This window comes from Coregonus clupeaformis, chromosome 27 (genome assembly GCF_020615455.1).
Source record: "Coregonus clupeaformis isolate EN_2021a chromosome 27, ASM2061545v1, whole genome shotgun sequence".
Taxonomy (NCBI): domain Eukaryota; kingdom Metazoa; phylum Chordata; class Actinopteri; order Salmoniformes; family Salmonidae; genus Coregonus; species Coregonus clupeaformis.
Genome location: NC_059218.1, coordinates 12,769,673 through 12,838,201, shown reverse-complemented (window position 1 = coordinate 12,838,201; position 68,529 = coordinate 12,769,673). Strand labels below are relative to the sequence as shown.

Sequence of the window (68,529 nt, the reverse complement as noted above, 5' to 3'; positions counted from 1 at the left end):
CACATACCTATAAATAGTAAAACCAGAGAAACTTATATTTTTGCAGTGGTCTCTTAATATTTTCCAGAGCTGTATATATATATATATATATATACTACCAGTGAAAAGTTTGGTCACACCTACTAATTAAAAGGGTTAATATTTATTTTGACAATTTTTTACATTGTAGAATAATAGTGAAGACATCAAAACTATGAAATAACACATGGAATCATGTAGTAACCAAAAAAGTGTTAAACAAATCAAAATATATATTATATTTGAGATTCTTCAAATAGCCTTGATGACAGCTTTGCACACTCTTGGCATTCTCTCAACCAGCTTCATGAGGTAGTCACCTGGAATGCATTTCAATTAACAGGTGTGCCTTCTTAAAAGTTAATTTGTGGAATTTCTTTCCTTCTTAATGCGTTTGAGCCAATCAGTTGTGTTGTGACAAGTTTCTTCAAGTGCAGTCGCAAAAACCATCAAGCGCTATGATGAAACTGTCTCTTATGAGGACCGCCACAGGAATGGAAGACCCAGTTACCTCTGCTGCAGAGGATAAGTTCATTAGAGTTACCAGCCTCAGAAATTGCAGCCCAAATAAATGCTTCACAGAGTTCAAGTCACAGACACATCTCAACATCAACTGTTCAGAGGGGACTGTGTGAATCAGGCCTTCATGGTCGAATTGCTGCAAAGAAACCACTACTAAAGGACACCAATAATAAGAAGAGACCTGTTTGGGCCAAGACACACGAGCAATGGACATTAGACCGGTGGAAATGTGTACTTTGGTCTGGAGTCCAAATTGGAGATTTTTGGTTCCAACCGCCGTGTCTTTGTGAGACGTGGTGTGGGTAAACGGATGATCTCCGCATGTGTAGTTCCCACCATAAAGCATGGAGGAGGAGGTGTTATGGTGTGGGGGTGCTTTGCTGGTGACACTGTCTGTGATTTATTTAGAATTCAAGGCACACTTAACCAACATGGCTACCACAGCATTCTGCAGCGATACACCATCCCATCTGGTTTGGGCTTAGTGGGACTATAATTTGTTTTTCAACAGGACAAATACCCAACACACCTCCAGGCTGTGTAAGGGCTATTTTACCAAGAAGGAGAGTGATGGAGTGCTGCATCAGATGACCTGGCCTCCACAATCTCCCGACCTCCACCCAATTGAGATGGTTTGGGATTAGTCAGACGGCAGAGCGAAGGAAAGCCGCCAACAAGTGCTCAGCATATGTGGGAACTCCTTCAAGACTGTTGGAAAGGCATTCCAGGTATAGCTGGTTGAGAGAATGCCAAGAGTGTGCAAATCTGTCATCAAGGCAAAGGGTGGCTATTTGAAGAATCTCAAATATAAAATATAGTTTGATTTGTTTAACACTTTTTTGGTTACTACATGATTCCATATGTGTTATTTCATAGTTTTGATGTTTTCACTATTATTTACATTTTAGTCATTTAGCAGACACTCTTATCCAGAGCGACATACAGTTAGTGAGAGCATACATTTTTCATACTGGCCCCCCGTGGGAATCGAACCCACAATCCTGGCGTTGCAAGCGCCATGCTCTACCAACTGAGCTAAAGAAGGCCTACAATGTAGAAAATAGTATGATCTTCTGAACCTCCCAATACCTTTCTGATGCATTTCAGTCACTTCAAATCTTCAGATTGAGATACTGTCAGACTGATTTGTAATAGACTGTCATAGCCCAGATAAATAAAAAAGTAAACATTGGCCGTTGATTACATAACTTTTACATAACTTTTTTTTTACACATACATGGTGGGGTTGTGAAAAAATGTTTATCAAAATGTTGTCATGGGCCAAAAAAGTTTGGGAACCCCTGATTTAAAGGGACAATCTGGGATTGGTACTATCAATTTGTGGACTGTAAAATTATTGATATATAGCCTGAAGAATGTAACTTATAAATGCTTCATTAGCTTATCTGTCTTAACCCATCGGAGCACAAAATATAAGCTTGTTTACTCAATTGTTTGTAAACAATAATTGTAAACAAACACTGTATAGCTTCAAAACATAGTTAAAACTATACTTTTGATATCATGGATGGTTAGTCCTTGCATCCATAGCTCCATGAATTTGAGGGTGATTGCATTTCTCCAGGCCCATCCCTCAGCTTTTTACCAAAACAGAGGTGGGGTGACGCTTTGTGTGTGTATGTGTGTGTCTACAGGTGTGGCCCTACCCTGTCTGTACCAGGGCAACAGCCAGGCGTGTGTGACGCTGTACAGAGACGGAGCAGCCAACCAAGTGAGACTTGTTCAATCTATCTAGCGGTTACAGTAAAGTCATGAAGTCATCATGATCATCGACTATCCTCGTCTTGTCCAGTCAGGGCCAGATCTTTGAGTCTTTCATCTTGGTGGCTCTGTGGGAGTTGATCATGTATCTTCATCTGTGAGAACAACAACTTAATCATGTGGACGTCTGTAGAGAAGTACTTCAAGAGATCAGACTACATTCCTGGCCTCAAGGTAGGACACAAACAGTCAGTGAGTGTACAGTATCTCTGCTATATTGACCTTCCTGTCTCTGGGTGTAGCTGGACGGCATTGGACGTTCTGTGTGTGAGGGAGGCCATCAAGTCAGCTGCAGACCACTGCAGAGCCGGGAAGGTGAGCTATGATTGGATGTAGAGCTGGAGAAGACGATTTCTGATTGGTGGAGAGATTAGCAATTTATAACTGGTTTAAGAGCTTGAAGAGTGTTAAGAATCACTTTGTCTCAGACAATCTAATCTCAGATGATCAGCTTCTACAACAGTATCAAACCAGTGTCTCTTCCCTGACAGAGGGAGGCTATGTGACCAGCATAGAGACATTCTGTGGAAGAGACTCCAGTACAGAGCTGCAACTGGCCCTAGTTTAACCACTCCTGGCACTCCTGGTGTGCTGCAGGGCCAAAGAGCATAGATATAGAAAGATGCTGAGAAACTGCAGCTCCAATAGAAATCCCTGATCAAGCTATTTAGCTGTGTCATGGCGGTGTTGGCCACCTTGTGATGTCTTTTGGTTTGGAAACATCTCTGGCAGGGTCCTATTGTCATGGAGCTGGAAACCTACCGTTACCATGGACACAGCATGAGCGATCCATGACCCTGTGACCGTCGTCTCCGCCGGTCTCTCTGCCCCCTCACTCCTCCCCACACCTACTCTCCTCTCTCTCACCTCCCTTAAGCCTTCCACATGCTTTGGTTTGGCTGGCGCCTAGCCGAGTTTGAAAGAGTGTGCACGCATCCTCCCTTACAATACCTTTATTTTCAGTTTTAAAGCTAATTTCCTGCAATTATACACGTTGCCATGGAGTTGAGAGAAAATTTTGTCGTTTTAAAACTAATTTCCTGCAATTCTATGCGTTTTGCCATGGCTAATACTGTTGTTTTCCACAAACATAATAACAAAATACTGCTAAATTCATTGGTTTTGGAATTTTCAATTCTCCCTGACTGTCTAGCTTTTATTTAGCTGATTGTTAGTTCTCAAAGATTATAAAAACATATATAGGGCCATTATCTTTTCTACATATATCTGGTTTTAGACGTTGAATTTTACTCGTAAATGTGTATTATTATTATTTTAAAACTGTTTGGACTTAGGTGACCTGAAAAAACGCTTAGGCCCAATGATTTCAATGGCAGAAAAGAGTATCCCCATCACTATGCTGAAGGAACACATGGGGAGAATCTCAATTGCATTCTCCTCGCATTCTCTCTCCACTCCTCCTTCTCAAAACCCATTAGATGAGAAAGCCAGAGATCCCGCCCCTCTGACCTTCTCCTCCAATGGGTTTTGAGAAGGAGGAGAGGAATGAGGACACACGCAGTATGCAATTGAGATTCTCCCATTCTGTCCAACAACATGGCTGCTGTGGAGATGATCAAGGTACACACACACATGTCCTTCCTCTCATCAGGAGATAGATATAGAGATAAGGAAAGTGATCGAGGGTGTGGCCCAGTTTGCGATCTCTGACCCTGAGCCTCCATTGGACGAGCTCTGCAACCATATCTTCTCCATTGATCCGCAGGACCAAACCCTGGGTCAAACTAAAGTCTGTCAGCTAGACACACATACACCTGGACCAAACTACAGTCCATCAGCTACACATCCCCTCCGACGCTCTGCGACACCAAACCCTGGGTGAAAGTCTACTCCTCTTCTCTTCTCTTCTCTTCTCTTCTCTTCTCTTCTCTTCTCTTCTCTTCTCTTCTCTTCTCTTCTCTTCTCTTCTCTTCTCTTCTTTCTCTCATTCCCTTCTCTCATTAGTTCTCTAAACGCACAATAAGAGATGAAATGGTCACCCTGTAGGTCAGAGTTCAGTCTTTAGCAACATTCCAAACCAGTTCCTCACCTCTGACACTGATGTCACTGGTATTTATTCACAATATGTACTGTATAGCATATGTAGTTTTATATTTATGTCAGAGTTGGTATGTATTCTCCTAATACTAAAGGATCTGTCTATGAATGGGAAGTGAATTGCAATGGGCAGGCTTTTGTTCTAGACCAGCACTAACACACCTGATTTAACATATCAACCTCTCATCAATACTTTGATAAGCTGTATCAGGTGTGTTAATGATGATATGTTACTTACTAAGCTTTGACAGGACCAGGGTTGGCCACCCCTAGCTTGGGGAGTGTGTTAGGGGTCTGGGTTATGCCAAGTACGTCTCTCTGTTTTTAAGGTTTATGATTGTTTGTATGTATTACGTTCCTCTGACCCAGATGCTATTGTAGCACTTGTTGACTAGATAAACTTAAGAGACACCAGACTGCAAGTCATAACGTCATCATAGCAAAGGGAACGGCAATGGTCTATTTGTCTCTCCTACTGGGCCTTTTATCGATTAGATTTGCTCAACTCCTCTCTCCTCCGTCCTCTCTTGCCTCCTTTAAAAAAAAGGTCAAAGGTAATCGAGGAGAGGCAGCAGGGAGAGTGAACATGGACAAAAATGCGCTTGTATGAAATTAGAAGCTCCTTCTCCACTTGCACGTCATCAAGCAAATTACGTTGACAGGGTGGATTCCAAAATAAATAAATGTGTAAAGTGATAAAAACAAATTAAGTTAGTTGTACAATACATTTTATAGATAAAGGGATAAGTAGCATATTGTTTTTAAATGTGTGCATGCTTTTCTCCTCTGACAAAACAACGGATTCAAAGGGGGTGTGGCAGATATCAAAACTCTTCCGTGGTTGGATACACTTCCCACTAAGCATTTTACAGATGGCGACATCTTTTGGACCGGCTTTGATTTCTACGTCACCAATTCTGAACCAATCATAGACGTCTGTTTGGTTTAGATTTGGTCCCGTTCAAACTGGCCTTTATTTGGTCCAAACATAGACGTCTATAATTGTCCGGACCGGACCAAATCTGAACCAATCATAGGCATCTGTTTCACAAGTTTGGACAGCACAGTACAGTGGAGCACAGTAGAGTACAGTACAATAAAGAAAAGTACAGTAAAGTACAATAAAGAAAAGTACAGTAGAGTACAGTACAATAAAGAAAAGTACAGTAGAGTACAATACAATAAAGAAAAGTACAGTAGAGTACAGTACAATAAAGAAAAGTACAGTAGAGTACAGTACAATAAAGAAAAGTACAGTAGAGTACAGTACAATACAATAGAGCACAGTGTCGTGACGTGACTTTCATTAATGTGATGACTGTTATTTATCAAATAATTACCTACTATGTTTAATTGTTACTATATTAAATGAATCATGTAACAATTAACTCGTTAGGAATTTGGGGCACCACGTGAGAAGTTGTTTAACGAGTTACCATCTCCCGAATTAAACTCAATAATATATAGATATCGATAACAGTCACTTATTAATCATTTAACTCATATCAGTCTCATTCTGAACGTCGCAGACTTCTTGAATCTGCACAAACCCGAGTCTTACTGATCATTCCGTACCACACAAATTGATTTGATTATTTATTTACTACCAAACTAAATGATAACACAGGACACACACACACACGGTATAGGTTATTGATTAGAAACTTAATACGATGATGACAGGTCCCTAGTGGACTAACACAATATGACACTTGTTACAAAAAATGGAGAGTTAAAGAGAGAGAGAGAGAGAGAGAGAGAGAGAGAGAGAGAGGAAGAGAAGCAACTTGGATACATTTGGGAACTACTCTCACAGTAATCCTAATACCTTGCCCCGAACTGCCAGCCCTTTTGGGTAAGAAGTAATGCGTGTATTTACGTGTTGAAGGTCTTCGTCATGTATCTCTGTTGGACCCAGGCCTTCGTGGAAAGGGTTCGATTGGGCCTTCTACTTCGTTCTCAGGTGTAAGGCTCTGATTTTCCACAAGTGGTCACAATTTCCTTCTTCTTAGTTGTCTTCTTGGTTGGCCCCCCAAAGAAATGCCACCCCACACCATGACTGACCCACCGCCAAACCGGTCATGCTGGAGGATGTTGCAGGCAGCAGAACGTTCTCCACGGCGTCTCCAAACTCTGTCACGTCTGTCACGTGCTCAGTGTGAACCTGCTTTCATCTGTGAAGAGCACAGGCGCCAGTGGCGAATTTGCCAATCTTGGTGTTCTCTGGCAAATGCCAAACGTCCTGCACGGTGTTGGGCTGTAAGCACAACCCCCACCTGTGGACGTCGGGCCCTCATACCACCCTCATGGAGTCTGTTTCTGACCGTTTGAGCAGACACATGCACATTTGTGGCCTGCTGGAGGTCATTTTGCAGGGCTCTGGCAGTGCTCCTCCTGCTCCTCCTTGCACAAAGGCAGAGGTAGCAATCCTGCTGCTGGGTTGTTGCCCTCCTACGGCCTCCTCCACGTCTCCTGATGTACTGGCCTGTCTCCTGGTAGCGCCTCCATGCTCTGGACACTACGCTGACAGACACAGCAAACCTTCTTGCCACAGCTCGCATTGATGTGCCATCCTGGATGTGCTGCACTACCTGAGCCACTTGTGTGGGTTGTAGACTCCGTCTCATGCTACCACTAGAGTGAAAGCACCACCAGCATTCAAAAGTGACCAAAACATCAGCCAGGAAGCATAGGAACTGAGAAGTGGTCTGTGGTCACCAGCTGCAAAACCAGTCCTTTATTGGGGGTGTCTTGCTAATTGCCTATAATTTCCACCTGTTGTCTATTCCATTTGCACAACAGCATGTGAAATTTATTATCAATCAGTGTTGCTTCCTAAGTGGACAGTTTGATTTCACAGAAGTGTGATTGACTTGGAGTTACATTGTGTTGTTTAAGTGTTCCCTTTATTTTTTTGAGCAGTGTATATAAAAACACATGGTTTCCAGGTGTTTGATGCCATTCCATTTGCGCCGTTCCGGCCATTATTATAAGCCATTCTCCCCTCACCAGCCTCCTGTGGTGCTGTCATGTGCCTTTTTCTCATGAGTGGCTTCCGTCTGGCCACTCTCCCATAAAGCGCAGATGGTGAAGTGCTGTAGAGCCTGTTGTCCTTCTGGCAGGTTCTTCCATCTCAGCCAAGGAACTCTGTAGTTCATTGGATTATTGGTCACCACCCTGACCAAGGTCCTTCTTGCCTAGTTGCTCAGTTTGGTCAGACAGCCAGCTCTAGGCAGAGTCTGGGTAGTTCCATATTTTTTCAATTTCCCAATGATGGTGACCACTGTGCTCAAGGAAACTTTCAACACTCTAGAAATGGTTTTATTCAGTATCAAAAATATGCAACAATTCTGAAAATCAGAAAGGTGGCAAATACTTTTTCACAGCACTGTATATAACTTCTCACAATTATATCTCGGAGCTCTACGGACAGTTCCTTGGACTTGATGGTATATATACTGAACAAAAATATCAAGCTGGGGGATGCGCTGAGGAGTATTTCTGTCTTTAATAAAGCCCTTTTGTGGGGAAAAGCTCATTCTGATTGGCTGGGCCTGGCTCCCCAGTGGGTGGACCTGGCTCCCAAGTGGGTGGGCCTATGCCCTCCCAGGCCTACCCATGGCTGTGCCCCTGCCCAGTCATGTGAAATCCATAGATTATCCATATAATTAATTTATTAGTGGTAAGCAAAAAAGTGTTAAACAAATCAAAATATATTTTATATTTGAGATTCTTCAAATAGCCACCCTTTGACTTGATGACAGCTTTGCACACTCTTGGCATTCTTTCAACCAGCTTCACCTGGAATGATTTTCCAACAGTCTTGAAGGAGTTCCCACATACAGTGGGCAGAACAAGTATTTGATACACTGCCGATTTTGCAGGTTTTCCTACTTACAAAGTATGTAGAGGTCTGTAACTTTTATCATAGGTACACTTCAACTGTGAGAGACGGAATCTAAAACAAAAATCCAGAAAATCACATTGTATGATTTTTAAGTAATTCATTTGCATTTTATTGCATGACATAAGTATTTGATACATCAGAAAAGCAGAACTTAATATTTGGTACAGAAACCTTTGTTTGCAATTACAGAGATCATACGTTTCCTGTAGGTCTTGACCAGGTTTGCACACACTGCAGCAGGGATTTTGGCCCACTCCTCCATACAGACCTTCTCCAGATCCTTCAGGTTTCGGGGCTGTCGCTGGGCAATACGGACTTTCAGCTCCCTCCAAAGATTTTCTATTGGGTTCAGGTCTGGAGACTGGCTAGGCCACTCCAGGACCTTGAGATGCTTCTTACGGAGCCACTCCTTAGTTGCCCTGGCTGTGTGTTTCGGGTCGTTGTCATGCTGGAAGTCCCAGCCACGACCCATCTTCAATGCTCTTACTGAGGGAAGGAGGTTGTTGGCCAAGATCTCGCGATACATGGCCCCATCCATCCTCCCCTCAATACGGTGCAGTCGTCCTGTCCCCTTTGCAGAAAAGCATCCCCAAAGAATGATGTTTCCACCTCCATGCTTCACGGTTGGGATGGTGTTCTTGGGGTTGTACTCATCCTTCTTCTTCCTCCAAACATGGCGAGTGGAGTTTAGACCAAAAAGCTCTATTTTTGTCTCATCAGACCACATGACCTTCTCCCATTTCTCCTCTGGATCATCCAGATGGTCATTGGCAAACTTCAGACGGGCCTGGACATGCGCTGGCTTGAGCAGGGGGACCTTGCGTGCGCTGCAGGATTTTAATCCATGACGGCGTAGTGTGTTACTAATGGTTTTCTTTGAGACTGTGGTCCCAGCTCTCTTCAGGTCATTGACCAGGTCCTGCCATGTAGTTCTGGGCTGATCCCTCACCTTCCTCATGATCATTGATGCCCCACGAGGTGAGATCTTGCATGGAGCCCCAGACCGAGGGTGATTGACCGTCATCTTGAACTTCTTCCATTTTCTAATAATTGCACCAACAGTTGTTGCCTTCTCACCAAGCTGCTTGCCTATTGTCCTGTAGCCCATCCCAACCTTGTACAGGTCTACAATTTTATCCCTGATGTCCTTACACAGCTCTCCGGTCTTGGCCATTGTGGAGAGGTTGGAGTCTGTTTGATTGAGTGTGTGGACAGGTGTCTTTTATACAGGTAACGAGTTCAAAGAGGTGCAGTTAATACAGGTAATGAGTGGAGAACAGGAGGGCTTCTTAAAGAAAAACTAACAGGTCTGTGAGAGCCGGAATTCTTACTGGTTGGTAGGTGATCAAATACTTATGTCATGCAATAAAATGCAAATGAATTACTTAAAAATCATACAATGGGATTTTCTGGATTTTTGTTTTAGATTCCGTCTCTCACAGTTGAAGTGTACCTATGATAAAAATGACAGACCTCTACATGCTTTGTAAGTAGGAAAACCTGCAAAATCGGCAGTGTATCAAATACTTGTTCTCCCCACTGTATGCTGAGCACTTGTTGGCTGCTTTTCCTTCACTCTGCGGTCCGACTCATCCCAAACCATCTCAATTGGGTGGAAGTCGGGGGATTGTGGAGGCCAGGTCATCTGATGCAGCACTCCATCGCTCTCCTTCTTGGTAAAATAGCCCTTACACAGCCTGGAGGTGTGTTGGGTCATTGTCCTGTTGAAAAACAAATGATAGTCCCACTAAGCCCAAACCAGATGGGATGGTGTATCACTGCAGAATGCTGTGGTAGCCATGCTGGTTAAGTGTGCCTTGAATTCTAAATAAATCACAGACAGTGTCACCAGCAAAGCACCCCCACACCATAACAGCTCCTCCTCCATGCTTTACGGTGGGAAATATACATGCGGAGATCATCCATTCAACCACACCGTGTCTCACAAAGACACGGCGGTTGGAACCAAAAATCTCAAATTTGGACTCCAGACCAAAGGACACATTTCCACCGGTCTAATGTCCATGGCTCGTGTTTCTTGGCCCAAGCAGGTCTCTTCTTATTATTAGTGTCCTTTAGTAGTGGTTTCTTTGCAGCAACTCGACCATGAAGGCCTGATTCACACAGTCTCTTCTGAACAGTTGATAATAATAATATTATAATATTATAATATGCCATTTAGCAGACGCTTTTATCCAAAGCGACTTACAGTCAGGCGTGCATACATTTTTGTGTATGGGTGGTCCCGGGTGATGTTGAGATGTGTCTGTTACTTGAACTCTGTGAAGCATTTATTTGGGCTGTAATTTCTGAGGCTGGTAAAGTTCTTGAAATGTTCCATATTGACTGACCTTCATGTCTTAAAGTAATGATGGACTGTTGTTTCTCTTTGCTTATTTGAGCTGTTCTTGCCATAATATGGACTTGGTCTTTTACCAAATACGGCAATCTTCTGGATACTCCCCCTACCATGTCACAACTCAACTGATTGGCTCAAACGCATTAAGAAGGAAAGAAATTCCACAAATTAACCATGAGCTCCGACTGAGTTGGCTGTACCGCAGCCGAAGCCTGCCAGCAGCCTGCCAGCAGCCTACCTACCAAAGGTTGCACCGTGTCCATTACATTTTAGTCATTTATCAGACGCTCTTATCCAGAGTAACTTACAGGAGCAATTAGGGTTAAGTGCCTTGCTCAAGGGCACATCGACATATTTTTCACCTAGTCAGCTCAGGGATTCGAACCAGCGACCCTTCGGTTACGGGCCTTAACCACTAGGCTACCTAGGCTACCCAATGTAAAAATTAAAAAAAGGCATATTAGCTATCTTTCAATAGTTATCCATGTTACCGGAGCTTCATCTTATTCTTTCTAACTATTTCTATGGCGGATTCGCGGCCGCAATTTATGGAAGATGCCAAATCTTTGGAGATAACAATAGATGGCGAAGTCAAAGATAGGCCAGTGGTTTCCATCTGTGGCAAAGTTTTCCCTAAATCAATGCTTATGGCAAATCCAGCTCCAGAACCAGCCATAGAGCCAGCTGGCACATTTTTTGAATATGGTGTAGTTAAAACCCCCTGCAACAACAGATCAAATTAGCTAGTTAGATCAGGTTAGCAAGATAGCTAGCTAGGGATAGCATGCTAGCTAGCTAGTTTTTGTTGATGTTTATCAACTCCACGTGGAAATTCCCACACCCTTCGTTATTCTTCGGAGGTGGAACCTAAACTGTGAATCGGTAGCTAGGTTTCTATCCAATTGGCAATAGATTATCATGTGAATATTCTAAAATATGCACAAAGAGAATATGCACATTTTCCCACCATTGGTGTGTTTCCACCAAACTCACTTGTTGCCAATAAAAATCAGTGTGTGATGACCTAGTGCACACAAAATGTACTTTTTCGCTTAAGCTTTCATGTATCGAATAAAAATCTAAAGTTCATTGTGTTTCCATCGCATTTTCAACTCTACCGATAGTTTTGTCACAAAAACTGTTGCGTTAAATAGCAAATGTGCCTACTCTGGTCTTGGCACGTGCTCTCTAGCCAACAGCTTGCAGATACAGTGTGGGTAGGCTGTGCAGGGGTTGGTGTTTGAAAGCAACATGGAATCGAAGGAAGCACCGGAACCACGGCGTAACCAGTGGGATCTCGCATTTTGCAACACACTCTCGTGATCAAACGAAGCTTAGGAAATCATTGATCACCTGATAAAGTTACTTTGAAAGGACGGAGGACAGACTTTTGCCCAAACGAGAAAAGGCCCTGCTCTCTTCCTCTCCTTCTCTTCCTCTCTCTCTATGAGGAGAGGATACTGATCCAAACACCAACTGTGGCCTCTGTGTGAACTGAAAGACTGAAAGATTGTAATACAGTTTGACATGATTTGACTGAAACAATAAAGTTGGCTGAGACTGGGTGTTAAGTGACTTTGAATGTCTTGAAAAGGGCTTAAAATAAAATGTATTATTATTATTATAATGTGTTCGTTGTTTGTTTTTGATGATACTGGAGCGGTCTGTGTACAGAGAGCTAATAATGTACCAGGGAGGTGAAGACATTTTCCTGCTCCCCGTGTCAGCACGAATCTCAGTCTTAACTAGTCATAACAAGTTCTTATAATTCTTATATATATTTATATACAGTAGAGATTATGTTTTAAGATTGTGAGGTTTCTAGTTGAGGATAGCTGAAGGCACCAGAATTATAGCCTCTCACTTTGCCCGAAATTCACACCCACAACCACAGTCATTCTTTGTTTTGTTTTGTCAGTGTTAGACTGTTGTAATGTTTTCAACTTTTAATGGTCATTCAATAAACTTAACGTTAACTGTGTAATTGACTCTTTCTGCAGTCTAATATGTTTGTTGTAGGCTATGCAATATGATTTTGAGGTGTTGGACAAGAGTCAATGTCAAGATTATTAGTGCTGTTTCATAGCGGTACAAAATGCTAAATGCTAATTCTGATACATAGTTTTGCATCATGTGCCATCCACAGACAGTCACGCAAAGTGTTTAAAAAATGAAATTCCTATCATACCTAAAGCATTCCTTTAAAACTAGTGTTTTTTCAGCATCATAAATCCGGAAGTCAGCTCGATATAAACAGCATTGGTCAGTGCAGGAACTGCAGGTATCAATGGATTAACCAATGGCTGGCACCAATGGGCGTTTCCAGATATCAAGGAACTCCCACATCAAGAAACTGCCTGAATTGCGGTCTGCAATTACACCATATTGTGTTTACTTAGCAGGCTGATGTTTATTGGGATGAGTCTTATCCTGGAGGCAGCACTAGGCGATTTCTGCTAGATAGGCAAGCTGCAAAGTCAAAATTGGCTTTATTGTAAAGATTCATGAAAACGAAAATGAGCTTTTTGGTATTAATTTAAACTCTGTAACTCTTTTAAAGTCACCATTGGCCTCATGGTGAAATCCCTGAGTGGTTTCCTTCCTCTCCGGCAACTGAGTTAAGACGGACGCCTGTATCTTTTGTAGTGACTTGGTGTATTAATACACCATCCAAAGTGTAATTAATAACTTCACCATGCTCAAAGGGATATTCAATGTCTGATTTTTTTAAACCCGTCTACCAATAGGTGTCCTTCTTCAGTGGAAAACCTCCCTGGTCTTTGTGGTTGAATCTGTGTTTGAAATTCACTGCTCGACTGAGGGACCTTTCAGATAATTCTATGTGTGGGATACAGAGAAGAGGTAGTCATTCAAAAATCATGTTAAACACTATTATTGCACACAGAGTCCATGCAATTTATTATGTGACTTGTTCAGCAAATTGTTACTCCTGAACTTATTTAGGCTTGCCATAACAAAGGGGTTGAATACTTATTGACTCAAGAAATTTCAGCTTTTCATTTTGTGTTAATTTGTAAAAATTTCGAAAAACATAATTCCACTTTGACATTATGGGATATTGTGTGTAGGCCAGTGACGACATCTAAATGTAATCCATTTTAAATTCAGGCTGTAACACAACAGAATGTGGAAAAAGTAAAGGGGTTTGAATACTTTCTGAAGGCACTGTATACTAACAGCATAATAACTGGTTATAAAGTGGCGGAAATGTCCTTTAACATTACTACTGGGACGCTTTCAGCAGGACACAACATTTTGGAACGTTCTGATATAAGGAACCACCTCGGTGCTGTTCTGGTCATTATGTTTCTGTCTGCAACGACAACGTTTGCCACTCTACGTGGCCCAAGTTTCCCACCCTCTGAGTAGCTGTACAAATATTCTTATAATAGAATGACCATATCTATTGTCCACAAAATGACATGTACAAACACATTATATGTGCATTTATTTCAAGAAAAATTAAAAAACATCTAGAAAGTGATAACTTTCAAATATAGAAGTGTTATAGTATTTTGACAACATTGTTTTAGTAGGCCTAGTGCACTTTCAGAAAAAGAGCTAGATAAATACTAATTCAGTGGCAAACATCAACCAGCTTACTGTCACGACTTCCTCCGAAGCTGCCTCCTCTCCTGGTTCGGGCAGGCTTTGGCGTTTGTCGTCACCGGCCTTCTAGCTACTGCCGCTCCTCATCTCATCATTCCATTTGTTTTGTCTTGTTTATTACACACACCTGGTTCATATCCCCTCATTAGTATGTGTATAAGTGTTCCCTCTGCCCCCTTGTCCTTGTGGGTGATTGTTTATTGTGAGGAGAGTGTAGCTCGGGTGAGCGCCGTGTATTTTGTATTGCCGAGGTATATTTTCTCAGTGTGCCTGTTTGGTTCCAGTGCGCCTGTTTCTGCATAACTCTGTATTCTGTGATTTACCCTCCTGCGCCTGACTTCAAATCCCCCATCACAATGACAAATAACAATAACATTTGCTAACATCACTAGTTGCTTTACTAGTGACTAACACTACTATACTGAACAAAAATATAAACGTAACATGCAACAATTTCAAAGATTTTACAGAGTTACAGTTCATATAAGGAAATCAGACAATTGAAATAAAGACCCTAATCATTAGACCCTAATCTATGGATTTCACATGACTGGGAATACAGATATGCATCTGTTGGTCACAGATACCTTTAAAAAAAAAGGTAGAGGTGTGGATCACCATTTGCCTCATGCAGCGCGACACATCTCATTCGCATACAGTTGATCATGGAAGAACTGGGCCATTTTCAGCTTCCAGGAATTGTGTACAGATCCTCGCGACATGGGCCCGTGCATTATCATACTGAAACATGATGTGATGGCGGCGGATGAATGCAACAACAATGGGCCTCGGGATCTCGTTACGGTATCTCTGTGTATTGAAATTGCCATTGATAAAATGCAATTGTGTTTGTTGTCCGTAGCTTTTGCCTGCCCATACCATAACCCCACTGCCACCATGGGGCACTCTGTTCACAACGTTGACATCAGCAAACCACTTGCTCACACGACGCCATACACGTGGTCTGCGGTTGTGAGGCTGGTTGGATGTACTGCCAAATTCTCTAAAACGACGTTGGAGGCGGCTTATGGTAGAGAAATTAACATGAAATTCTCTGGCAACAGCTCCGGTGGTCATTCCTGCAGTCAGCAAGCCAATTGCACGCTCCCTCAAAACCTGAGACATCTGTGGCATTGTGTTGTGTGAGAAAACCGCACATTTTAGAGAGGCCTTTTATTGTCGCCAGCACAAGGTACACCTGTGTAATGATCATGCTGTTTAATCAGCTTCTTCATATGCCACACCTGTCAGGTGGATGGATTGTCTTGGCAAATGAGAAATGCTCACTAACAGGGATGTAAACAAATTTGTGCACAAAAGTTGAGAGAAATAAGCTTTTTGTGCGTATGTAAAATTTCGGGGATCTTTTATTTCAGCTCATGAAACATGGGACCAACACTTTACATGTTGCGTTTACATTTTTGTTCAGTGTACATCACTAACATTACAACACTAATGCAAATATGAATGATAGGCTGGAAGGACATGTTGCCATAGGCTAAGGCTTACATAGGGGCTAGTCTAGGCCTTTTATGGATCTTTTCAATCCCCCTCCAAGGCAGGGAATGGAAAGTCCTGGGTACCAAGTTTCATTAGTCATATGTACAGGATACACATGGTATACACCGTCCGACGAAATGCTTACTTGCAGGTTCCTTCTCAATAATGCAACAAAAATAAGAAATACAAAAATAAAGTAAATGGCTTAGTACATTTTAGCATAAGTATAATACAGGAAGGCACAATTTATAACCCAATATTTAAACATTTTGGGGAATGGGTGATACTCGTATGCATGTGATTTGTGAGTCATCACCACTCCATTCAATAGCCTATTGAGCTAACTATGGGGATTACCAGGGAGCCTGCCCTGCCGGTTTTTCTTTTGTTATAGATATGTTTCCCATTTCTTAGAAATCTCATGTCTGAGTGTAAGAGTGTGTGGCTGTGAGTGGGCGGTAGAAAGCTACTACTGTTTTTCTTTCCAACTTGATCCATGCCTGGCCAGTGGCTGGTCTAGTGCTGCCGCACCCGGACTTCATATGCCTCTGAAGGCAGCGGTTCAATTCCTGGTCTTGCACTCATTTTCTGTGCTATATCCCTCTCATCTGTCTACCATACATGTTTAGGAACAACTGATCTAGGGGCCCTCTCAGCAGACTTGGGGGCGATGTTCAGTCCCCATATTTTTTTATTTTCTTGCCCCCATATTACCAACAGGGATGTAAACAAACTCTGGGAATTTCCCAGAGGGGGTAATAACACTGAGACCAACCTTGAAGGTTCATGATTTTAGAATTCTGTCAGACAAGAGGAAAGGGGTATTTTCAAGTCAAGATTTGGAGTGCTTTCTTTCCTCTAGGCCAATGAGGAAGTGTGATATATTCCGACCTGAGGATGTGACCGAGGACTGTCTGTCCCACAGTCTCATAGATTTCCCTTGTTAACAAAAAAACCATCCCCCAAGTCAGGGGTTAAGTTATCCATCACCACAGCACACGGTTTGTGCTTAGTTATTTCCTGTTTATGATCCAGATTACACTATGCCTAAAACAGTTGCATTCAGAGTATTGATAACTGTTGTACTAATAACAATTACACTTTGGAAAGCAGTGTTATACTTAAAGAAAATCCTCTGTGCGTTATTATGGTGGTGCGTTTAACATGTACAGATTTTATGACAAATCAAACTTCAAAATCAAACTTCAACAGCAGTTTAAACAAGTAGATTAATGAGATGGTTATCTTGATAAAAAAAGAGTCACTTGATTGATGAAATTAATGATCAGGTGATTGTAATTATTTGAACCCTTCTTACTGCTGTACCATTACCCATGAACAATGACACAAATGGAAGAGTATTTTACTTAAATTATTTTATTTAGAAAACTCATTTATAAATAAAAAAGTGTCAACTGATTAAAGAAATTCCCTGCATATACACAAGTTTAAAAAATACACACAGAATAATGTAAATAATTTTACAAATATATACTGAACAAAAATATAAACACAACATGCAACAATTTCAAAGATTTTACTGAGTTACAGTTCATATAAGGAAATCAGTAAATTGAAATAAATTCATTAGGCCCTAATCTATGGCTTTCACATGACTGGGAATACAGATATGCATCTATTGGTCAAATAAATCTTTTTTAAAAAGGTAGAGGTGTGGATCACCATTTTCCTCATGCAGTGCGATACATCTCCTTCGCATACAGTTGATCAGGCTGTTGATTGTGGTCTGTGGAAGTTGCTGGATATTGGCGGGAACTGGAACTCGCTGTCATACACGTCAATCCAGAGCATCCCAAACATGCTCAATGGGTGACATGTATGGTGAGTATGCAGGCCATGGAAGAACTGGGCCATTTTCAGCTTCCAGGAATTGTGTACAGATCCTTGCAACATGGGCCCGTGCATTATCATGCTGAAACATGATGGCGGCGGATGAATGCAACGACAATGGACCTCGGGATCTCGTTACGGTATCTCTGTGCATTGAAATTGCCATCGATAAAATGCAATTGTGTTCGTTGTCCGTAGCTTTTGCCTACCTGCCCATACCATAACCCAACTGCCACTATGGGGCACTCTGTTCACAATGTTGACATCAGCAAACCACTCGCTCACACAACGCCATACACGTGGTCTGCAGTTGTGAGGCCGGTTGAACGTACTTCCAAATTCTCTAAAATGACTTTGGAGGCGGCTTATGGTAGAGAAATTAACATTAAAACAACAGCTCTGTTGGCCATTCCTGCAGTCAGCATGCAAATTGCACGCTCTCTCAAAACTTGAGACATCTGTGGCATTGTGTTGTGTGACAAAACTGCACATTTTAGAGAGGCCTTTTATTGTTCCCAGCACAAGGTGCACCTGTGTAATGATCATGCAGTTTAATCAGCTTCTTCATATGCCACACCTGTCAGGTGGATGGATAATATTGACAAAGGAGAAATGCTCACTAACAGGGATGTAAACAAATGTGTGCCATAATTTGAGAGAAGTAAGCTTTTTGTGCATATGGAAATTTTTTGGGATCTTTTAATTCAGCTCATGAAACATCGGACCAACACTTTACATGTTTTGCATTCATATTTTTGTTCAGTATAGATGTGACAAAACTTAATGCAAGTACACAACAGCTGTTGTGATATGGGTGAACATTTATAAAAGCAGTTGGCTTTCATTCACAAAAGTGATTAATTTGTAACAAATCTCAGAGCAAGTGTGCTACATTACTTTCTGAAGTGAGGCTAAACATAGACGTGTAAATATAGTGATATAACCCACACAAACATTCACTGCCATGAACACATTTAAAACAAATGTCCATGAGAACCATTGAGGTAAGTCTCTATGACAACATCTTGGCCTTTTTCCTGTTTACATGGGAATGGAATGCATGGATACATTGTGTACTATGCAATGTCCAGAACGTATTCCGGGAAGGAACCCCCTCCACTCCCAGACAGGCTGCTGTGACCGTCTCCAGCTCGACCAACACACACTTGTAGGTGTGAGACTTTAATCTATTTTCTAATTCTGTACCAACTCAGGGATTAGAATAATTTTTGTTTCTCCTTCCTAGTCCTCATTTTGGCTTCTGTTGCTCCTCCAGTCTGAAATGCAAGTAAGGAACTTTTAATTTAGGAAAAAAATTGCTTATTGCAAGTTACATTGAGGAAAGCTTTGATGGGAAAATGTTTTACCTTTTTCTCATCAGGAACCTTTTTCCTAGCTTGCCCTCTGGGTTCAGACATTTTTTCTTACCATTCTTCATTGTGGCACTACAAAGATACAAAACAATATATTTGTAGTCTCACTTCCACACAATCTGATTGTAAATATAATTATTTGTAATACTCACATAATTTCTGTCTTTGCACAGAATACAGTGTTTGGGTACACCTCTAACTTCTGGATGCGTTTTATCCTCACAGACTGCATTAGTTTTCCCCTGCATAGACATTTCTCAGATCTTCCACCTATTGATTTGAAGGAACAGCAGATAAGATATAGTGCTATTACAACAAAAACTAAAGGTAATTGTTTTTACTAGCTTTCAACATCTGAATCTGCTATTCACTTATCAAGTTAACCATATGGATACTGCAAAATGTGCCTTTTGTACATATGAAATAACGGGAAGAATTTATTCAATGAACACATGAACTAAAAATAAAATGGTAGATATACAAATGCCCTCTTAGAATTGAAATAGCCTACTTACCAGGGAAATGAGCAAGTCCAGCTCCGAAGACTGTGACACAAAGCAGGATCAAAGTTGCGGTCCTCATATTTGTTTGAAGTGTGCTACTGCTGAGAGCAGGTCAGTTGCCTTTATATTAGTGGCTCATGGTTTCCCTTTCCATTTCAAGCTCAACTAATGACCTCTACAATGATGGGATAGTACCGCAATCCCCTTTCTTCCAAATCCTGCAGGGAAATCCCCAGCATAGCAACATTTCCCTTTCAAAACTAATGTCAGCTCTGTGGCTGTCCAGTTCATTTCCATTGATTGAGGCAGTCAGAAAGAGGGGATAAAGCAGTTTATGCCAACAACAAATCTAAACATGTTCAACCCAATGCTGTAAAACATGGCTACATAGAGCAGGAGTTTTCAAACCTCCCCACAGGGAACTATTCCAGAGCTAGCACTTGATTCAACTTATCAAGCCCTGGGGCTAAAATAAAATTGTGAAACATCTATGGGTCCAAGAGGAGAGGTTTGAAAACCACTGTTGGATTCTTTCTTGAAACATACTTATTAATGTTACCATACTAGAACTTATTGATAACTGTATATGTATAAGGAATGTACACAGCTCAAAAAAATAAAGGGAACACTTAAACAACACAATGTAACTCCAAGTCAATCACACTTCTGTGAAATCAAAATGTCCACTTAGGAAGCAACACCGATTGACAATAAATTTCACATGCTGTTGTGCAAATGGAATAGACAACAGGTGGAATTTATAGGCAATTAGCAAGACACCCCAAATAAAGGACTGGTTTTGCAGGTGGTGACCACAGACCACTTCTCAGTTCCTATGCTTCCTGGCTGATGTTTTGGTCACTTTTGAATGCTGGCGGTGCTTTCACTCTAGTGGTAGCATGAGACGGAGTCTACAACCCACACAAGTGGCTCAGGTAGTGCAGCTCATCCAGGATGGCACATCAATGCGAGCTGTGGCAAGAAGGTTTGCTGTGTCTGTCAGCGTAGTGTCCAGAGCATGGAGGCGCTACAAGGAGACAGGCCAGTACATCAGGAGACGTGGAGGAGGCCGTAGGAGGGCAACAACCCAGCAGCAGGACCGCTACCTCCGCCTTTGTGCAAGGAGGAGCAGAAGGAGCACTGCCAGAGCCCTGCAAAATGACCTCCAGCAGGCCACAAATGTGCATGTGTCTGCTCAAACGGTCAGAAACAGACTCCATGAGGGTGGTATGAGGGCCCGACGTCCACAGGTGGGGGTTGTGCTTACAGCCCAACACCGTGCAGGACGTTTGGCATTTGCCAGAGAACACCAAGATTGGCAAATTCGCCACTGGCGCCCTGTGCTCTTCACAGATGAAAGCAGGTTCACACTGAGCACATGTGACAGACGTGACAGAGTCTGGAGACGCCGTGGAGAACGTTCTGCTGCCTGCAACATCCTCCAGCATGACCGGTTTGGCGGTGGGTCAGTCATGGTGTGGGGTGGCATTTCTTTGGGGGGCCGCACAGCCCTCCATGTGCTCGCCAGAGGTAGCCCGACTGCCATTAGGTACCGAGATGAGATCCTCAGACCCCTTGTGAGACCATATGCTGGTGCGGTTGGCCCTGGGTTCCTCCTAATGCAAGACAATGCTAGACCTCATGTGGCTGGACTGTGTCAGCAGTTCCTCTAAGAGGAAGGCATTGAAGCTATGGACTGGCCCGCCCGTTCCCCAGACCTGAATCCAATTGAGCACATCTGGGACATCATGTCTCGCTCCATCCACCAACGCCACGTTGCACCACAGACTGTCCAGGAGTTGGCGGATGCTTTAGTCCAGGTCTGGGAGGAGATCCCTCAGGAGACCATCCGCCACCTCATCAGGAGCATGCCCAGGCGTTGTAGGGAGGTCATACAGGCACGTGGAGGCCACACACACACTACTGAGCCTCATTTTGACTTGTTTTAAGGACATTACATCAAAGTTGGATCAGCCTGTAATGTGGTTTTCCACCTTAATTTTGAGGGTGACTCCAAATCCAGACCTCCATGGGTTGATAAATTTGATTTCTATTGATAATTTGTGTGTGATTTTGTTGTCAGCACATTCAACTATGTAAAGAAAAAAGTATTTAATAAGATTATTTCATTCATTCAGATCTAGGATGTGTTATTTTAGTGTTCCCTTTATTTTTTTGAGCAGTGTATATGTTAGGGGTCAAGAGGAACTAATTAGATGTGTTGAAAGTTACTAATTGAGAAAAGGGGAAGCGCAGAAATGTCATTCTGTTCAAATATGTTATTGAATATGAATGTTCCTAAGGAGGGAGGCAAAGGGCAACAGTCTAGTATCAGTTATTGAAAAGGCAGGCCAGTTGCTGAGGAACCAGGACCATGAGGGATGTGGAACTCAACTCGAGGTAAGGTCAACAGATGAAGAGGGAAGACACTGCTGGGAGGGGGGCCACAGGGACCCACCCTGATGACCATCCGATTATAGGCCTCTCACACACACACACACTTCCACACCCATGAGGGTCCTAGACTTATACAGGGCCATGATAATACCAGTAAGAGGAACCTACCGTGTTTCTGCCCAACAGAAAGAATGTCTAGCTTAGACGTGCAAGGAGATAACTACACCTTGTCGGAAGGTACATTTGTGCTTGTGTGTTGTCTTTGCAGCTGTATGACCCAATGGGGAAATAAACATGGTTTGAGTTTTTACTCTGTTCAGAACATAACACCACGGACAGAGCACTTGATTAAGCAACAAATAATTGTTATATTATTGCCATCTCAATCTTGATTGTACACTGTACCACTGAAACGTCTTTACATAATCCCACCCCACACAATCCTCAAAAGGTTGTCTCATCCATACCATTTCTATGGCTGATTTGGGCAATGTCAAGTGCTGATAAAAAAAAAATAACTGTCTTCAACCTGAATGCTTGCACTAACTTAAACAACTTGACAGAAACGCACTTAATTTTTTTCCTTCATTTAAAATCCAGGTTGAATAAATAAAATATTCAATTGGGAATGGTGAACTACACCGCAATTACACAGTTCACACTTATCAAATGTGCAGCTTAGACTGTTAAAATAGTTATTGGATGGTTAATGTAATACCGAAAAAACAGACAAGACAACTTAAATCAACAGCACATTTATTTAAGTAAACCCAAAGTGTGTCTAGGACGAGCTGGAGGCAGCCACCGCAGCACGCCTGGGCTTGGGGGTGGTCCCTTCCCGGAATCCATTCCTGAAAAGGGAAAGTATATAAGACATTACATACAATACTCAAATAGTAACCTTATTGCTCACCTAAGCTATATGGCAACATTTCATTCAGTCACCCAGGGTCTTTACCAGGTTGTGGTGTTATTTGTACCCAGCATGTACACTACTGGTGAACAAACTAAATAATAGATGGCAATAAGCAAACATGGCAGAATAAATTGATGGCAGAGTGAAGCTTGCCTCAAAATTAAAATCACTGAACTAATGTGTTCAGACATTTGTTTTACATTGGCAAACTAATTTCAGCTAGCATTATTTCCAAGCAACAGCTTTAACGGAGCACAGGCTGACAGTGGCTTAAAGGGCTACACAACAAGACTCAGGAGCAGAGAATGATTCACATATAGCAGAGTAGTGTTGCACGGTATACTGAAACTGCTGTACTTTTTCAATACTAGAACACGATAAACAGTTCGGTACTAGAATTTGTTACTTTCGGTACTTCTTTCAAATGTGTCTCACGTCATATAAGGACTGAGAGGATCAAGTCTGTCTAGTAATTTGTCTGAATGTTCTCAAGGGGGCAGTAGTAAGCTAGCCAGGCTACTTGCACATGCAGCTGGAACAGCACAAGCTACTTAAGAAGCAAGCGAGAGAGAAAATGCTGACAGCATGGCTTCTAACGAAAACATACCTCCATGTCCGCAGCTTGATGACAAAACTTGCTACAGAAGAGAACTATGGCAATACTTTGCTTATAGAGCAGATGAGGGCCAGCCCACCGAAACAAGGGATAATCAGCAACATATATTCAGCATGACATTCCCCTGTAGCTCAGTTGGTAGAGCATGGCGCTTGCAACGCCAGGGTTGTGGGTTCGTTTCCCACGGGGGGCCAGTATGAAAATGTATGCACTCACTAACTGTAAGTCGCTCTGGATAAGAACGTCTGCTAAATGACTAAAATGTAAATGTAATGTGAGCGTTATAATATGATTACAACCCAGAAGTAATTTGAGTTTCACTCATAACTTAGCTATGACAGCAATATATTTAGACTACTTTGCGTTTGTCTGGGCTTGCTGGTAGCCAACCAGCAGCCCTGGGTGGAGCATTGTACCCTGGGAGTTGAAATGCACTCTGGGAATTGTAGTACGCTGTGTTAAATCCATTGTATTTCTAATGGTGTGTAGACTACTGCAATATAGAAGCTTCAGAAATGAACTTAAAAAACATGTTTTGGAACTAAACTATTCACTTAATACATTAAATTATTTAGCATAGGTCTAATTAATTTCCTCTGACCCTATATTATGGCTATAGATGAGCAAATTAACCCTGATGTGTATCAAATTACATTTTAAAACAGCTTAGATGTAACGGTAAAATTATGTTGTATGCTCTGAGTCTCAGATATGGTTTTGCATAAGGAAAATGTAAGATTCTTCTGTTATTTAATAGGGCGTTTTATTTTTGAAAGAAATTGAATATAGAATAGATCTTCTATTTGTTATTTTAGTTGTTCTACCAGTTATCAACATATTGCGCAAAGTAAAAAATGAAAAGCCCAGTGGTTATTCTGTGACTAGGTAATACTCTTTTTTTTTTGCCATGGTATCGTGTATTGTTTTGGTATCGAGTATCGTGATACTGAACCTGGTATCGAAGTCAAAAATTCTGGTACCGTGACAACACTACAGCAAAGCATCAACCACCACAAATATACTCTCACATTTTAGAATGACCTGCATGTCCTTTGCATTTGATTAACTCAGGCCCTTGAGAGCCACAATCCTGCAGGTTTAAATTTCTCCCTGGCACTAATGTTACTGATTGTCTGGAGTGCACCAGGGTCGCCGCCTTCAGTGGGCAGGAAACAGGAGAAAACGCATCCTACCTGAACTTCATTTTCAAATGCAAAACATTTTGCCATGTGCCCTACTGAATAACCCTGTTTTTCCAGGCAATGGGGCAAAAATCAGCAGGACTCTGTACTCTGGCTTTCCACTGTGCTCACCTGAATCTGCGGTAGACAACCCTCAGGTGCCTCAAGCGGCCGGTCCCAGTGGTGTTCCTCCTCTTGGCCTTAGCGCTCCAGTTGTCTACAGAAAGAGACGACAGGTCAATACACAAAGGTAGACAACAGAAATACATTTAAAAAAGCAGGATCAACGGTTTTGCCAGCGAACATTCCCAAATATCCTTAAATTAATTTGCAGATCCATGACAATAGAGCAGCATAGCATTAGTGGAAACCAAGACTTCAGGGCAGGCCTGGTTGTAGCTAGATATGTTAGCCGCATAGGGGACAATTGTAGCATTTTAGTAAACCCTAACCCTTTCCCTAACCTTAACCTAATTCTCCTAACCTGCCACAATAATTATCCTAACCTGCCACATAAGTTATCCTAACCCAGGGTTTTTTCTGCAAAGAAAAGTATTGGGCGGCCGCCTAAGTGTTTTTTTTCCCAGACCGCCTACGTATGACCAAACAGTAGGGCTGTCCCCGACTCCCAAAAAAGTATTGGTCGACCGAGCTGTCTTTTATTTTTGACCAATCAATTGGTCTAAATTTATAAACATGTATTTTTCCATATATAGGACACACCCTATATGTTTTAATAAAATCAACTATATGTACTGAACTTGTCTGATGCGTTAAGCACACTGTTTGATTAAATAATTAAGACAAATGACTCAAGAGGGAGCCAGAAATCAAGATAGCCTAACCAGAAGAAAAAAACCTGTTCCTGATCCTCCTCCTGCTGCTGTCCTTCACAGATTCTGCGGTTACGCTCCTGAAGCTGCCGGTAATAGGCTACACCAGGGGTTGGCAACCTTTTCCATTTAGTACCAATTTATCTTACCATTTCTATCGATCAGTTACGATTTTCATATGCACATTTTTGTGGAACAGTGTCATTTAATTTACAAGTCTTTATCTCAAAATTATTGTCATGTGATTAATCAAAATGTTACCCAAATTAAATTACAAATCTAAAAGTAACTTTTATTACCATTGCCAACTATGTAAAAATAGCCTACATAAAGCCAACAAATAAAAACACTGCAGCCTGCAGGTAGAAAATATCCTGATTAAAATAAATATCCTATAAAACACATTGGCTACGCATGGCCAGTCTGCAACAAACTTGAAACATTGTATCAACTGTGTCTGGCCAGAAGCTTGCACTAGCAACATTGTATAAAATATTCTGGGCCCTCAGCATTTCTTGCACCAGTGAGCTTTAAAACATATTTTTCCATATATACACACCCTATGTTTGAATAAAATCAACTATATGTAAGCTACTTCACCTGATGCTTTAAGCGCTGCAAGTAAAAATGGACACACAAATTACTAAAAAGAGGGAGCCAGAGACTAATATATCCTAACCAGAAGAAAAAAAAAACCTGTTCCCGAACCAACCCTACTCCTCCTCCCGCTGTTGCTGGCCTTCACAGATTATTCCATTATGCTCTTGAAGTTGCCGGTAATAGGCTATCATATAAACCACATTGGCTACACATGGCCTGACTGCAAACGAACTTGAAACATTGTATCAACTATTAACTGGGTCCAGCCCGAAGCTTGCGCTAGCAAACTTGCAACATTGTATAAAATATTCTGGGCCCTCAGTTTTAAGCGCCAGTGAGCTCGGGACAGACACAGCTGTAGGCTATTTGCGCAAGGGATAAGAAGCAGTGCTGGACTTGGGCAGGAGCTCACCGGAGCCGAGTAACGGCACCTGAAATGTTCTACTGCTTGAGCTCCTGTTCCTCTTATAGAATCTTAGCTCAAAAGTATTGTGGAGCTCCTGCACCTAAATATAAACAGTACCAGTACATTTTTCGATTTCACGCTGAGTGGTTATTGAAAGGGAGAGCTGGAAAGATTTTAAAAAATACATTGAGGAACTATTGTAATTCTCAATGGATGTAAAAACAGTACGTTTGCTTGCTGTTTGAGGTGAAGAAAACATTACTTTGAGAAGCTCTACAGGTCATTAGTGGTGGTGCATTAAGCCAATCAGGAATACTATCAGATCCCCAAATGGGCACATTTATATATGCCTACATTTGCGCGCAGGCCAGGTAGCCTATAAGCCTACTTCTATGCGTGCGCATCCTTACTCAACATTGACAGGAGTGCTTCAAACGAAAGACTGACTAAATTGACAAAACTCGTAAATGGAATGAAATAAATCAAAACTTGTTTCTCACAAGTGTAGCATTGGTTGTGCACTCTGCAAACAATGTGTCCACTCAAGATAATGAGAAAGGGAAGACTGGAATAATATTGAATGCATGAAAATAAATTACCGTAAACAAAGTAAAAAACATTGTAGATGAGAAATTATAGGAATTAAAGGGAAATGTACTACTGGTGACATACGTAATGGGGAACTGATATACACCAACAATCAAACGCAAACAATTCACACAGTGAAGAAATGAAACAATGATTGTGAACAAATTGGTGGTAGAGATCACATTCTGGAGAGAGAAGTGCATTGTGCATCTGGGTACATGGTCAATCCAACCTCTGCATTGGCCATGCAGCATTTACGGTGATATTGACTCCACAGAAGTCAGGGCATTCATACTTCTTGAGCAGTGCAGAGCTGTTGTCAAGGAAGTGAGTTTGTGTTTATACAGGATGTACCGCCCCCACCTACTGTCAACCAATCATGTCAATGCGGAGCTATAAAGAGCCCTCAGTATTGGTACAACATTTGGGAGGCGCATGGCGATGCGGTACAGAGCTCGATTTGGCCTCTGCATGCCTATGGTGGCTCCGCAATTGCGTCACACCCTCTATATGGAGCCTCCGACCACATTTTCGGATCAAGCATGAATTGGTTTTTAGTCAAGGCCCCCGCAATGGATTAGTTCATTGAGATGGGCGGGCGGGCATATATATATATATATACATACATACATACACACACACATATAGAACCAGTCAAAAGTTTGGACACCTACTCATTCAAGGGTTTTTCTTTATTATTACTATTTTCTACATTGTAGAATAATAGTGAAGACATCAAAACTATGAAATAACACATGGAATCATGTAGTAACCAAGAAAATGTTAAACAAATCAAAATATTTGAGATTCTTCAAATAGCCACCCTTTGCCTCGATGACAGCTTTGTACACTCTTGGCATTCTCTCAACCAGCTTCACCTGGAATGATTTTCCAACAGTCTTGAAGGAGTTCCCACATGCTGAGCACTTGTTGGCTGCTTTTCCTTCATTCTGCAGTCCGACTCATCCCAAACCATCTCAATTGGGTTGAGGTCAGGGGAGTGTGGAGGCCAGGTCATCTGATGCAGCACTCCATCACTCTCCTTCTTGGTAAAATAGCCCTTACACAGCCTGGAGGTGTGTTGGGTCATTGTCCTTTTGAAAAACAAATGATAGTCCCACTAAGCCCAAACCAGATGGGATGGCGTATCGCTGCAGAATGCTGTGGTAGCCATGCTGGTTAAGTGTGCCTTGAATTCTAAATTAAGTAAAGTAAAGCACCCCCTCACCATAACACCACCTCCTCCATGCTTTACGGTGGGAAATACACATGCAGAGTTCATCCGTTCACCCACACCATGTCTCACAACGACATGGTGGTTGGAACCAAAAATCTCCAATTTGGACTCCAGACCAAAGGACACATTTCCACCGGTCTAATGTCCATTGCTCGTGTTTCTTGGCCCAAGCAAGTCTCTTTGTATTGGTGTCCTTTAGTAGTGTTTTTTTTTGCAGCAATTCGACTATGAAGGCCTGATTCACAGTCTCCTCTGAACAGTTGATGTTGAGACGTGTCTGTTACTTGAACTCTGTGAAGCATTTATTTGACTGCAATTTCTGAGGCTGGTAACGCTAATGAACTTATCCTCTACAGCAGAGGTAACTCTGGATCTTCCATTCCTGTGGCGGTCCTCATGAGAGCCAGTTTCATCATAACGCTTGATGGATTTTGTGACTGCACTTTAAAAAACGTTCAAAGTTCTTGAAATGTTCCAGACTTGGTCTTTTACCAAATAGCCCTATCTCCTGTATACCCCCCCCCAACTTGTCACAACACAACTGATTGGCTCAAACGCATTAAGAAGGAAATAAATTCCACAAATTAACTTTTAAGGCACACCTGTTAAATGAAATGCATTCCAGGTGACTACCTCATGAAGCTGGTTGATAGAATGCCAAGAGTGCAAAGCTGTCATCAAGGCAAAGGGTGGCTATTTGAAGAATCTCAAATATAAAATACATTTTGATTTGTTGAACACTTTCTTGGGTACTACATGATTCCATATGTGTTATTTCATAGTTTTTATGTCATCACTATTATTCTAAAATGTAGAAAATTTTAAAAATAAAGAAAAACCCTTGAATGAGTAGGTGTCCAAACTTTTGACTGGTTCTGTATGTGTGTGTGTGTGTATATATATATATATATTGTGATGTCACGAGAGGCTGTGTCCTGGAGGGGCGTTACATCCCCCTGAGGTGGCTGCAAACCCAGACAGCTATGGCTCCATCTGCTGGTATGGTCGGGAACTCCACCCCTCTATGGCCAATCTTCCCACGCAGCTGAAACAAATGAGGAGCTGATGAGCTGAAGGTTTGGAAGGGGAAGAGACACACTGAGGGAGGTGTGGGGGGTGAAGAAACACAGTCTCCAACCTGGGCTCTCTGGAGGACAAGAGTGCTGCACGTCCACTTCCATGAGGAATATAAGGATTTGGAGATACTTACCTTTGGGAAATACTCACCTTTGGATATATGCACCTGTGGAAATACGTGAGAGACATTTGGAAGGACTTTTTGCTGGGTTGGCCACTAGCTGCAACGTGGACTACAGTAAGGCTGGGGAAAAGTTATCTGAGCGAGTGAGAATTATGATTTTGGATGTGGAAGAGACATCCCTGAACTGTTAACCCTTAAAGAGCCACAAGAGAACAGAATTTTGTTATATTTTCGTTAATTTCCCAAGACCTATAATAAAATCCTTGTTTTGTTTGAACCTTGTCTCCTTGCACTACTTGAGCAATCCCGCTGAAAGCTGTGTAGCCTCTCGTGACGTCACAGATGGTGGAGAATACGGGCAGCTCAAGCGTTAATAGTGCATGTCAGAGGAGGATACCGAAGGTTTGATCACCCAGTTTTCCAAGTTGGCCGTAGGCTCCCCGCCCGACTGAAATGGAGGACATATTGAAAGCTCTTGTTGCTGGCCAGCAAGCCCAGATGCAAGCAAACGTGGCTCTCTTGGAGGAGCAAAAGAAAGCCAACCTTCTGAAGGCAGAGGAATTGCAGTTGCAGAGACAGAGGGTTGTCCAAAATACCCGCCCAATAAAGGCAAGTGACTTTATATCTAAGATGGGAGCTACCGATGACATTGAGGCATACCTGCATGCATTTGAGGCCACGGCCACTAGGGAAGCCTGGCCCAAGCAACAGTGGGTTGGTCTGTTAGCCCCCCTTTCTAACCGGGGAATCGCTGAATGCTGTCCGGGACCTGGGCCCTGACCAGGTTACTGACTATGATGCCCTGAAGTCTGAGATCCTCAGCAGATATGGACTCACAAAGTTTGGTATGGCCCAGCGCTTTCACAGCTGGACCTTCCAACCAGACCAACCTCCTCGGGCGCAGATGCATGAACTTGTCCGAATCGCAAGGAAATGGCTGGATCCGCCGAGGAATACAGCAGCGGCGGTGGTGGAGGCCGTTGTGGTGGATGCGTTACCTACGCGCCCTGCCTTATGAGGCAAAACGGTTCATCAGTCAACAGGCCTTGACCACGGCTGATCTGACCGTGGAAGCTGTGGAAAAGTACCAGGCCACAGCGGAGATGCTGAATGCTTCCCGAAAAGACCCCAGGAGTGCGGCCCCACCACAAATGGGAAGAACCCGTCCAAAAGGACCCCAAGGTCTCGAACCCAGCCACGTCAGGACTTATCCCGGCTCCAGGGGGAGCCAGAAACCAGGCGGGTCCAAGAAGAGTACACCAGGAGGGGGAAACTCGACAGTGTTACCGGTGTGGGGAGATGGGACATATCTCCTGGCAGTGTGGGAAACCAGCCGATGAACCTATGCCCACTGCGGAGTCCTCCAGCTCAGCACCCACACACCGTGTTGCCTCGCTCTTGGGAGTCGTAGGTGGCGGCCCAGATCGACCCCCCACCTGCCCGGTAACTGTGAATCACCATGATGTGGAGGCCTTACTGGATTCTGGTAGCCGGGCCACCCTGGTACGTAAGGATTTGGTGGGCCCAACGTGTCTGACCCCGGGGAAAGTCCTCCCAGTTTCCTGTGTCCATGGGGACACCAGAGAATACCCCATTACTGAACTTACAATGACCAGCACACGGGGAACCATACACACGACGGCGGGGGTGGTTGATTCCCTCCCCGTCCCTGTCCTGATTGGACGAGACTGCCCAGCCTTTTACCCACTCTGGAGAGAGTCTCAGGAGAGGATAACCCGAGTACCTCGGAAACGGAGAGGCAAGACTCATCCTGGGAAGGCTCCGGTGCAATCCTCCGAGTTACTCACTCCCGCCCGGGCTCTGATAGGGATGGCAGGTGCCCAGACCGACACCGAGACTGGTCCGGATACGGGAGAAGAGAACGCAGCCCAGGAAAGTGCTCCGTTCTCCAGTGAAGAAGACGTCCCAGGCACCCAAGAGCTTCCCCTCTCACAGGCCAGTATGGTACGGCTCAATTACAAGATCCTACTCTTGCAAATGCCTTAAGAAATGTGCAGGTATTAGAAGGTGTAGTGTTAGGTGATAAGACAAACCCTACTTACCCCCATTTCGCAGTAAACCGGGGGTTAGTATATCAGATAGTCAAGAAAAATGATGAAGTGCATGAACAGCTCCTCGTGCCACAGCCCTATCGGGCCACAGTACTCAACCTAGCACACACACACCCGCTAGGGGCCCACTTGGGGGTAGAGAAGACTAAGGAAAGAATCATGCAACGTTTCTTTTGGCCAGGAGTACACAAAGAGATAGAGAACTACTGCCGTAGTTGCCCTGAGTGTCAGCAGGTTGCGCCAAAGCCCACATATAGAAACCCGCTCATTCCCTTGCCCATTATCGAAACTCCTTTTGAGAGGATTGGATTAGACATAGTCGGGCCCTTACCGAAAAGTTCCAGGGGACATCAATACATTCTGGTCATTCTGGACTATGCATCCCGGTACCCGGAGGCCATTCCGCTGAGGAAGGCTACATCCAGACAAATCGCCAAGGAGCTGTTCCGTCTCTCAACTAGTCTGGGAATCCCAAAAGAGATATTGACGGACCAAGGGACTCCATTCATGTCCAGGGTGATGAAAGAACTCTGTGCTTTACTGAAAATCAAACAGCTGAGAACCTCGGTCTACCACCCCCAGACAGATGGCCTAGTCGAGCGTTTTAACAAAACACTAAAATCCATGCTGCGGAAGCGGTAGGGGGAAGATGGGCGCAACTGGGATCAGCTGTTACCATACATATTATTTGCGGTGAGAGAGGTACCTCAGTCTTCTACTGGTTTTTCACCCTTTGAGCTCTTGCTTTCCTACAGACCCAGAGGACTGCTCGACATCGCCAAGGAGGCCTGGGAGGAGCAGCCATGCCAACAGCGGACACTGATCGACCATGTCGGGCTATGAGGGAGAGAATGAAGGCCATCTATCCCATGATGCGGGAACACCTGGAGGCCAGTCAGCGGCAACAGCAAGCCTCCTACAACAGATCTGCTCAACCCAGGGAGTTTAAGCCGGGGGACAGAGTGCTGGTCCTGGTGCCAACCGTTGAGTGTAAATTCCTGGCAACCTGGCAAGGACCATATGAGGTCATTGAACGCATGGGAGAAGTAAACTACAAGGTGAGGCAACCAGATAAAAGAAAAACCGAGCAGATTTATCATGTTAACCTTTTAAAGAAGTGGCACGCCAGAGAGGCGATGTTCAGCTGTCTACCCCCCACAGAGACCAAGGAACCGGCGCGAGAAGAGGTTCAGCTGGGTCCAAATCTGTCCCCACATCAACGACAGATGGCCCTGGAACTCGTGGAGCAGAACCAGGATGTCTTCTCCTCCCTTCCCGGTCACACAGAGGTGGTCCAACATGAGATCCGCACCATGCCTGGCCGAACGGTAAACCAGCGCCCGTACCGCGTGCCAGAGGCTCGTAAAGTGGTTATACAGAAGGAGGTAAGGAAGATGCGGGAGTTGGGAGTAATCGAAGAGTCCCACAGTGCCTGGGCAAGTCCCATCGTACTAGTTCCCAAGCCAGACGGTTCAGTACGATTTTGTAATGACTATCGAAAGTTGAATGAAGTGTCTGAATTTGATGCATACCCAATGCCTCGTGTCGATGATTTAATAGACTCCTTGGGGCATGCTCGTTTCCTAACCACTCTTGATCTCACAAAAGGCTACTGGCAGGTGCCCCTGACCCCGGCGTCCAAGGAGAAGACAGCCTTTGCCACCCCGGAGGGGCTCTACCAGTATACCCGACTTCCGTTTGGTCTCCACGGGGCACCTGCCACGTTCCAACGCCTGATGGATCGAGTCCTGGCGCCCCACAAGAGGCACGCAGCGGCTTATTTGGATGATGTTGTTATACAAAGTCCGGATTGGGCCAGCCACATACCCCGGGTACAAGCGGTGCTGGATTCGCTCAGGAAGCAGGGCTCACGGCAAACCCGAAGAAGTGCAAGCTGGCCTTCAGTGAGACAAACTACCTGGGGTACACCATTGGGCGGGGGTTGGTCAAACCACAGGAAGCCAAACTGCGGGCCATACAGGACTGGCCGCAGCCCATCACCAAGAAGCAAGTAAGGTCATTTTTGGGCCTCGCTGGCTACTATAGACGCTTTATTGCAGATTTTGCTACCATAGCTGCACCGTTGACGGAGCTGACGACCAAACGCCACTCACGAATGGTGAAGTGGAACCCTGCGGCGGAGGCGGCTTTCCTCAACCTGAAGCGAGCACTCTGCTCCAGTCCGATCCTGGTGGCACCAGACTTCAAGAAGGAATTCATTGTCCAAGCGGATGCTTCGGAGGTGGGTCTGGGTGCTGTCCTCACCCAGGCACATGACGGTGAAGAACATCCCATTCTCTACCTAAGCAGAAAGTTACTTCCAAGAGAGAAGAACTATTCAACGGTGGAGAAAGAATGTCTGGCTGTAGTCTGGGCCCTGGAGTCCCTTCGGTTCTATCTCCTGGGCCGACGTTTCATGGTGGTATCTGATCACGCCCCTCTGCAGTGGATGGCCAAGAACAAGGAATCAAACAGTAGAGTAACCAGATGGTTTTTGAGCTTGCAACCGTTTAACTTTTCTGTTGTCCATAGGGCTGGCAAGCACCACGGCAATGCGGACGCCCTCTCCCGGCGTGATGCCTTCTTCGCTGCCTTTACCCCGACGAGGATGTCGGTCCCGAGGAGGGGGATGTGTGATGTCACGAGAGGCTGTGTCCTGGAGGGGCGTTACATCCCCCTGAGGTGGCTGCAAACCCAGACAGCTATGGCTCCATCTGCTGGTATGGTCGGGAACTCCACCCCTCTATGGCCAATCTTCCCACGCAGCTGAAACAAATGAGGAGCTGATGAGCTGAAGGTTTGGAAGGGAAGAGACACACTGAGGGAGTGTGTGGGGGGTGAAGAAACACAGTCTCCAACCTGGGCTCTCTGGAGGACAAGAGTGCTGCACGTCCACTTCCATAAAGAATATAAGGATTTGGAGATACTTACCTTTGGGAAATACTCACCTTTGGATATATGCACCTGTGGAAATACGTGAGAGACATTTGGAAGGACTTTTTGCTGGGTTGGCCACTAGCTGCAACGTGGACTACAGTAAGGCTGGGGAAAAGTTATCTGAGCGAGTGAGAATTATGATTTTGGATGTGGAAGAGACATCCCTGAACTGTTAACCCTTAAAGAGCCACAAGAGAACAGAATTTTGTTATATTTTCGTTAATTTCCCAAGACCTATAATAAAATCCTTGTTTTGTTTGAACCTTGTCTCCTTGCACTACTTGAGCAATCCCGCTGAAAGCTGTGTAGCCTCTCGTGACGTCACAATATATATATATATATACCCGCCCGCCCATCTCAATGAACTAATCCTTTGCGGGGGCCTTGACTAAAAACCAATTCATGCTCAGGAATGAGTAAGTGTGTCCAAACGTTTGACTGGTACTGTATGTATGCATACATACACTGCTCAAAAAAATAAAGGGAACACTTAAACAACACAATGTAACTCCAAGTCAATCACACTTCTGTGAAATCAAACTTTCCACTTAGGAAGCAACACTGATTGACAATAAATTTCACATGCTGTTGTGCAAACGGAATAGACAACAGGTGGAAATTATAGGCAATTAGCGAGACACCCCCAATAAAGAAGTGGTTCTGCAGGTGGTGACCACAGACCACTTCTCAGTTCCTATGCTTCCTGGCTGATGTTTTGGTCACTTTTGAATGCTGGCGGTGCTTTCACTCTAGTGGTAGCATGAGACGGAGTCTACAACCCACACAAGTGGCTCAGGTAGTGCAGCTCATCCAGGACGGCACATCAATGTGAGCTGTGGCAAGAAGGTTTGCTGTATCTGTCAGCGTAGTGTCCAGAGCATGGAGGCGCTACCAGGAGACAGGCCAGTACATCAGGAGACGTGGAGGAGGCCAACAACCCAGCAGGACCGCTACCTCCGCCTTTGTGCAAGGAGGAGCACTGCCAGAGCCCTGCAAAATGACCTCCAGCAGGCCACAAATGTGCATGTGTCTGCTCAAACGGTCAGAAACAGACTCCATGAGGGTGGTATGAGGGCCCGACGTCCACAGGTGGGGGTTGTGCTTACAGCCCAACACCGTGCAGGACGTTTGGCATTTGCCAGAGAACACCAAGATCGGCAAATTGGCCACTGGCGCCCTGTGCTCTTCACAGATGAAAGCAGCACATGTGAGCACATGTGACAGACGTGACAGAGTCTGGAGACGCCGTGGAGAACGTTCTGCTGCCTGCAACATCCTCCAGCATGACCGGTTTGGCGGTGGGTCAGTCATGGTGTGGGGTGGGGTGGCATTTCTTTGGGGGGCCACACAGCCCTCCATGTGCTCGCCAGAGGTAGCCTGACTGCCATTAGGTACCGAGATGAAATCCTCAGACCCCTTGTGAGACCATATGCTGGTGCGGTTGGCCCTGGGTTCCTCCTAATGCAAGACAATGCTAGACCTCATGTGGCTGGACTGTGTCAGCAGTTCCTCTAAGAGGAAGGCATTGATGCTATGGACTGGCCCGCCCATTCCCCAGACCTGAATCCAATTGAGCACATCTGGGACATCATGTCTCGCTCCATCCACCAACGGCACGTTGCACCACAGACTGTCCAGGAGTTGGCGGATGCTTTAGTCCAGGTCTGGGAGGAGATCCCTCAGGAGACCATCCGCCACCTCATCAGGAGCATGCCCAGGCGTTGTAGGGAGGTCATACAGGCACGTGGAGGCCACACACACTACTGAGCCTCATTTTGACTTGTTTTAAGGACATTACATCAAAGTTGGATCAGCCTGTAGTGTGGTTTTCCACTTTTAAGTTTGAGGGTGACTCCAAATCCAGACCTCCATGGGTTGATAAATTTGATTTCCATTGATCATTTTTGTGTGATTTTGTTGTCAGCACATTCAACTATGTAAAGAAAAAAGTATTTAATACGATTATTTCATTCATTCAGATCTAGGATGTGTTGTTTAAGTGTTCCCTTTATTTTTTTGAGCAGTGTATATACACATATACATACACGTCAGCCGTATCAAATGGACACATTTATAAGTCTACATTTGTGTGCAGGCCAGGTAGCCTAGGCCTAGTTCTATGTGTAATCAGGTGCGTGTCCTTACTCAAAATTGACAGGAGTGCTCCAAACTAAAGACAATGAATAAATTGACAACTCGTAAATGGAATGAAATAAACCAAAACATTTTCCTCACAAGTGTAGCCTAGGTTGTGCACTCTGCAAACAACATGTCCACTCCTACAATGACAATGGTAAGACTGTAATAATAATATATTGAATGCATTAACAGAAATGACCATAACCAAACAAACATTGTAATTTAGAAATGGTCATTAACGGTAAATGTAGTACTGGTGTGCCATCCCCGCGGCCTCCACAATGGATTAGTCCACTCAGGCAGTCAGAAGAACCAAAAATTCCCCAAATGATGCATTCAGGAGTATTTGTCATGGTATGCAGCCCCATTTGATTTTGTTATGTTTGAATCACTCAGATAGCATAAGCCATGACAAGATGTGTAGAATTGCAGGAAATTAGCTTTTAAACAGCTAAATGTTGTCCACTGCGGCCAACAGGAGGGCCTCAAATGTTCGGTCGGTGACCGCACCATTGGCCATGCCCCCACCCAAGCCCCATTTGATTCAGATAAAACCCTGCCCTAACATGCTACGAAAAGTAACTTCTGCTAGTCAACACCGGCAGCCTTGCCCTGGACAGTCTTGGCTTCCACTAATGCAATACAGTGAAAATAGACTAAATAGTAATTGTTCAAGAGCCATCTACGCTCAACAGGTAGCTGATCCTACTTTGTAATACACACCCCTGGTCAACAGATGTGGGGACACAGGTAAACACATCCAGAGGTTAGGCAAAGATATTGTTCATCTAATTTGTCAACCAATGTGCACGCATGGAGAGTTTGGGGTCTTGTCTCAGTCACAAAGTAAGAATCACTGAAATTCATATGTTCAGACATTTGTATTGAAATCATCACTGACAAGACACTGGGTAATAAACATGAACTGACTCATGCTGCACTGTCAAACATTCAAAAACAAGTCAACAAGGCAAGCAGTAATGCAAACAAATTAAAAGACAATGCTGCAACAAACCTCAGTATTCAATAGAGACAGAATACCCACAGGTCTGTGACATCTTGGTGACAACATAGTGGTGATGTGCCGTTTGTAAACGATTCATTCTTTTTGAACGACTCATTACTGACTTGAGAGTAATGATTCTTTTTTCAGAGGGACTCGTTCATTTGATCTGCTGGCCGCAATGAAACGTACAGCAGGATTAATACTCGCTTCTCCGGCTCCGGAGACACCAACTGTATCATGTGCTCACGGAAAAATAGATAATGCATAAAGAAAAAGACATGTTTAGAACTGATAATTGATTCGATTGCATGGTCAAAGAATGAATGACATTAACTGATTATTGAATGTTAGAAGAGACAGCTCTGCTCAACACTTGAACGTGAAAACAAGTATTTTGGGGGGCTGTTGCAGTTCGCAAATGATATTGTGCTAATCGCCCTCGCGGAAGTAAAGTGTCGAGAGAAGGTGGGACGATGACGTCGTGTTCAAGAACTGTGCAAAGGGAGTGGATGAGGCATGCAGGGAGAAACGCTTTGTCAACGACACTCGCGCTCAGAGTTCCACAAGAAATTCATGGAGAAATATGTGAAGTAGGACTTGCAGCGCTGCTATGAAGGTGTTTCATTTCTCTCTGCTCTGTTCCCAGTTCTAAGGGAGAGGACATTTTCAGTAATAACTGACTGATAGGGATTGGTCTGAAAACATTGAATGAACCTGAAGAATGGTGTCATCCTTCAACATGGAACACGCACCAAATCCTCTGTATATAAATGATTCTAACTCCTGACCTTAAAATAAATTTCAACTAGTTTTGTTTCATGTACAATCATTTCCCACCCCTGAAAGGAATGGTTGCAATAGTGACATCATCAATGTCAACTTGTTGTTATTTAACTTTTACCTTACCATTTTTAAGTCCCCCCCCCAAAACAGATTATGTTCAACTTAGGCCAAGATTCAATCAGTTCTGGCGTCAACCCGCGATAACCGCCAACTGCACAGCAGTTGCATTGTTATTATTTAGGCGATGTCGAGGTGTAACTGCGTTGGGCCCCATGTAGCTCAGTTGGTAGAGCATGGCTTTTGCAATGGCAGGGTTGTGGGTTCGATTCCCACGGGAGGCCAGTATGAAAAATGTATGCACTCACTAACTGTAAGTCGCTCTGGATAAGAGCGTCTGCTAAATGACTAAAATGTAAAATGTAGAGCATTCTGCCAAGAGCCGTTCACAATCTAGTCCGGTTGCGGACGCAACTAGACCTTGTTTCAAAGCTATCAATAAATAATCGTATTTGTATAAGTAGCATTGAAGCACACTTTTATAAGTCTGTCATAAATGACAGCTACAATAAGCCCCTATGGGGAACGGGATGCGTGTAGAATCATGATTCTTTCGAGTTTTTAGTTCATTGTTAGCCGTTAGGGGTCCTGCATGCTCTGGGCATGACTGAATCAAATGAACGAAATGAGTTAAAATATTTGTTCTTTTGACTAAACGAGTTGAAAAGATCTGAGTCAGTAAGAAGTACCAAACTTCCCATCACTACAATATAGCAGTTTCAATGAATGGATAAGCCGAATTATCGATCTCAAGGAATGGCATGGACACTTACAACTTCTCTTGCGCTTCTCGGGGTAGCCACACTTCCCGCAGGATGACTTCTGCAGATGGTAAGCCTTGGAACCGCAGCGACGGCATAGAGCATGTGTCTTATTACGCCGCTTTCCGAAGGACGACGTCCCCTTCGTCTGAAACACACAAGGACCAAAGGTTAGCCAAAGAGATCTTTGTCATTCGGTGTGAATGCATGGCGAGGTTGGGGTCTTGTCTCAGTCAATAAGTAAGAATCACTGAAAATTCATATGTTCAGACATTTGTATTGAAAACATCATTGACAAGACAATGACACAGGATAATTCATAGCAGAGAATTAGTCATTTGTTGTACATCTGATTGCATGCGTAGGTAACCAAGCTGGACTACTGACGTTTCTATCCAACTTCCTGGTAACTTCACTAGTTTGCTAGTTTTCCATTTTTGGTTTAGGCAAGGTAGCAAGTTAGCTAGCAAGACCAGTGGCATAATATACTAACACTACTAGCTAGAAACAGTTCAACAAAACAACTCATAACTAGTTGATTAGAGGGAATTAGCTACACAAAGAAAGGTGAGGATGTTGTGGTTTGTAGAATGGCTCATTTACCTTGAGCACAAACTAGCTAAGGTTGTTTTCTAGCTAGCTAACCCCAAAACATACACAATGGACCAATGCTTCCTTTGCTAGTTAACTAGCTAACGAAGTTGTCTACCGCTTTTTCTACACCATCTAACGTTTAATCAAAAACAATATCAGTGAGAAACCATTATCATTGATTGTAAGTCGTAAACCACTACGATTTCTTGAAAAATAAACCGATAAATAAATAGATGTTGTAAGATCCATCTCTGACAAATTATTTCACTCACCATTTTCTTCCTGTGGGTGGGTGAAAAGAGACCGGAAAAGACCTTGGTGTTGCAGTAAATCAGAACCGACGTTGTTCCGGTGTAACAGTAAAATAAGCCAACTTAATTAGGACAAGCGTTTCATTCCATAAGTAGCCTACTAAGTTGCCCGCTACCTACTAAGGATGTAAACATTAATTTATGTACTGAAGACAAAACCGACCAATTGTTATTTATTTATATCAGGCAGGGCCTGTTTGAATACTTTAAAATGCATAATTCCTTCTCTGCCTTCACCCATCAAATAATGTTGGATCAGTGATTACTCCAAGGAAGGGAAGAGGGAAGGATATAATTGAAAAAGTATTCTATCTGGGCTACTTCCATAGCTTGTTTCTGAAATGGATATGAATGCACAGGTTTCTTCCTTAGCCTATCAAGATAAGGAGTCCACAACGTTTCAATGAGTCTATACAATGCCTAGGCCTACTACATGAACACCATAAAATATACGCTTTTAAAGACTTTACACAAGTGGAGTTGCATCCAAGACAATCAATTTCAATGTGTCAATCAGTCACACTGTGATCATCATAGGCTACAATGACTTTCTCTATACCAGGCGGTGTCAGAGGAAGGCCCTAAAAATTGTCAAAGACTCCAGCCACAGCAAGCGGTACCGGAGCGCCATGTCTAGGTCCAAAAAGCTTCTTAACAGCTTCTACCCCAAAGCCATAAGACTCCTGAACAGCTAATCAAATGGCTACCTGGACTATTTGCTGCTACTACTCTCTGTTTATTATCTATGCATAGTAACTTTAACTCTACCTACATGTACATATTACCTCAATTACCTCGACTAACCTGTGCCCCCGCACATTGACTCTGTACCGGTACCCCCTGTATATAGCCTCGTTATTGTTATTTTACTGCTGCTCTTTCATTTTTTCATTTTTTAGTTATCTATTTTTTACTTAACACCTATTTTTCTTAAAACTGCATTGTTGGTTAAGAGCTTGTAAGTAAGCATTTCACTGTAACATGTGACAAATACAATTTGATTTGCATTTACTCAGGCAGCCCAATTCAGATATTTTTTTCATTAACTGGTCTTTTGACCAATCAGATCAGCTATGAAAAGGTCTGATGTGAAAAGATCTGATGTGATTGGTCAAAAGACCAATTAGTGGAAAAAATATCAGATTTGGGCTGCCTGTGTAAACGCATTGCTTTTGAATGTAATATTATTTTTAGCCACAAGATGTTGCCAATCAGCTGCTGGTGGCCAAGTGACAATGATCTAAAGCAGCTTCATCGCCTGTCTGCTTTCCTTAATCTGAAACCAACTTCATGAAATAACTGTACAGTTTAAGCGCATTCCTGCTTGATATCCGACATATTGCTATTCCCAGATTTGTAAAGAGGAAGGAGAGAGGACAAGGACAGGAATCCACTTTAGACAAATTGAGATGGACTCACTGAATGAGGATGTGATGTGGACTATCAGTTCAGTTTATTTTGTCTATTCAAGTTTTTCATTCACAACAAAAATAATTTCATATTTCTAACTTCTATACATTGTATACATACGAAGGGCGGCAGATAGTCTAGCGGTTAAGAGCGTTGGGCCAGTAATCGAAAAGTTCACTGGTTCGAATCCCTGAGCCATCTTGGTGAAAAATCTGCAGATGTACCCTTGAGCCAGGCATTTAACCCTAATTGTTCCAGGTTTGCCATCAATAATGGCTGATCCTGGCTGTAACCCCACTCTCAGGGGGAGTTGGGATTGGCAAAAAACACATTTCTGTTTCACACTTGTACAGGTTACCCACTTTTGAAAAAGGACAAATATAAGCACCTCTATTTGACATTATGCTCCCCAGAGAATAAAGGGGAGGGGATAAATATTGTCTCATACTTGTATCATTAAAGGCCCAGTGCAGTCAAAATTCTGTTTTTCCTGTGTTTTGTATTGTACATCAGCTGATGAAACACTGTAAAAGTGTGAAAAAATGTGATCAGTGTTATTTCCTGATAGTTGCTGGTTGAAAATATAATTTACACAGGACCTTCTAATCAGCAGGCTTTGCATGGGTCGAGTTTTAGCTTGCCTGGTGACATCACCAGGCGGTATAGTTTAATAGACCAATAACAGAGAGTTCCAAACCTCTCTGCCAATAACATCTAGTTTTCAGGTTACATATCCCTCCCATTAGGCCCCTCCAATTAGGTACCTCACTCAGACCACTCCCAGACAGTCCTAGCAAAATTATTGCTTGAGAAAGCTATTTTAGTTGCTTTTTGGCCATTTTAATGGAAAACTATTACAGTAAGGTACTTCATTGTTACCCAGAAATGATTTGATTGAACCATTGGACACTACCCACTTATTATTATTATTATTATTATGGATACAGACATCAATTCAATGTCTATTCCACATTGGTGCAACGCAATTTCATTAAATGATGTGGAAACAACGTTGATTCAACCAGTGTGTGCCCAGTGGGCCCGTTTCACACTGTGTATTTCAATACTGTATCACCGACATAGCTCATTCTAATATTTCTACTACTGTACATTGTATTTTAGCTACACTGTCTATACACACCACATATGTATTTATATACTGGATTCCTGACATAGCTCACTGTAATATATCTACTTCTGTACATATCATTCTTAGTATATCTTCTATAAATTCCTCTGGTGTGCATATGTACAGTATAGATATAAGCATTTCGCTGCATCTGCTGTAACACCTGCTAAACTGTGTATGCGACCAATCAACTTTGATTTCATTTGATATTGAGATCAAAACGGCTGCACTGGGTCTTTAACATTAAAGCAGTGTGGCTCAATGTCTTTCATCATTGTTCCCTCCCTGTAGGCTTATGCTTCCAACTAGTCCCTGAATAGCTAATTGAGAATAATCATCATGGATACTTAGGAATAGGCCTATTCATTTTAAATATCTTATTGGGCGAGAGGATATACATGAAGGCCTAGTGGTATGACATTTGTATGGAATGGGCCTACACACGCAGTGTTGAGAAGAGGGGAAATCATTTGGCCCCCAAACACCAACACCTACAACCAAACACATACCCTAGCCTAAGCAACAAAACGATAAGTGTGGATGTTGTTTTTAACACAATGCTTTTTGGACATTAAAGAGGCTATTTACTCCACTCATCTTTATTGGATATTCTATAAGCTTTTGAAATGGTTTGTGTTTGTGTAATAAAATATAGACCTATGGAAATTAGAATTTCATTATTTGTCAAAAGCCTGATTTCCCCTTTGTAAGGCAAATTGGCCTATGTGTAGGACTATATGGGAGATTGATATAGGCCTATTAGACCTGTGGGTGAACTCAGGTGTTTACTGGGCACTGTGAGCAGACAATTAAACCAGTCGTTTAGTAGGTGTCTACCTTGTCCTTAGAAGACAGCACGTTGACCTTGGTTTTGGCTGACTGGAGATGAACCCCACAGGGAGAGAGAAGATAGAGATATAGAGAAGCTAGAGATATAGAGAAGATATATATATATAGAGAGAGAGAGAGAGAGAGAGAGAGAGAGAGAGAGAGAGAGAGAGAGAGAGAGAGAGAGAGAGAGAGAGAGAGCGAGAGAGCGAGAGAGAGAAAAGAGAGAGAGAGAGAGAGAGAGAGAGAGCATCAGCATCCATGGACCAGTCTGCTGTAATAGAAAGAAGCTGCTATTATCACCATTAACGCCATTCTGTTTGTCCTGAGAAGAGAGAGATTTCGTAGACTACACCTTTCTTTTGGGTCATGTTGAATTGACTATTTACGAATTACAGTCATGTTCTTTTTATGAGCTAGCCTATCCTGACAGTTTATGGAACACTGTTAAATGAGACTGGAATATCTGCATTGCCTGCCACTGTCTGTGGAGCCCTACGATCGAGCGCACCACCCAGTCGAGACAGTAACGCATGATCACAAAGAGATGTCAGGCATTTTTTGAGAAACATTGAATGTTTTCTGTACCATCATCAGCCTTGCAAAATACCAGAAGGTATAATATTTGTATTCTACAATTTCTAATCAAATCACGGTCCGTCCGGAATCGTAGCCTATTTCCATGCTTTCTGTTTATAAGGAGGCAATACTTCTCGACCAAGACCAATGAGATCTGTGCTGTGGCCGCAGCGAAGTAGAGTTGTGAAAATAGCGTAAAGACTTTTGGACAATTGTCCTCTCGAATGCTTTCACGATAAACCTGTGTGATTGATTCTGAATGGTGCGGCAAGAGAAGGTTAATTCTGGTTTTTTTGGCACCAGCGGATGCTGCGCCGAAGAATGGGATACGCCGACCTTACGTCGGGTAGAGATTTACTCGGCAATAGGTCGCTTTGTTTTATATTCATTTGCGCATTTGGACTGGTTACACTTTTACAACAGATTCTCAATGGAAAAAACTACATTAAAAGGTAAGCAATGTGAAATATATATCTTCCACAAATAGCCTATAGGCCCAAATCAAATAATTTGCCATTCATCTGAAAACTCAAATATTATCAATTGCATAATGTTGAAATTGTAAGGGACGGCCTGACATTTAGAAATTGTGTAAACGAAATGGCTCTGTTATTGTTATAATTGTATTAATACTGTCATCATTGTAATTCAGTGTAAATATGGGAGTAGTGGTTGTAGTAATTGCTGCATGGGAGGGGGGGGGGGGGGGTTAAGCTTAAAAAATAGCACATCAGTCTTCCATTTTTCCAGTGGCATATTTAAACTATTCTCATGTGGTGAAGCATCACATTCATGCCACACACAATGCTCCAGCTGTTTATCGTAGTGTACTCCCTTCTTTTTAAAGTGTTTATTTGATTTTCAGTTTTAGCCTTATCTACTGATCATACATAAGGCTTGGATATCTGCTGATATCACAGTTTTAAAAACAACTAAAATCTATTGATGCAGTTTATTGATCCGTATTTTTCACTTAATGTTGATCATTTCTACATGTTAATGTCCCAGGGGTTATTGTCAGATTCTATAGTCATTTAGCTAGTTTACCCTGTGGGCTTCAATGCACACACAGTCATGCTGCTGTTTCAGCATAATGCATTCCTAAGATGTTTTGTAACACCTCTGCAACAGCAATATCTCTACCTAATAGGGACTCTACCTTTTCTAATGCAATCTTTTTTTGTTAATAGCTCCCATAGTGATACATGCTATTATTAATCACTGGAAGGCTTTGACTTCTGCATTATCTTCTGGGATGTTTTTCATTGTGAGACGAGCAGATGCTAAGAACCTGATATATTCTCATCTTTAGATAGGCCTATTTAACCCCCCAAAATAGAATAAAAAGATTGTCACACTAAAATACGCCTCCCTCTTCCCATGCACCCCCAGCAATTTCAGACAGTGCATTCTAGCTTTGCCTAACAGCAAACATACATGTGCTGCATTCTAACTGCCCCCCCCCCCGCCCAATGCCCCCTCACCTGTGTGTCTCCACCACCGCTTGGGCTACTCTGATGAAATCCTGTGGATTCATGGCATCCTGACCCTATGCTATGGCTGAGATGGCATGAACCCAGCCCCAGCAATACCTCTATCTATCTACCTATCTATCTAGCTATCCTGCCCCTCAGTCCTAGCACTCTGACTGGGAAAGAGGGGAACGGGCTACAGTCACAACGAAGCCACTGAGCCAGCCAGTGGGCAACAACAGCAACCATTTTGCTACACAGTATCTGCACACCTCAGGAGAAAGAGAGCGAGAGAATGAGTGTGTTTGCGAGAGAGAGAGAGAGAGATAGAGAGAGAGAGTGAGGGTGGAGAAATGGAGAGAGAATGTTCAAGAGATGGAGAGAGTGAGTGTCTTGAAAATGATGTCACTGTGAGATATTCTCCCCCTCTTCTCCCCCCCATGCTGAAACCATGACAACAAGCTAAAGTTGTGGATGGGACCAATGGTCCAACCCCTCCCGACCTATGCTACCAACATGTAGCCCAGTCAAACACTGCCTAAGAACATGTGTCTCAATCTCATAAAATTCTCTTATGCCCCAAAGGATCTCAGTAAACCATATCTGCAAATGACCACATTGTGTGGGTCTGGAAGAGACTGTACTAAAGAAGACACTTAAACTACAACGCAATAATGCCAGTTGTAGAGCGCACTATCTGAGAATAATCAGCATGAAATACATGCACTTTAGTCCTCCATTACTCCAAGATTATTTTAGTTTGTTTTACCCAGATTATATTAGACCTTCAGGAAAGTTCAGGGTGACTATTCAGAGAGTGCACAACATGTCTGTTAAAAGACATAAGACACATGTGCTTTGGAGTGGTGTAGTGCTTTTAGCATTCTGGCATGTGATAAATCTCCCCTTTTGAATTTCCACAGTGTGTATCATATAGCACAGCCTGGCTGCTGTGACATTAACAAACACCCCTTAAAGCTGTATGCCAGGGTAGAGATCGCGAGGCTGTGAAATCACAGGGTAGAGAGGAAGAAGGGCTTATTAAATAATACAGTGACCCACTTTGGAGCAGTACACATGATCTTCTCTCATCTCCACTTGACTCGGAGAGGGCGATACCTAAAAATACCCGCAGCAGGCTGGTTAGGCTACAAGTGGAGATCCAGATGCCTAAATCCATGTCCTGTTTTAGCACACTCCATCCTGACTGCAACAGCCAGGGGCAGAGTGTCATTGAGATTTTTAAGTGGTTCTCTGAGAAGCCAAATGGGCCTGGAGTATTGACATGATGCCCAAAGTAGTGTTCGTTTTATCACATAATGTGCTTATGGATAGGATTTACACTGTAGTGATACACTTTGCTGTCCACAATGATTTAATGGAACAAAATCACAGGATTATTTGCATGAATGCTCAAATATATTTATTTTGATTCATATGTTTTTTTTTCTTTCTTAGTGAGTTAGGCTTAAAATATAATGAATGAAATCAAACATGTCCCTTTTACACAAAATCCGTCTTCGAATTAAATCATTTTAATTTCTTACAGGTTTGGATATTTGGTTGGGATATTTGGATTTGCCTCATGCAATTTTGACAAAATCTGTTCAATTCACTCATGTTACTCAGGGAGGAGATGGAATCTGTCCCATCCAGTAGGGGTCAGCGTCGTGGCCTGGGAGGGTACAGGTGCTATGCACCTCTCAAAGGTGGCCTATATGCCGCTGTTGTCTGTAAACCGTTAAGTATCCTCTCAGTTTGTCTGTTCTCAATGTAACCCCTTAACCATAATCATTTGGTTCTGATTTATAGAATGCGTTGTGGTTTTTTAGATTGTGCATGAGCGTAATGTGCAAAAATACCCTATAGGCTAATCTACAGAACTAAGATGTGCTGCATATTGAGACAACAACTGAGATCCGTCAACTAACCTAGATTTGACCTGTTTGACCACAATGAATGGATTAAGGTATATTAAAGCCAAATGCTGATCCCTCTATATGGTGTGGTGTGTCTCTGTTTGTGCATTGTGTATAAGAGTGTGTGTGTATGTGTGTGTGTGTGTGTGTGTTTGACTGACTGTTAGTTCTCAGGTAATGAAAGCACAATAAATCCCAAATAAACTGACTCATTTTCTTACTAGTGTGCAACAGTTTAGCCGACTCAAAGGAGACGAGACAGGAAATTGGACCGGTCCTGTAAATGTCTTGGATGATGGATCTCTGAAGCCTGCCAGGAATGTGAAGAAAAGGTACATTTCCAACGTGATTGACTGACTGTACAACACCCCTGTGAGACAGAAAGAGATAGAGAGAGAACATGAGATTTCCTGCTGATAACCCAGCCCCCTGCATGTGTGGCCTGGGCCTTAGAAGCCTCCACTCGCAATGCATAACCAGTATAACCAACAAACTGCTGTACTAACTAACTAGTAAAGAGACGAAGTCAGCAACACACACATAACTATTTTGCTTCTGCTTGTTTTGCATTTCTGAGGAATCCTAGTTGAGATGTTTGCAGGGGTGATGATGACACAGGACCCACTCACACTGACATTTAACTCTGACTTACCTGCCTGCATGTTGACAGATGTTTCCGTCAGAATTTTCAGCCCGATTCACAGAGCTCCGTAATAGTCACACCCTGCCTAGCCGATATTAAGAAGAAAAAAAAACGCTCTCAAAGGTAGGCCAGTCTGAAGGCATTTAAGTACTTTTACAGAAACCCAAGAATGCCTCTTTATTTTTCATTGGTCTGAAAGGATTCAACTCTCATATATTTTCAGTGGTGGTTGCACTGCAGATTTGCTCTTGCATGTTGTCTCATCCCTTCCACCCCCATGACCCTCGAACCCTGACCCCCATCCCCACTGAGAAGCTGGTTGGACCGCGGTTCTCCTGTTGATGTACTGGCTTCTCCTCGTACCTCTGTGTCTCATCCAGCACCCATCTCTCAAGCGCCTTTCGCCCTCAACCTGTGTGTTCATGCATTCTGCACAGCTCTGTGTGTATGTCATATGCATAGTGGACACGTCTCTCTGTTCCCCTATCTCCTCTTCTCACATCTGCATTGTATCTCTCTGCAACCTATCTGGATTACCTTTCCTTTTGTTTTCCTCTCAAGAGAAGACAAAAATATGAAACATTTCCCAGTAGGTCTCTGGCTTCAGTGCGCTGAGGACCTAAAGTCAGTAGGCGTGATAACATGCTGGTTATTAATAGGCACTCTTCCATCATGGATGGCAGAAAGCCAGTGTGGCATGGGCGATCTAAGATGACATTCAGAGTCATCCTCTTTCTTCTCTTCTAGGCTACAGTGCTTATTAGGTGTTCTTTGTTAGAGCTAAACCAAAAGAAACTAAGAAGCTACAGATCTCAGTCTTAATAGGAATAAGGATAAGTATGGTTTTCAATGATAAAGGATAAGAGACATTATGCTCTAGACCTCTTCAGGATCTACTTGATAGCAAGCCAATCCAAAATACACTGCATCATCAGGGGGATGTAGACAACCAGTTTCATTGTTCCTTACACATTTGGATTTTATCCCAGCATCTTGTTCAAATGCATTTTTCTGTCATGTCGCCCATGTTGCCTTTTTGTGTTTTACCTCACCTCATTTTACTTGAACAGCCATGCTTACAACATTAATCCCCCTTTTCACCAACATTTTCTACCTCATCCTATCTCACTGAGATAGCATTTACTCTACAAATTCACTCACTGCGTTGCACATTGGGAAGGCCGCCATCTTGGATTCAACTGAGCAACCCCTCACCCAGCAGACAACATTTTACACGTGACATCATAATAACGTCATTTTCTGGTTGTAAACTGGCATTCTGGTATAGTAGAGGGGACTTCATATAACCAGATTACAACCAGATAAAGACGACATCAACACGTGATTGGATATACATTTGTTATCTGGTTATATAGCCAGATTACAACCAGATTAAGACATATTTTTATGGTTGCTAGAAAGATGTTTAGCCATTGGAACCAGTTTTGCACGCTGGGCAGCCACTCTTTGTCCCTCCAGTAGACAGTAGGACTCAACATCACCTATTTGGTATCTACTTTTAAATATGCTCCAAATAGAAAGCACCTTCTCAATAGATTTCAGGTATTGGGAGCTTTTAGCTCTCCTCCTTTCCTGTTGCCTCTGAGGCTAAGCAGTCGGCTGTGGTCCTCAGGCAAGAATCCTTCTGCTCAGGTGCCAGAGAGGGCAGCCTTTTCCAAAGCTGGTACATGGATCAATAGCATTATCCATTACAAGCCTATTTAAATACACCTAGTGGGAGATTTGACTCCTCCGTGTGGCTCTCTGCCTGGCTTGAGAGGGAGGAAAATATTTGGGTTAGATTCTGGGGCTGATGATGCTCTCAAAAAATAATTTCTGTCATGCTAAAATGTTCACCATGTTTTCACTTTCCTTAAGTTTCCTTCTCTTCAGATGTCATTGTGTTTGTCTCAAATATCACACAATCACTACCACCATATCAATCTAATGTTGTTTTTGTGTTATGTCACCATTTTCCTGTATAATGTTTCTTTATTGGTTTCCTTATTTATTTCCTTGTCTGAAACCTCTTGTTAAGAAGATTTCCAAGACTCTCAAGCATGTAAAGTTTGTATCTGTCCAATCAGGATTTTTAAAAATTAAAATTGAATCATTCAATGAGCTGTAAAATCTTATCGAATGGTTTGAATCTGAGTGAGAATGATGACTGTGTACAGTATGTAAATTATGATTATGTCTATGCATGTACATGTATGTGTGTATGTATGTGTGTGCATGTCATACGAGATAGGTAATAAATACAAATGTAGGACCAATAGGTTTTTATGTGATCTTCCTCAGTTTTATTTCTACATGCAAAGAGATCTGCAGACCTTTATGGTTATTCCAAACTGATGAACTCAGGCTACCCAGCAAGCAAAATTGGGAACATTAAGTCTAAATGAAGTTATATTCTGGTTGTAAACTGGTTGAGAAGACGTCTTATAACAGGATTACAACCAACTGGTCTTTATGACAACTAGGTAAAGACATATTTTTTGTGACAAGACCAAAACGTCATGGGAAAGATGTCATATTTAGGTTATCTGGTCAAATAATCAGATTATTATAATACAACCAGATAAAGAGGCTTTATTGGTTGCTAAAAAGACATGGAAAAAAACGTCCTTATACAACCAGTATACAACATGAGGTAACACTTTACCGTAGGTGTCCTTATGCATGCATTCATAAAGGCTTTATAACAGCTATATAACACATTATAACATTTGTCATAAGCTGTCATAAATAGTTTTAAATATTTATGTGTCACGGCATGAGATATTATAAAACCAGTTATAATGTGTGTTAAAAATGACTTTTCATCCTGTTGTCATATGCTCTAATGTCAACTGTTAATAACAACTGATATTACACAGTCTGCATGAAAACTTATGTCATATGTTGTTACATGCTACATAAGAGTCTACATACCAGATGTTATAACAGTATGTTATGTAATTTACCAACCTCCTGTGTAACATTATTATATTGAATGGAATGATGGGTGTCATAACCATGTCATATGCCCTTATAGAGTGTGCATAGACACTTTAAGTAAAGTTACATTAATTTGAGGTGCTATAAAACAGTTATGAATGTGCTGCTTAGACCACAGGATGAGTTGAGAGTTTCATACAATGTTACCATTTAAAGGATCTCCAAGAAACATGGGCAAATGTTTAAGAAAGGACACATTATAATACCAACAACTTGCCAAAAAAACAAAAATATTGAAACGAAATGGAAGCATATATAATTTTAAAACAAAATCAACGTTGCTGGGGCACAACAGGATTTGTGACAGCTGTGAAAAAAGTAAGATGTGTAGGCTACAGTAACAATGACAGCTATATTATGAAAACAATTATAATTCTAGCTAGTTTGTTGCAATTGCAACATTTTGTTGGCCCACCAATGGCTAGCTATTCTGCTAGCAATCTGCTAGCGCTAGCTAGCTAACTCCACTAGCTACAGGTAGAATTAAAAAACGTACTCCGTAGCACATTGCACATTAACATCCTCTTTCACTTAGAGTGACTTCAGAAAGTATTCACACCCCTTTATTTTTTCCACATTTTGTTATGTTACAGCCTGAATTTAAAATTGATTAAATTGAGATTTTTTGGTCACTGGCCTACACACAATACCCCATAATGTCAAAGTGGAATTATGTTTCTTGACATTTTTACAAATGAATTAAAAATGAAAATCTGAAAATGTCTTGAGTCAATAACTATTCAACCCCTTTGTTATGGCAAGCCTAAATACGTTCAGGAGTAAAGATTATCTTAACAAGTTATATAATGTTACATGGACTCACTCTGTGTGCAATAATAGTGTTTAACATGATTTTTGAATGACTACCTCATCTCTGTACCCCACACATACAATTATCTGTAAGGTCCCTCAGTCAAGCAGCAAATTTCAAACACAGATTCAACCACAAAGACCAGGGAGGTTTTCCAATGCTTCGCAAAGAAGGACACCTATTGGTAGATGATAAAAAAGCAGACAGTGAATATCCATTTGGTGAAGTTATTAATTACACTTTGGATGGTGTAACAATACACCCAGTCACTACAAAGATACAGAGAGGAAGGACACCGTTCAGGGATTTCACCATGAGGCCAATGGTGACTTTAAAACAGTTACAGAGTTTAATGGCTGTGATAGGAGAAAACTGAGGATGGATCAACAACTGTAGTTACTCCACAATACTAACCTACTGACTGAGTGAAAAGAAAGAACCCTGTACAGAATACAAATATTCCAAAACATGCATCCTGTTTGCAATAAGGCATTAACGTAATATTGTAGTGGGCAGTAATATTTGATATGTGTATGATATACAGTATATTATATATACATCACATGCTACTCGTAATAAGACAGTTAAATAAGACACTCGCAATTAGCCTATTAAAATATATAAAAATGCATAAAGATAATTAAAATATACAAGCAAGTATTAGGCAATGAGTTGACATTGACTAGCAAGAATTGGTCTGACAATTGTCCATATCAAAGGCAGATATTTAATTAACATTGTACAATGAATGGATTCACATACAATGCATAAAGCTTAAGTTACAAAGCATTACTAAGCATACTTCTAGGCATATAGATCCTAAGCTTAACTTAGAAGTCGCTCTGGATAAGAGCGTCTGCTAAATGACTAAAAAAAAAAAAAAAAAAAAAAATTAGAAGACAATGCATCAACAAAGAGATGCTTACTAGGCCAGAGGCCTAGAAGTCTAGAAAATGAGAATTGATAATACAACCTTCTTCCATGGACTGGATACAGGATAAGAGAGAGAACAAAGGCATTTATTTATGCTTATAACATCTAAAGGTGTAACCTTTCAACCCAAAACCAACCACCATTGACCAATCAAACGATACCAAGTTTACAGTAACCTAAACGCTCCCAGGCCCAATCTCCACAGGTATTCAGACCCTTTACTCAGTACTTTGTTGAAGCACCTTTGGCAGCGTTTACAGTATTGAGTCTTCTTGGGCATGACGCTACAAGCTTGGCGCACCTGTATTTGGGGAGTTTCTCCCATTCTTCTCTGCAGATCCTCTCAAGCTCTGTCAGGTTGGATGGGGAGCATTGTTGCACAGCTATTTTCAGGTCTCTCCAGAGATGTTCGATTGGGTTCAAGTCCAGGCTCTGGCTGGGCCACTCAAGGACATTCAGAGACTTGTCCCGAAGCCACTCCTGCGTTGTCTTGGCTGTGTGCTTAGGGTCGTTGTCCTGTTGGAAGGTGAACCTTCACCCCAGTCTGAGGTCCTGAGCGCACTGGAGCAGGTTTTCATCAAGGATCTCTCTGTACTTTGCTCCGTTCATCTTTCCCTCGATCCTGACTAGTCTCCCAGTCCCTGCCGCTGAAAAACATCCCCACAGCATGATGCTGCCACCACCATGCTTCACCGTAGGGATGATGCCAGGTTTCCTCCAGACCTGACACTTGGCATTCAGTCCAAAGAGTTCAATCTTGGTTTCATCAGACCAGAGAATTGTGTTTCTCATGGTCTGAGAGTCTTTAGGTGCCTTTTGACAAACTCCAAGCGGGCTGTCATGTGCCTTTTACTGAGGAGTGGCTTCCGTCTGGACACTCTACCATAAAGGCCTGATTGGTGGAGTAGAGATGGTTGTCCTTCTGGAAGGTTCTCCCATCTCCACAGAGGAACTCTAGAACTGTCAGAGTGACCATCGGGTTCTTGGTAACCTCCCTGACCAAGGCCCTTCTCCCCCGATTGCTCAGTTTGGCCGGGCGGCCAGCTCTAGGAAGAGTCTTGGTGGTTCCAAACTTCTTCCATTAAAGAATGATGGAGGCCACTTTGTTCTTGGGGACTTTCAATGTTGCAGACATTTGTTGGTACCCTTCCCTGTCTCGGAGCTCTACGGACAATTCCTTCGACCTCATGGTTTGGGTTTTGCTCTGACATGCACTGTCAACTGTGGGACCTTATATAGACAGGTGTGTGCCTTTTCAAATCATGTCCAATCAATTGAATTTACCACAGGTGGACGCTAATCAAGTTGTAGAAACATCTCAAGGATGATCAATGGAAACAGGATGCACCTGAGCTCAATTTCGAGTCTCATAGCAAAGGGTCTGAATACTTATGTAAATAAGGTATTTCTGTTTTTTATTTTTTTTTTAAACTGTTTTCTCTTTGTCATTATGGGGTATTGTGTGTAGATTGCTGAGGATTCTTTAAAAAAAAAAATCAATTTTAGAATAAGGCTGTAACCTAACAAAATGTGGAAAAACTCAAGGGGTCTGAATACTTTCCGAAGGCACTGTACATCAGTGGAGGCTGCTGAGGGGAGGATGACTCATAATAATGGCTGGAACGGAGTCAATGGAATGGTATCAAACACATCAAACACATGGTTTCCATGTGGTTGATACCATTCCATTGACTCCATTCCAACCAATATTATGAGCCGTCCTCCCCTCAGCAGCCTCCAGTGACATACATATAGATAGTATCAGAGTTATCCTCAGTGTTTCAGATAGAACCATACATGGATACTATAGTATTATTCTATCACGTTCAATAGTCAGTGCTCTGAATACTATAACAGAGAGATACATTTTGGCCCCTCAGAGGGGGAAGGGCTGACTAGTCCTTGGGCATTGTCCTTTGTTCCTGGACCATTTGCCATGCAACTCCAGGTGTCAGAGAACACCGAAATTAGGGCCAAGCCTACAATTTTGAAAAAAATGTGGCAAAACAATTAACTTTTTTTCCTGAAAACAGAGTGTTATGTTTGGGGCAAATCCAATACAACACATTACTGAGTACCACTCTCCATATTTTCAAGCGTAGTGGTGGCTGCATCATGTTATGAGTATGCTTGTAATCGTTAAGGAATGGGGAGGTAAGCACAGGCAAAATCCTAGAGGAAAACCTGGTCCAGTCTGCTTTCCAAAAGACACTGGGAGGTGAATTCACCTTCAGCAGGACAATAATAACCTAAAACACAAGGCCAAATCTACACTGGAGTTGCTTACCAAGAAGACAGTGAATGTTCCTGAATGGCTGAGTTACAGTTTTGACTTAAATCTGTTTGAAAATCTACGGCAAGACCTGAAAATGGTTGTCTAGCAATGATCAACAACCAATTTGACAGGGCTTGAAGAATTTTGAAAATTATAATAGGCAAATGTTGCACAATCCAGGTGTGGAAAGCTCTTAGAGACGTATCCAGAAAGACTCACAGCTGTAATTGCTGTCAAAGGTTCTTCTACAAAGTATTGACTCAGGGGTGTAATTTCATTTTCAATGCATTTGCAAACATTTCTAAAAACATGTTTTCACTTTGTCATTATGGAGTATTGTGTGTAGATGGGTGAGATCCATTTTGAATTCAGGCAGTAACAACAAAATGTGGAATAAGTCAAGGGGTTTGAATACTTTCTGAAGGCGCCGTACACTTTAAATGCAATTACCTTTTCATCTTAATACACGTTATTTAACTCAAGCTAACTAACATTATTGGTATCCATGTTATTTGATGATCCAATGAAAAGTTATTGCGATCTCTTGTGTCAGTGAATCATACAGCTGAAATCAGAAGAAGAAGAAGGGTGGGACTTACCAACATAACAATACAGAAGCAAGAAGATCACCTCACAACCCAATAGTAAAGAACATGGATAACGTTAGCTAGTTAGATTGAGTTAAACAACATGTATTAAAAACATGCTCCGGAACTTTGGCGACAACAAAGTATTTGTTATACCTCCCGCTTTGGGCTAGATGTGTCAATGTGTAGTTCATACATTCATAACCTATGAGCAGAATTTTTGTCTTACCTCAATTAGCCACAAAATCTCTAATTTGAAAGCAACTGTTTTTCTGGAAGCTGTGCTGCGCCATTTTCCCTACATTTTCCTCCACTTGGGCCAGCCCCATAGCAATTCGAGTTCTAACCAATGAGCTTCAGCCCCTCACCATTTGAGTGACAACTAGCAAGATGCATACACAGCAGAGCGAGAGAGAGAAAAATTATGTGGTGCACATATCTGCACATATGTGACGAAGTACGGAATTTTCGGGGACCACTTTTTGCTCGTGAGCACTACTTTCAGAACTACTGGCTAAAAAGTATACAAGAGTACTGGAGAATCTCTTTAAGATTAAAAAGTAATTGCCTCTAAACTAAAGTATACAGTAAGAGAATGTATTGTGTGATGTGCTGCAAAGTAAGCTTTATAATTCAGAATTCCCCCACTAGCTAGCTATGCATCGATGGGGAAACGCAGCACAGTGAGGCCTATTGTGCTCATGTAGTGCCACTAAGGGTATGAATGGCTAGTATACTGTCAAACAAAACACATTGTTTGGACTGTGTAGAGCAGGGCTCTCCAACCCTGTTCCTAGTTACCTGACTGACTAACTAGCTAGCTAGGTACCCATTTTTGTAATATAGCTGCTCTCATTGTTACTGTAGTCTGCACATCTTCCTTTTTCCCCATCTGTCACAAATCCTGCTGTGCCCCAGCAATGTTGATTTTGGTGTAAAATTCTATTTGCTTCCATTTTGTTTAAACATTTTTGGTTTATAATATGTCTTTTTTTTTATTTAAAAAATCGTAAGTACATCTGTACTCCCATTTGCCCATGTTTCTTGGAGATCCTTTAAATGGTAACATTGTATGAAACTCTCAACTCATCCTGTGGTCTAAGCAGCACATTCATAACTGTTTTATAACATCTCAAATTAATGTCACTTTACTTAAGGTGTCTGTGCACACTCTATAAGGGCATATGACATGGTTATGACACCCATCTTTCCATTCAATGTAATAATGTCACACAGAGGTTGGTCAATTACATAACATACTGTTATAACATCTGGTATGTAGACTCTTATGTAGCAGGCATATGACATAAGTTGTCACCCAGACTGTGTAATAGCAGTTGTTATTAACAGTTGACATTAGAGCATATGACAACAGGATGAACAGTCATTTTTAACAACCATTCCTGTATAACCGATTTTATACCGTGACTCATAACTATTGAAAACGACTTATGACAGCTTATGACAAATGTTATAATGTGCCGTAGAGCTGTTATAAAGGCTTTATGAATGCATGCATAAGGACACCTACAGTAAAGTGTTACCCAACCGGACTATAATTGCATAAAATACCAGTTTTGCCCACTGGGTAAGTATGCTGTGTCTGCCTTATGCAGTAAGACAGCCGCAGTCACTCCCCATATTCGCCATTGGCATCACACTGTGCAGCTGTGCAGTTCACTCTATCCAGCCTACTGTACATGCCATACGACACAGACATACCTTATCCATGATAAAGGTTGTTCAGTCTAGGTGCTCCTGCCATGAGGATTTGGTCATATTTTCTCACAATTTACCACAAGATTTCTACCTCCCCCCTTCCCCTTTCTCACTATGTATTTCATGCTCTTTTTGTTGTTTGCAAAGACAATTTTTTGTTAAGAGAATGTCCATGTTAATTGTGAATGTTAAAATGAATGTTATCAGCAACAAAAACATCTGAAAACAAAACAGAGAAATTATATTACTTGTCTTAAACAGTGGTAGCTGGTGACAAAAAAGTGTCCAGGATACATATTGTGGATTCCCTATCCATAGGAATGATATCACACCTGCCACTCATTCCATAACAATGTCTTCACGTTAAAGATTAATTTTAATAATGTATTTTAAAGTAAAGCCACAATTGTATTGGAATAAAGTTAAAAGTGTCCCCTAATGTATATCATCTTTCCCCAACCCCACTGTGCTATATGTTTTGTGCCCCAACTTGTTCCTTATTATTGTTGATTATTGTGTAGATCAGATCAGTGCAGCGTGACGCTGACTGTGACTATCCCTCCAGGTATCTGGACTCATACGATGGATCCTACGAATACAACTCCACTGCATGCAAAGAGCTCAGGCAGGAGATTATGGATGTCAAAGTCCTGACCATGTGAGTGTAATCGCCTGTGTTACACTCTAAGAAAAAAAGGTTATATCTAGAACCTAAAAGGGTTCTTCGGCTGTCCCCACAGGAGAACCCTTTGAAGAACCCTTTTTGGCTCCGGGCAGAAACCTTTTGAGTTCCATGTAAAACCCTTTCCACAGAGGGTTCTACATGGAACCCAAAAGGGTTCTACCTGGAACCAAAAATGTTTCTTCAAAGGGTTCTCCTGTGGGGACAGCCGAAGAACCCTTTTGGAACACTATTTTCTGAGAGTGATGCAGTGATGGGCAACTATGATCCTTGAGGGCCTATGTGCCTTGCTGGTTTGTGTTCTCTCTTTGAAATGAGTGTCTAATTTAGATATTGGAGGAAGCAAAGTCTGTGCACTCAGTTCCAACATTCAGGCCCATCCCTTGTCCTTTCCAAAAACATTTAAATAATGATTTTATAATACAACAATAGGAAGATATAGTGGTAGAAACAGACAAGGGCAAAGATACATGAGAAAGTGGACGAGACAGGCTTTGAACCTCTGTCGCCAGGGGGATGTACTGTACAACATGCAGCAGTGCTACCACTAGAACAGACTCTTGCACAGGCTTACATATTCTTGAGGATGTTTGAGCTAGTTATCACACCTGCAAGAGGGGCTTGCTGAGGGACAGTGTGCCAGGCCAGGCAGCAGACAGCGCGACATACAGACAACAGCCCCTTGGCTCCGCCAGCAGTTACAGAGCAGTGACTGGCTCTAATTACTCTACATCCAGCCCTGGTAGTGCTTTCCCTCCCCGAGCAAATCACATTTCCCAATCATCGAGGGGGAATGTCAGTTCAAGGGGAGCTATTTAGAGACCTTCTATTTCTGGCCATCGCCATCTTCTGAAGACAGCAGACGCAAGGCGTCAGTCAGAGGGAGTGCCTGAGCGCAATGCTAAATCCATTGCCACAGCTTCCAGTGCCATTCTCATGTTACACCTCAGCGCGTGTTTAATATTCATATTACAGAGCAGAGCCAAGTAAAGTGCTGCAGTGTCATCTCTGTGGTTTCTGTAGCTCCATGCAGCCCCCTCCCCCTGTTGGCAGTTTTCAACCCCCTCATTGTGAGACCATCTACAGCAGGGATGGGCCCCTGGAGGTCATGGGGCCTGTGGCCCCCCTTTTGTAGGCCAGCAGATCAATTTCCAAAGACAAAAAAATATTATAATAAAACTTTTTTGGGGAAGGGTCTCAGCCCGAACCAAATTTACTTAGGGCCCCCAAAAAACTAGGGCCGGCTCTGACTGCATGTATGAATATGGATGTGTGTACACAGAGCCGCGAGCCACTGCGGCCCCACATGATGAGTTCAGATGTTTTGTGGCTCCCACCCCCATAGAATGTGCCCATCCCTGATCTACAGTATATACAGTATAGGACCATAGGGTATAGGGCTTATTCTTAAACATGCATGGATCACTTGACTCTTCTCTTGTTTGTCTCGGTTTTATGTGGGGTTTCCCTGCCCATCTGCCAGGGTGAAGACGTCGGAGCTGTTTGAGAGATGGAGGAACCTGCAGGTGTGCAAGTGGCAGCAAAACATGGTGGAGACCAACAACTTCAAGTGAGCTTCTAATTGACCTTTAACTTTAACGCATCATAGAGATGGTGTTTCAGGTCATCTTTCTTGCAGTCACACTGTACATCTCAAAAAGATTGCTATATCATATTATTGTGGTTCACGAGACCTTAAACACTTCTTGAGGCATTGTGATATCTGATCATCTGCAGAGCGTGAACGCAAAACAGAAGACTTGGAATGCCACCAGAGTCTATTAGCATGAGCCTCTTCAGAGGGGATATTAGTGCTCTTCTACCGTACATCACAGACATTAGCCTCCCTCTCCTCTGTGGCCCCATCCATGTCTATCTAGTGTGACTCTGCCCCTATAGTACCAATCACATTGCTTAGTTGTCTCTCTGTATATCAGGGCATCTTTATTGTATGACTAACCAGACTCATAGAGACACTTTCTACTGCAGGGTGCACAGTTTTAGTCCTCAAGGACCAGGGCTGCAATGTTGCTAGTTTTTTGCAGCACCCTTGTTCTACTACAGTTTTTTGGGTCTGACAGTAACTCCTCCCTTCTACTGTTCTCTCCAATAGGATGTCTCTGTCGCGGTGTTGTAATGCGCCCTCCTTCCTGTTCACAACCAAGAGGAACACCCCAGCAGGCACCAAGCTGAGGTATGAGGTGGACACCAGTGGCATCCTGCCCATCAGTACTGAGGTCTTCAAGATGTTTCCTGACGTGAGTGTTCCAATTATAACAATATACAGTATATCATCCTGTATGACTACCTGTCATCCATGCATCCTATGCTATGTACCCTACCTCCCACCCTAAGGTGATGGAACTCCACCTTCTCTGGTTATAAACTGTACCCCATATTTCTGTTTGACATTGGTTCTGTTTCATTGAAAGGACATGCCTTACTCCAAGTCCCAGTTTAAGAAATGTGCAGTTGTTGGAAACGGAGGAATCATCAAGAACAGCAAATGTGGGAAGGAAATTGACTCTGCAGATTTCGTGTTTAGGTATACAGCATCTTTATTCTGTACTGCTAAAAATATTTCCAAGCGTCACACTTGGGTTGATTTATTTTTGACTGCAGATATCAAATGGCAAGATACAGTATTGAATTACTTTCGCTCAGCTCAGGCCTTCTCAGAATCTGCATTGAATAATGTAAATAATTATCCTTCCTTCAAAGATGCAACATACCACCCATCAATGAGAAGTATTCAGCTGATGTAGGCGCCAAAACGGATCTGGTGACGATTAATCCAAGTATTATAACGGAGAGGTACTGTAAGGCTATGTCAACAAAAAAGGGTATTCTCACTGGGCACACACTGGTTGAATCAACTTTGTTTCCACATAATTTCAATGAAATTACATTGAACCAATGTGGAATAGACGTTGAATTGACGTCTGTGCCCAGGCACACACACACACATACACACACACACACACCATCTAGACCTGAAATGCATTAACGTCAGCAGTTACAATGGGTGTGCATTGTACTTAGTAAAATGTCATGTTCTGGCACAGAGCTGCAGCACTCACGTCTGCTACTTGTAGCTCAGTTGGTAGAGCATGGCGTTTGCAACGCCAGGGTTGTGGGTTTGATTCCCACGGGGGGCCAGTGTGAAAAATAAAAAAAATAATGTATGCACTCACTAACTGTAAGTCGCTCTGGATAAGAGCGTCTGCTAAATGACGTAAATGTAAATGTAAATGTACTTGCAAACACACACACACAACACACACACACACACCTCCTCCCTCCTTATACACACTCTGATCCCTTACCTCTCCTCTCCTCTCCTCCACCACCAGATTCCAGAAGCTAGAGAAGTGGCGGCGGCCATTTTACGAGGTTCTTCAGAACTACGAGAACTCGTCAGTGGTCCTACCCGCCTTCTACAACACGCGTAACACAGACGTCTCCTTCCGAGTCAAGTACATGCTGGACGACTTCGACGCCCAGAGGGGCGTGTTCTTCTTCCACCCCCAGTACCTGCTCAACGTCCAGCGCTTCTGGACTGTCCAGGGTGTCCGCGCCAAACGCCTCAGCAGCGGCCTGATGCTAGTCACTGCCGCCATGGAACTGTGCGAGGAGGTCCACCTCTATGGCTTCTGGGCGTTTCCCATGAACCCCTCTGGCATTTTCATCACGCACCATTACTATGACAACGTCAAGCCCCGCCCCGGGTTCCACGCCATGCCCCACGAGATCTTTAACTTCCTGCACATGCACACGCGAGGCATCCTCCATGTACACTCAGGACCTTGCACATGATCATGCACCGGAGCCACGCCCACGGCGTAATGCATCATGGGAAGTCACCATTTACTCCTGTTTTTGTCTCGGTTGTTAATTGATCATCATTTTGCATATCTTCATTTAGATACAATGGTGTTTTCTTACAGTTGATGAGAGATGGCCTTTTGAGCTCACACCGTATATTTGTGCTCTTTACACTAGCTCCATGTGTTGAAGGTTGCTTGCTTTAATGCCAACACTATAATTTATCTTGGTGTGTTTCATACTCTCTTGCTGAATAAGCAACTCCAATGGCCGCCGGTTTCTCTGATTCTGTTAATGTAGGTTGCTTGTTTTAATGTGATGTGATCTTTCCTAGTGATGTCGTTTCTGTGAAATCTTAGTGGCTCGGTGGTACTGTTGTACAGAGGTTTGAACTTAACATGTTGCACAACTATTTACACTGTGCTCTCTTTCTCAGACGCTCTGTGGGTGAGGCAGCTTTTATTTATGTCTGTGTAAAAATCCTGAACACTATAGATGTTGAGCGAATCCAAAATAAATCTTCAAAGATCCAACTGTTTAACCTTCAGTTGTCCAGCTACATTAAACTGTTTTATATGGGTAAATATTTATTATAAAACACTTCCTGACCTGAGAGGACCTTTTTCATAGGTCCACTTTCTTCTGTATAACTAACTAGCCAAACACTGGAAGATATCCTTGGATATTTCTGATGTGAAATGATGATGTTTTATTTGCTTGCTCTTTTTGGACAAAGGCAAGATTATGAATATTATATAATCACCACCACCATAGTAAAATCTCTGACCTCCAGAACAGACAGTCCTAGTCACGCATCATATGTAAGGCCAGGAGGGTTTCCTCACCTTGGGACCTGACTGGGAAAACTCTGGGCCCTAGTTATAGCCTATAACTAGGGCTTGAAGGGTTTCCTGGTCAGGCTACATAGTAAGAAAAACACCTTGGCCCTAGTTATTGGGAACTGTTGAGCAATCGATTTCTCTCTGTCATTCATGTCTTAAAACCATGCTGCCTTATGATATAAATGTACAAATCCTCTCTCAGATATGCAATTCACCCCTGAATTGCTTTTCTAATGGACATTCGTATCAAACAAACTCTTGTTCTTACTGTCTGCTGACTCACCTTAATAACCTCAATGAGAAGAGGTTCACTTCTGCTGTTGAAATTACTAAATATAATATAATTCCTGTAAGATATAATGCTATTTGCATACTCGTGATGCAGTGCATGATTCTACTATATTCTTTGTTTTGTGTATGCCTGCAACCAACACTGAAACATGTTTACAATGATCAGCTTCTGCTAAAGCTCACAGTGCATTGGGAGAGATTAGTTTAATTAAAATTATATTAAATTTATCGTCAATTGCACACAAGGTCCAACCGAAACTTGACTTTCGCTTTTAACTCAACCTCTCTAAATCGGAGAGGTGCTGCCACTTTGGGCACTGTTGTTGTGGGGGGTTAACTGCCTTGCTCAAGGGCAGAACAACAGATTTTTCAAACTAACAACTTTTCGGTTACTGGCCCAATTCTCTAACCGCTAGGCTACCTGAAACCTTATATCAACCTTGAATGGATTTTAAAAGAGAACTGATCGACGGAGGCACTTTTTCACAGATGATGGAAAGGAATTACTAATATCGCCCCGTTTTGAAATTATACGATTTTTGTTATCATTATTATCACTGCATCGTGTCATTTCCCTTTTGCAATGTGACAAAGTTGTAACCTTGAAAGCATCATGGATCTCAGCCTTGGAATGCTGTATGTCTCTATTTGTATTTGTTGTGTTTAACTGTGACAGAATGGAGGAAAATTACTGAACTGGAAACATAGGGCCATTCTTCTGTATATGCTGTGCAATGCCTTTAGATTTTTATAATGCCCCAAATTCCCATGATCTTCCATGATCACTCCTAAAGTTTTTGGAAGATTGTTTCTTTAATTCACAGTCACACAGATTGTGTGTAAAAGACACAATGCACAAAATAAGTTATCCGTATGAGCACATTAACTATTTTCAGTTTGAGTCATCAAACTGTAGAGTAAAAAATAACTAGGTAGAAGAATCGGTCCGAAAATGAAAGGATGGAATTATTACAGTTTGAACAGTGATACAAAACCTACATTCTGGGTCATTCTTTATATTGTGTTTGTAAATAAACATGTTTGGATTTTCTGCTTGTCCTGATCATTTACTTTCTATAGACATCTGATCTACAAAGAAATATGGATTTGGGTCAGGCATTTCCCTAATTACAACAACATTTGTAACCCATTTTACATTTTAGTCATTTAGCAGACGCTCTTATCCAGAGCGACTTACAGTTAGTGAGTGCATACATTTTCATACAACATCATACAACCAATCATTTTAGTCCAAACTGTTTCCACCAATCACCATACAGCCCAACAAATCTACTGGACTAACACTGCAAATTAGAAACTCAGCATAGCACTGAATGGAATTGAATACATTAAAGTATTTACATACTTTTTCAAGTGAGTGGAATTGAACATGACAGGAAAATTCAATTTCTCCCAATGAATGACAGCTAATTCAATTTTGTCATCTGAAGTCAAGTATTTTATCTGCAGTTGATGAGCACATTGGGGCCATGTTCATTAGGGCACGCAACAGAAAGCGTTTCAAAATGTTTTGCAACAGAAACGGAAAATGAAGTCCAAGTAGTTCCTCCGTGTTTCAGTCAGTCTTCTTCCGTTTGGTGACTAATGACCACAACCCTGTATGTGCTCCTGACGGATGGACAACAACCACATGACCAATTTACTGTCTCGTTTCAGGTCAGCTGGCCTCTGGTTTGTCTGCTCCAATTAGCTCCTTAAGCAAAGCTACTGTTAGTGTCTCAATAATTAAGCAGACGGTGGTCAGTGTCCTGTCCGCTCAATGAATCACTTAAGCAAGGCTGCTACTGCTGCTCTGCAGCCCTTTTACATCATGGTCAAATCATACTGAGTCACCAGATACCATAACTTGCATAGGTGAAATAGTAGTACACCCATATTCACCTGTCATGGCAGTGAAATCTGAGAAAGACCATGCCACTATATATGAGGTATTGGGACCCCACACAGGTATTATGTATAAAGTAATTTTGGACACATAACACAGATAAATCAATTAAACTCATAGGTGATGTGATAGACCCTGTACCTACACACCATGAATGAGGTATCACGGCAGACCCGGCCTATAGCATACAACTTAGAGTGCACCGCCATGTGCTTTCAGAAAGTATTCACACCCCTTGACTTTTTCACTGGCCTACACACAACATTTCAAAGTGGAATTACACTACTTCACTTCAAAGGTTTTTCTTTATTTTTTATATTTTCTACCTTGCAGAATAATAGTGAAGACATCAAAACTATGAAACAGCACATATGGATTCATGTAGTAACCAAAAAAGTGTTAAACAAATCAAAATATATTATATATTTGAGATTCTTCAAATAGCCACCCTTTGCCTTGATGACAGCTTTGCACACTCTTAGCATTCTCTCAACCAGCTTCATTAAGTAGTCACCTGGAATGCATTTCAATTAACAGGTGTGCCTTCTTAAAAGTTAATTTGTGGAATTTCTTTCCCTCTTAATGCGTTTGAGCCAATCAGTTTTGTTGTGACAAGGTAGGAGGGTACAGTAAAGGTTCCTGGAGGATCGTTTAGGGGTTATTCAAATTGAAACTGTGGGGGAACCCCTATAAGTTCTTTGAATAACTATTTAAAAGGGTTCTTCAAAGAACCCCTTTCAATGGATCCTCAAATAACCTTTTGAAGAACCTTTTGGGGTTAATTTTTGAACTACAGTTGAAGTCGGAAGTTTACATACACTTAGGTTGGAGTCATTAAAACTTGTTTTTCAACCACTCCACAAATTTCTTGTTAACAAACTATAGTTTTGTCAAGTCGGTTAGGACATCTACTTTGTGCATGACACAAGTAATTTTTCCAACAATTGTTTACAGACAGATTATTTCACTTATAATTCACTGTATCACAATTCCAGTGGGTCAGAAGTTTACATACACTAAGTTGACCGTGCCTTTAAACAGCTTGGAAAATTCCAGAAAATGATGTCATGGCTTTAGAAGCCATGATAGGCTAATTGTGATAGGCTAATTGACATCATTTGAGTCAATTGGAGGTGTACCTGTGGATGTATTTCAAGGCCTACCTTCAAACTCAGTGCCTCTTTGCTTGACATCATGGGAAAATCAAAAGAAATCAGCCAAGACCTCAGAAAATAAATTGTAGACCTCCACAAGTCTGGTTCATCCTAGGGAGCAATTTCCAAATAATTGAAGGTACCACGTTCATCTGTACAAACAATAGTACGCAAGTATAAACACCATGGGACCACGCAGCCGTCATACCGCTCAGGAAGGAGAAGCGTTCTGTCTCCTAGAGATTATGGTACTTTGGTGAGAAAAGGGCAAATCAATCCAAGAACAGCAAATGACCTTGTGAAGATGCTGGAGGAAACAGGTACAAAATTATCTATATCCACAGTAAAACGAGTCCTATATCGACATAACCTGAAAGGCTGCTCAGCAAGGAAGAAGCCACTGCTCCAAAACCGCCATAAAAAAGCCACACTACGATTTGCAACTGCACATGGGGACAAAGATCATCCTTTTTCGAGAAATGTACTCTGGTCTGATTAAACAAAAATATAACTGTTTGGCCATAATGACCATCGTTATGTTTGGAAAAAAAGGGGAATGCTTGCAAGCCGAAGAACACCATCTCAACCGTGAAGCACGGGGGTGGCTGCATCATGCTGTGGGGGTGCTTTGCTGCAGGAGGGACTGGTGCACTTCACAAAATAGATGGCATCATGAGGAAGGAAAATTATGTGGATACAGTGGGGGAAAAAAGTATTTAGTCAGCCACCAATTGTGCAAGTTCTCCCACTTAAAAAGATGAGAGAGGCCTGTAATTTTCATCATAGGTACACGTCAACTATGATAGACAAAATGAGATTTTTTTCCCCAGAAAATCACATTGTAGGATTTTTAATGAATTTATTTGCAAATTATGGTGGAAAATAAGTATTTGGTCAATAACAAAAGTTTATCAATACTTTGTTATATACCCTTTGTTGGCAATGACACAGGTCAAACGTTTTCTGTAAGTTTTCACAAGGTTTTCACACACTGTTGCTGGTATTTTGGCCCATTCCTCCATGCAGATCTCCTCTAGAGCAGTGATGTTTTGGGGCTGTCGCTGGGCAACACGGACTTTCAACTCCGTCCAAAGATTTTCTATGGGGTTGAGATCTGGAGACTGGCTAGGCCACTCCAGGACCTTGAAATGCTTCTTACGAAGCCACTCCTTCGTTGCCCGGGCGGTGTGTTTGGGATCATTGTCATGCTGAAAGACCCAGCCACGTTTCATCTTCAATGCCCTTGCTGATGGAAGGAGGTTTTCACTCAAAATCTCACGATACATGGCCCCATTCATTCTTTCCTTTACACGGATCAGTCGTCCTGGTCCCTTTGCAGAAAAACAGCCCCAAAGCATGATGTTTCCACCCCCATGCTTCACAGTAGGTATGGTGTTCTTTGGATGCAACTCAGCATTCTTTGTCCTCCAAACACGACGAGTTGAGTTTTTACCAAAAAGTTCTATTTTGGTTTCATCTGACCATATGACATTCTCCCAATCCTCTTCTGGATCATCCAAATGCACTCTAGCAAACTTCAGACGGGCCTGGACATGTACTGGCTTAAGCAGGGGGACACGTCTGGCACTGCAGGATTTGAGTCCCTGGCGGCGTAGTGTGTTACTGATGGTAGGCTTTGTTACTTTGGTCCCAGCTCTCTGCAGGTCATTCACTAGGTCCCCCCGTTTGGTTCTGGGATTTTTGCTCACCGTTCTTGTGATCATTTTGACACACGGGGTGAGATCTTGCGTGGAGCCCCAGATCGAGGGAGATTATCAGTGGTCTTGTATGTCTTCCATTTCCTAATAATTGCTCCCACAGTTGATTTCTTCAAACCAAGCTGCTTACCTATTGCAGATTCAGTCTTCCCAGCCTGGTGCAGGTCTACAATTTTGTTTCTGGTGTCCTTTGACAGCTCTTTGGTCTTGGCCATAGTGGAGTTTGGAGTGTGACTGTTTGAGGTTGTGGACAGGTGTCTTTTATACTGATAACAAGTTCAAACAGGTGCCATTAATACAGGTAACGAGTGGAGGACAGAGGAGCCTCTTAAAGAAGAAGTTACAGGTCTGTGAGAGCCAGAAATCTTGCTTGTTTGTAGGTGACCAAATACTTATTTTCCACCATAATTTGCAAATAAATTCATTAAAAATCCTACAATGTGATTTTCTGGATTTTTTTCTCTCAATTTGTCTGTCATAGGTGACGAAAATTACAGGCCTCTCTCATCTTTTTAAGTGGGAGAACTTGCACAATTGGTGGCTGACTAAATACTTTTCCCCCCCACTGTATATTGAAGCAACATCTCAAGACATCAGTCAGGAAGTAAAAGCTTGGTCACAAATGGGTCTTCCAAATGGACAATGTCCCCAAGCATACTTCCAAAGTT

The 68,529-nt window shown here is 42.4% G+C and overlaps 3 protein-coding genes, 2 non-coding genes and 1 pseudogene across 9 annotated transcripts; 2 read left to right on the top strand and 4 right to left on the bottom strand.

The window, feature by feature from the left end:
* LOC121542180 overlaps nt 1–3,117 on the top strand; it is a 7,630-nt pseudogene extending 4,513 nt beyond the window's left edge.
* A 15,206-nt stretch (nt 3,118–18,323) lies between these two features.
* LOC121541113 (permeability factor 2-like) lies at nt 18,324–20,089 on the bottom strand. The gene is made up of 4 exons (XM_041850093.1): nt 19,516–20,089; nt 19,153–19,270; nt 18,995–19,072; nt 18,324–18,904 (listed from the first exon to the last, which is right to left on the bottom strand). Exons 1-4 carry the CDS (start codon nt 19,580–19,582, stop codon nt 18,877–18,879), a joined length of 291 nt encoding a protein of 96 aa, XP_041706027.1. The 5' UTR covers nt 19,583–20,089; the 3' UTR covers nt 18,324–18,876.
* A 2,550-nt stretch (nt 20,090–22,639) lies between these two features.
* On the bottom strand, nt 22,640–40,181 carry LOC121541455 (60S ribosomal protein L37). The gene is made up of 4 exons (XM_041850477.1): nt 40,100–40,181; nt 39,246–39,381; nt 24,746–24,830; nt 22,640–22,751 (listed from the first exon to the last, which is right to left on the bottom strand). Exons 1-4 carry the CDS (start codon nt 40,100–40,102, stop codon nt 22,682–22,684), a joined length of 294 nt encoding a protein of 97 aa, XP_041706411.1. The 5' UTR covers nt 40,103–40,181; the 3' UTR covers nt 22,640–22,681.
* LOC121542270 lies at nt 37,454–37,532 on the bottom strand. The gene has a single exon (XR_005995877.1). It is a non-coding gene; the product is annotated as a small nucleolar RNA SNORD72 (small nucleolar RNA).
* Nucleotides 39,455–39,534, bottom strand: LOC121542269. The gene has a single exon (XR_005995876.1). It is a non-coding gene; the product is annotated as a small nucleolar RNA SNORD72 (small nucleolar RNA).
* Nucleotides 40,182–43,733: 3,552 nt separating the features above from the next.
* LOC121541456 (alpha-2,8-sialyltransferase 8E) lies at nt 43,734–64,134 on the top strand. Of its 5 annotated transcripts, XM_041850478.2 has the most exons (10): nt 43,734–44,536; nt 47,186–47,296; nt 47,700–47,807; nt 48,146–48,241; nt 58,009–58,101; nt 59,609–59,695; nt 60,239–60,383; nt 60,558–60,670; nt 60,847–60,939; nt 61,479–64,134. In XM_041850478.2, exons 1-10 carry the CDS (start codon nt 44,391–44,393, stop codon nt 61,939–61,941), a joined length of 1,455 nt encoding a protein of 484 aa, XP_041706412.1. In that variant the 5' UTR covers nt 43,734–44,390; the 3' UTR covers nt 61,942–64,134. The 5 variants fall into 5 exon arrangements, with proteins under 5 accessions (XP_041706412.1, XP_041706415.1, XP_041706413.1 ...); XM_041850481.2 differs by lacking the exon at nt 47,186–47,296; XM_041850479.2 differs by lacking the exon at nt 48,146–48,241.
* The last annotated feature ends 4,395 nt before the right edge of the window (nt 64,135–68,529 follow it).

Coding starts and splice junctions, on each gene's coding strand:
- LOC121541455 (XM_041850477.1), bottom strand. Junction 24,831..39,245: donor CGAGAAGCGCAAGAGAAGTT/GTAAGTGTCCAT, acceptor CTCTTTCTGTAG/ACAACTGGAGCGCTAAGGCC. Junction 22,752..24,745: donor GTTGTCTACCGCAGATTCAG/GTGAGCACAGTG, acceptor TTCCCTTTTCAG/GAATGGATTCCGGGAAGGGA.
- LOC121541113 (XM_041850093.1), bottom strand. CDS start 19,582: ATGAGGACCGCAACTTTGATCCTGCTTTGTGTCACAGTCTTCGGAGCT. Junction 19,271..19,515: donor TGGACTTGCTCATTTCCCTG/GTAAGTAGGCTA, acceptor TCAAATCAATAG/GTGGAAGATCTGAGAAATGT. Junction 19,073..19,152: donor TGTGCAAAGACAGAAATTAT/GTGAGTATTACA, acceptor GTATCTTTGTAG/TGCCACAATGAAGAATGGTA.
- LOC121541456 (XM_041850478.2), top strand. CDS start 44,391: ATGCTGCGCCGAAGAATGGGATACGCCGACCTTACGTCGGGTAGAGAT. Junction 47,297..47,699: donor GCCGCTGTTGTCTGTAAACC/GTTAAGTATCCT, acceptor TTTTCTTACTAG/TGTGCAACAGTTTAGCCGAC. Junction 58,102..59,608: donor GATGTCAAAGTCCTGACCAT/GTGAGTGTAATC, acceptor CCCATCTGCCAG/GGTGAAGACGTCGGAGCTGT.